This window comes from Psammomys obesus, unplaced genomic scaffold (assembly GCF_907164565.1).
Source record: "Psammomys obesus unplaced genomic scaffold, mPsaObe1.curated_primary_1811, whole genome shotgun sequence".
In the NCBI taxonomy this organism is placed as follows: Eukaryota; Metazoa; Chordata; class Mammalia; order Rodentia; family Muridae; genus Psammomys; species Psammomys obesus.
In genome coordinates, this window is record NW_026588752.1 from 1,188,826 (window position 1) to 1,260,914 (window position 72,089).

Below are 72,089 nucleotides of genomic sequence, written 5' to 3' on the forward strand. Positions count from 1 at the left end.
GCCCTGCCAGACTTGCAGCCCCTCTTTCCAGGATCACAGGTAATAAGGTAGAGCTGATGTTAATGGTTTATGACACGAATTCATTTTGAGAACTATATGCTTCAGCCATAGCTTTTATTTTTCAATTTGGATCTGTTGGGTATTAATAGCTTTGGGGCTGTGTTTTCCATTTTAATCTTGCTTTTTCTCATTTCCAAGTAGATTCCTTCTTTCAATTTACACAAACATTAAGCCTCTATTTCCTGGCACCCCTCATCTCCTCCTCCCTGCTTTCTTGTTCTCTCTGCTGACCTTGTTATAAAACTTTTCTTTAATGTACATACTCATAGGAGACCTACCTTCCCAGCCTCACTGGTTGCAGTTGCCTTTTGTTTTAGCCTCATTTTGCTATTTGAAGTCTCTTGTCCACTGTGCTAGCTAGCTTTTTCATTGCTGTGGAAAAATGTCTGAGGGAAATTATTTCAAATGAGGAGAGATTTATTTTGGTTCATGGTTTCAGAGATGGTGACCTGTGGTCAACTTGTTTCCTCGCTTGAGGTGAGGCATCTCATCATTACTTTGCATATATTTTGCATATACTTTGCATGTGGGTCTTTGAACTAAGGGAATACTTATCTTTCAGTGCATTTGTATTTACATCTGATGAGAGAGATGGCGTCATGTTCAGCAGGGTCTGCTCTAATGGGGTACCCTCATTTAAGCCATCTAAAGAACAAATATCTATTTTCCATACTTCTGTTTTCTCCAAACCTCAAAACCCATCACAGGCCACTCAGCATCCTCCTTAACATCATCTTACTGGGTGGGAATGGATTAGAAACCTGCCAGTCACAAAACCCAGTTCCAGTATTCTTTTGGCCACAGACTCCAAGTAGCCTTGTATGAGCTCTTGATACAAGGTTTCACTTAATTTGTTAGCCCACAAGATGCAAGATGATGAGTTGAATGGTATCTCAGACTCTTAGCATCTTGGACTTAAGAAAAATACATGATGGAATAGATGTTAGAAGCTGTAGGAGGTGGTATGCATCCATACTCCTGGCATTTGAGAGGCTGGGGCAGGGACATCGTAACTCTGAAGCCCGCCTGGGCTACTTAGTCATTCTCTGTCTCAAAACATAAACAGAAACAAACAAAAAGAATGGAGAGGTAGCATCACTCTTAGCAAAAAGACTTGACAAATATGCATTGTAAATGAAGGCACTCCAACAAAGCAAATGAATCATAGGGTCTTAAGAATGTCAGACTCTTCTGGGTAGCATAGCTTCTGAGAAGATAAGCACTGAAAAGTTGTAATAAAATTGCAGAAAGAAAGGACTGATCCTGAGCCAGCGGTGGGAAGCAGCAGGCTCTGAAGCTGGGCATACCTTTTCAGTGGCTTCACTACCACTAGATAAACACAGAGCCCTTGGCAAGTTACTGAAGCATTAAGGTTAACATCAACAAAATGGGGGAGAGAAGCACCCTATCAAATGGTTATGAGACTCATGTATGGACCTGGTACATAGTAGAACCCTCCAATAAAATTCTTAATTATAAGAAGAGCTTTTGTTAGTCATTGTCATTGGAAATAGAATTTGAGGTAGAACTTAGAGGATAAATAGTGATGGAGTAGGCACAGAGAGGTAAGAAATAAGACATCACTAAGGTTATGAAATGATGATAATGATGAAGGTGGAGCAGACAGTAGTCTTGTGATGGTGATGGTACCTTTTGCTACACCCACCACACAGTTTCATTTGATTCTCAAAACAGCTTTATAAACAGGAGCTTTATTTTCTCTCCTTCTGTCAATGAGATGCCAAGGCACAGAGAAGCTAAATAATGTATTCAAGGTCACACAGCTTGTACATTGCTAGTTTGAGAATAGAACCCAGGTAGCGTTTGCTCTAGAGCCAAGTTTTTTTTTTCTTTTGTGTGTGTGTATTTGTGGGGTAAGAGGACATTCACAGGTGTATTTGAGTACACATTCATGTATGCATGTGTGTCTGTGAAGGTCGACAGTAAAATTTGGATGCTGTTATTCAGTACCATCCATCTTTCATTTTGAGACAAGTTATCTCATTGGTTTGGTACTTAGTCACTAGGGTGTCTGGCTATGAAGGCACCTGTCTCTGATTTCCGAGCATTGTAATTACAGGATGATTTTATGTTGGTTCTGGGGAATGAGTTCAGGCTCTCATGCTTGCAAAGCAAGAACTTCATTTACTGAACAATCACCCCAGCTCTCAGAACCACGCTCTTAATTCCCATACTCTTCTACACCTATGAGAGCTTGGGAACGTCTTGTCTTCCAAGCCTCTGACCTTGAGTAGTAAATGCTGCAACTTGATGGCCTTTAGATATGTTGCATCTAAGGTTGTCTAAGTCCAAAGCCAGATCCCATATGTCTCATTGGGCAGAGAGAAAGGCAATAATCCCCAAGCTTGCTCTCCACTCTGAGAGGTCTCCATAATGCCCAGGTTGCCTTATGGCTGAGTCATGGCTTTCATGATACTGGCTGGCAAATTGGAGACACCCTTAATTGGATGTTGAAAAAACTCTGCCTGCTGCACAATGGCTCTAGCTGAAGAGTTATAGCTGTTTACTGTAACACACAGACAGTCCCATTAACAAGAATGATGGGAGGCTGCTCCGTAGCATTACTCTTAGCAAAAGACTTGACAAATATGCTTTGTAAATGAAAGCGCTCCAACAGAGCAAACATATAACACTGGCTCCCCACCCCCACACAACCCTCCCTTTCCCAGGAAGACTTTGCATGTTCAATTCTTTTTATACATTATTCAAGGCTCCATTTTCTGACGGCATTCATCAATAGTGGTGCCTATGGCAGAGAGAAGCTTGTATCAACTGACAAATGTAGACAAAGCAGGCTGCTTAACCCAGGAACAGAGGGTCAGGGAACAAACAGGGAAATTGATGGTGCCCGCCATATTTCTGCTGGAATAGAAGAGCAAATGAACATCATACGTCACTACTTATCTCATAGGTAGGAGGAGATTGTGAACAGCTCAGTGAGGCCTACTTAAGGAATGCTGATGGATCATTCCCAGACAGCTTTTGGTCCAGGCTGTAGTTCATCTTGTCTACAAAGTGGCCAAGGCTTAGTGAGGTACCACCCAGAGCTAACTTGCTCTCCCCAGTTCCAGGAATTAGAAGTGTGTTCCGCTAAATAGCTAAATAGATCGATGGAGCTGTCCAGGATAACAGGGCCAATGGACACAGGACAGGGTACCAGTACATCTACCAGACTCTCATCTGTGTCTGTAGGGATATGAATTGTGCTATCCCTAAGAGGAAAGAAGGTGTTTGGTTTTCACATTATTAATCCCTGGTTCTGAACCCTCGTTTATCAGTGTGTGAACAGAGTAGTAACTTTAGTTTTCAATGACTTACCTGGAACTGGGAAGAACAATAGGTGCCTGTCTCATAGGACTGAACTCACGATTGCCAGCTTTTATGTACAGGGAATGCACTGTGCCCCCAGGAGGCACTCAGTGAATGCTGACTAATAAGTGTCCTGTGAGGCACTGACTTCGCTAGCACTGAAGGGGACTAAGGAGAGGTCAAGCTGCCATCCTGAGATAGTTCAGAGAGACGGGAATGGAAAATTTACAATGCCTGCTTTGGAATTCCAGTTAAGTTTTGAATTTGATTTTATTAGTTTATATTAATTGTACATAATGATGGGTTTCATCATGACATTGTCAAACAAGTTTATTATAGACTTCAATCATTCACTCCCACATAATCCTTTTAATTTCCTTGTTCCTATTTATTCTTTACTTTTCCCTAAATAGTTTCCCTCTGGTTTCACGGCTTGAATGTATGTGTCCATGTTCATTTTTGTTCAGGTTATGTGCAGACCTGTCTACACATGCACGTAGGGTCACCTGGAGGCCAGAGATTGGCCAAAACCTCTGGAGTTGTTCCTCAGATGCTGTCTCCATCATGTGTTTTGAGGCAGGGTCTGTCACTGGCTTAGAGCTTATCAAGAAAAAAAGAGCTGGCTGGACAGTGAGCCCCAGAGAATCCACCTATCTGTGCCTCTCCTCCAAGGGTCCAGTGTGTGCTACCACATATGGCTCCTTATATGTTTTCTAGAGATGAGCTGAGGTCCTCTTGCTTGACAGCCAGTGCTTCACTCATGGAGCCAGCTCACCAGCCTTCATGCTTTGGTTTTAAATGTAAACTGTGCATATTACCAAACTGCATCAGCTTTCCAGTTCCAGCCAGTCTCTTACAGAGGATATAATTTCATTCTTCTTTACTGTTCACTCCATTGTACATACACACTATGTTTTCTTATTCATCTCATCTGCTGAGGGGCATGTAGGTGGGTTCTGTGATTTGGATATTGTGAATGGTACTGCAGTTCTGCCAGTTGTGAGAATTTCACATAATTTCCGGGATTTGGTTTTGCTATCTGTCAAATGGAAACATTGATAGACAATATTGACAAAGCACGGGCTAGAGTGTCCTCAAATAACAACTCACTGGAGAGCCAGTGAGATGGCTCAGCAGGTAAAAGAGATTGCTGCCAAACCTAATGACCTGAATCCACGGTAGGGGGTAAGGAGAGACCAGACATGGTGAAAGGAGAGAACTGACTCTTGTAAGTTATTCTGACCGTCATACATTTGCATGCCCCTCCCCCAAGTATAAGTAAATGTAATATTGAAAAGCCATCAGGGAACTTTGGTTTGTGATGTTTCCTGGATGAAGAATGGAGGAGAATTGAGAATTGAGGGGAGGAGATACTTCAACTTGTCTTCTGCTCTGTGTCAGCTGTGTCTGTGATGTTGTGAAGGGCAATGCAATTAATTTTTCTTAGGAGTATGTTGCCTTTGGAAGGGTAGAGGTAGATGTAATCTCAAGAAAGGATAAAATAAAATAGTGTATTGAGTACATCCTTTGGATTGTTCCATTTAAAACTCATAGCACCCATCTCAATATGAAATTGTCCTCATTTACAGACTGTCACACACATCAGACAAGACTAAAGAGAAGAGTCTGGTGCAGTAGATTCTGTGTTTATTTTACATCATCAGGTTGATCTGATATCCCTCATCTAGAGAGGAAACCCGAAGCTCCTTGAAAATGTCTTTTGCCTTTTACCACATTGTTGGCATCAGCTACTTCCAAAATCACCTATTTCTCAGGCAGACATCAAAACACTAGAAAACCCCTGAGTTTCTGGGGAAAATAATTGGTACTTCTCATTTCTGGCGAAGTCAAACTTAGTGACAGTCACAGTGGCCAAGAGAACAGGTGTTGGTACTGGAGGCAAAGCCCAGAGAGCTGGCACAGGTCTGTTCCTCACACACACACATACTCTCACACATACACATACTCACACACACCCTACAGATTCATGCACACAGTCACGCTCATACACAGTCACACACACACACCACATACACACATACAAATACTTACACACACTCACAGACACACACAGACACACAGACACACAGACACACACACACACACACACACACACACACACACACACACACACACACTTTGCCTCTGCTGATGAGAGAGCTGCTGGCCAAGCAGAAGACTGGTGATTTTTAGGAGATTCTGTGCAGGAGTTGAGCCAGGCTACTGAGCAAGAGGTTCAGGACCACTGACCTCCACACACAATGTTTAAGACAAGCTTCCAGACTTCCTGACAGAGGGGTGATCAAAGCCAAGGTACAGCCGTGCTCACGGCTTTGCTGGAGTGCTGCAGGAAGGACAGACAGCTCCTTTGTGAGAACCACCACCTGCTAAAATCACCAGGGTACTGCTTAATGTTGGAATGTGAACGTTACTAGTTACTAATGTGTTTAACCAAATTATCCCAAGTATTGCTACTGTCAAATCCCTATTAAGTGGTTATTAGGAAACAATTAATATCTCTTCATTTGTATCAAGTCTTAGGACTCTGGTGTGGCTTCTTCTATGCTGCCCGCCCCAGTGTGGACAAGAAGTCCATATGTGGCTGCTGGTGGTTGTGTGGGCAGTGGGAGCATGAGTGTTTGGCTTACGGGTTACTCTCTCGGGAAGCCTGTCCTGTCCTTTCAACAGAGCGGCACATACTTCCACACGCCATCCCCACTTCTCTCTCATGCTCCATGTCATTCTTACTGCCTTCCCGTGCTTGCAATTTGTCACCATAACGTGTATAACTGTCTGCGCATCTTGTTATTACTGCTGGCAAAATTTGAATTTTATTTTCTGTTGGTTTCTCAAAATATAGTTTCTCTGCTTGAGTTTGAACCCAAGCCCTCTCGACTTGAGGTCTGGTGTTTTACCAACTGAGCCACCTGAGGCCTCTAAAATATAGTTTCTCAAAGTTGTTTCTTTTTTTTTTTGGGTGGTGGGAGGATAGCAGGGTCAGCATGTTTTCATGTAACCCAGGCTGGCCTCAGGCTTTCTGGGCACCTGGAGGTGGTCTCACCTTCACTTCCTGAGAGCTGAGATTTCAGACTTGCGTGAGCCACCACGTTAGTTTTATGCAGCACTGGGGACTGAACCTAGAGCTTTGTGTGTGCTAAGAAAGCATTCTATCAGCTGAGGAACATCCCCAGCCATCCTCAAGGCTTTTACTGCTGCTTTGTCAGCATAGAAAAAAGTGTCAGAACATAGAGTTTGCTCAGGAAATAGCTTTGTATTAAGGTGAACACATGATGTATGAAACCAAGGCTACTAACAGGGTTTATGTTTGGACTACGAAGAACACAGGGATTGTGTCATCCCACCCAATCAGATACCCTCTCTGCATCTCCCAGGGAGCATCTCTTCACCGATGTCATTTACAAACTCGGGGTCCTCCCTCCACATCCCAGTCTTCTATTTCGGTTGGTGATGTGCCTTTTATGTTAAGTACCTCTAGTGTATGTACTTAAAGGAAAAGAAAGACTCCACATCTGTGGGTATCTATTTCTCATCTATGCTAATTTGCTTGTTCTTATGTAATTTGTAAGGTGGCAAAGCCTGACATAGTATTGCAGTCTGGGAAGCCAGGGCCGTTTATCAGCACCTGCCTACTGCAGCCATTGAATAATTCTCTGCTGCCTGTAAACAGCAGTCTGCCAGATTCACTAAGTCTGATGCGTGCAGCCATTTGCCATACAGATAAACTTAGCACAGCTTCCTAGGGCAAGAAATCTTGCATATCTGGAGTTTCCAGGACTGGTCTTTGCCCCTTAGCCTGTGATGAAGGTATGGATGGGCTTCCTCGGGGCAGTGTCAACCTTTGCCAGTCAAAGATTGAATTCAGCAACTGCAGAGATATGCTCTGTTATTGCAAGAAGCCTGGTGTGTTGGTATCTCTATGATATGCAGACCCCTCCGGGGCTCCTTCTAGCGCAGAAGCCCATGTTGGGTTTGTCTTTCTCCTGCATGGGGTGTGGAATTCCACAAGGGCCAGGAACATGTTTTTGTAACTCTAGATTCTCTTCCAGAGTCTAAAAAAAAATTATACTTTTGTTTTTTATTTTTTGGTTGTTGAAAGAATCAGTAAGTCAGATAGAATTTACAAGTCATTAATCCCAAGCCTTCTCGTTTTCTTACATAAGTTTATTCACATTTCTTCAAGTCTATGAGGAAGTTGTGATTTTCAAATCTGACAAATGAAAGTGTTGAGCAGCACCAGGACCAACGGCATCCTAAAACGTCAAACTCACACTCATGATTAAAAAAATGAAGAAGCCATCTCATTCCAAAGGCCAGATATAATGCTTATGGATTGTATTTAAAGAATCAATACAATGCTTTCCTGCATCTCAGAGAGGCAGGGCCTGACGCAGATACAGCTCATCTCCTTACAGTCTCCTTCCTATTGTGTTTATTCCATGCTCAATAAACACATAACACATCATGGTATCCTTTGATCTATTGACCAAATCATAAGTTCTTTAAAAACAACTAAGTATTTATCTGTCCTGTGTGTGAATGTATGTGCACATATACATTACATATGTCGCAGTGTGAATGGAGGTCAGTGGACAATTGGTCTGAGTTAGTTATCGCCTTCCAGCATGTGGCTTCTGGAAATGAAACTCAGGTTGTCAGTTTGGGGACAAATTCCCTTTACCTGCAGATCTCCTCCTGACCCTAAACCCTAACTTCTTTATTGAGAATCTATCTTGTGCAGACTTGCTCAAGTTACCCGAGACAGGTCAATGAGCAATTGGACCAAGATTTATTGTCTCTTGGTGCGGACTGGCTAGTAGAGACTTGAACTGTTTTTATGTGTTCCAAAGAGTACCAAAAGTTAATTCCTGTTCCTAACACTCTAAGATAATGTTAAGAAAGTAATTCTGAGGCTGCACAAGTGGGAGAACCAGAGTTCGGATCCACTGTACCCGTCAAACTCTGGGTGGGTGTGGTAATATGCGCTCAGGGGTAGAAGCCACTGGACCCCAGGGCATATAACCAACCCTGGTGCCTGATGTCCTGTAACATGGTTGCCTGTACATGCAGAAAGATAACAGCCTTCATGAAAAGGGTGGCAGAGAGCACTGAAGGTGGGCAAGCGTACGGGCTGGCCAGTCATCATAAGCATGGGGCTAGCGCTTTTGGTGCTAGAAAATGCCACACCACGTTCAGCAGGCTGAAGGTGAAAGGCAACTTTGGAGTCGAGCCAAAGGCATTGGGAGATGGACCATGTGGGATATTTCTGAAGGCTGGAATCATTATTCAGGCGTTGGAAACTCTGTGTTAGGCCCAGGGAGGTTGAAAGGTTCCGTGGAAACAGCCGAAGAACGTCTGGTGTTAAGCAATTAAAACTTGGATGGCATGAAGGTGTGGAGTTGCCAAGAAGCAGGCAGGAGCTCCACATCTACAGAAGAAGTTGCAGGAAGAGAGGCAGTCTCTGTATGCTTGGGGACTCTTGTTGGCTGCGGGAGATGGGAAGGAAAAGGTCTGGGAATTCTCTACTGTGGTATGGCTATCCTGGATTTCTGGAACCCTGGTGATGATACCTGGGAAGGCTGCCAAGATAATAAGGGAGTGTAAAAGTTTCTGACTAAGTGTACAACATGGCTCAAGTGTGTTCAGGAACATTCTGGATCTTTCCCGGATCGTGTCTAGGAGTCAGGTGACATGGGCTAAATTCCTAGCTTTGTTGCTTCTGCTGGGTGACATTGGGATGCCACTTCTCCCAGCCTCAGTTCTCTCATCTGCAGAGATGACATTAGTACCCATCTCAGGGTACTCTGAGCATTTAATATGAAAGAATCAGTGCCGAGTTCTTAGGACCATGTATATTATGTAGAAACCCTTCACTAAAGCTCAGTGCAATCTCCTTGCCTCTGAACTGTCTTCCTTTTGTACTTCTGTTCTCCTATGGTTCCAAGGTTATCTAGCCATAAAAACCTGAATTCTTACCTCTGTTTTGCTGCCTTGGGTCTTTGGACTGTCCTCAGGGAGATACAAACACAAGAAATATAAATCTTTTCTCTCCCTAAGACTGAGATCTATTCACAGATCGTATTATTAGGCTGTATGCCTCTTCTTCCTCATTGAGGGGAAACAAACAAATTAAAAGATAAAGCAGAGAAAAAAATTGAAAAAAAGGGTTTTCTGTTTCAAAAAATAAAAAGAACTTCAATTATTATTATTTATGAGCATTATCATCATCGTTATCTACTATCCACATAAATACTGGTAGTGCCAGTCATATTAGAATCAGTAAGGACTGTGGGCCCTTGTTATGAAATTTGTATTGAAGCATTCTAAATCATCATACTTAAAAGAAGGAAAAGAAGTACATAAGTGAAAGGTTTCTAGGGAAAATTTCAACCAAATAGAAGGAACTGATTTTTTTTTTTTATAATTAAGAGAGAACAGTAAAGAAATAAAACACAGGGGTTTGGCATCTTAAAGTAAACGAGCGATAAACTTTTCACTGGCAAAGTAGCAATTCCTTTGTCAGATATTTTGGATCTGGCTTTTATTATTAAGGCTGATGCTAAAAGTTGGCGTTTTGACAGGAACAAGGAAGGTTTGTCACCATCTGGGAGAAAGATAGATGCTGAATGACATTTTGGAAGAAATGTATACATTTTGAGTCTAAGTACTCTTTTTCCTTCCCAGGAAAATTCTGCTAGCAAATAACTGATTGGTTATCTTAGGCTCCCAGTTCTCTCAGCTATTTGAATGAAAACAGAATTGAAAATTTCTCTTCTTCCTGTTCTCTTCTTTTTCTCTCCTTTCTCTCCTCCCTTCCTCCTTTGCTCTTTCCCTCTCCTTTAACCTTTGGGGAAAGCAGAGATTGTCTTTGTGAAAAGCATCTTTTCCAGGTAAGGGCATCATTCATAGTTGGGAAAATCTTGGTTGTCTCCAGACTGAAGAACCTGAGTGCACAGGTATGTTCTACAGAATCGCTGAAGTCTGCTCTGTGGTAGGAAGTGTGTCTAATTTTAAGTTCCTCTTACTAATTCAGATAATGTGACAGGAGAACCTCAGCAGCTTTGGATTTCTCTAATAGCCAACTGTGGGGCACAATGGGGCCTATTTATTTTCCATTTCCAGTTTCCTTGAAAGCAGACATCATGAAAAAGGAATTCCTCTAATTCCTAGGGACAAGGGTGATGAGATGTTAGTGAAAATTGAAGTTTCACTTGAAGTTATAAAATTAGATGCTACTGTGGATATGAGGTTGACTTTGTGATCTTGTAGAAATGAGACAAGGAACTACATGTAATAAATAAGGAGCGATGAAGAACAGACAAGCAGAAAAGAGGTCTCCTGGGGCCATGGCCTTATGGCAGAGAGCTACTTAACATATGTGAGACCCTGGGTTTCATTTCCAATATTGCAAAACAAGCAACAATTAACATCAAGGAAACATCACACAACCAAAAACTCGACTTGGAGAAGCATATTGACCAACCCCCACCTTCTGGCAGTCCAGGGACCACCTGCCTCAGATGCTGATTAGTTAGAAAGGATGGCTGATCTGCTGTAAACCTGAGCCAAGGTGTCTGCTCAGAGAAGCCCGAATTCAAGCTCTGGCAGCTCAGTGTCAGGAGGTGTTCAGCATGCCTGCTGTTCATATCCCTTTCTGCATGAGTTTTCGTTCACAGTACTGGAGTCCTTCCTTCCTTCCTTCCTTCTTTCCTTCCTTCCTTCCTTCCTTCCTTCCTTCCTTCCTTCCTTCCTTCCTTCCTTCCTTCTTTCTTCTTTCCTTCCTTCCATGGTCAGCTATGGTTCCCAGTTGGATTTCAAAACTATTGACATTTGGGGAATTACATTGTCTTTAATGAGTCTTCAAAGGGGCAAAGGAAACTGACGGCCAGATGCTGTGAGACAAAGGAAGAAGCATACATCCTGACTGTGGTGGTAACATCTGTTTACTCAGTAGGAAAGAGGCTGAAGCAGGATATTCATGGACTCATTGCTGAGCCTGGGCTACACAGTAAGACATTGTTTTAGAACAAGAATCAAAAGAATCAGAGTGATCCTAGACGGCAGAGTGCAGTTTGTCAGAGACTTACTAACAGAAGCATGGGCAAAGGTGGAAACAAGATCAATACAGAACTTTGAGCTATGTGCCAGAGGAAGAAACTTATATAGAAGATGAGACAAAAGCTATTTTTACCAAACTTAGGATGTGCATAGTTTCAGGCTATCAGAAGGGCATCAGGCACCGCATTGTCAACTTTTCTTGTTCTGTGATAAAATAGCTGACAAAAGCCATTAAAGAGGGAAGGACAGATTTATTTTGGCTCGCAGTTTGAGGGATACAGTTCACCATGCACTGAAGTCACGGCAGCAGGAACAGAGTGCAGGGAACAATGAACAGCTGTGCTCATGCACCGTCTCTGCTCCTTTCTTCCTCCTTATTCAGTTTTGACACTAGACCTGCATTCAGGACTTTAAGGTATTCTTTTCCTCTTCAGTTAAGACTTTTAGAAGTATCTCATAGACAAGGCCAGAGGTGCATCTCACATAATTCTAAATTGATTCAAACTGACAATAAAGATAACCAACACTGGTGCACTCTGGGGTCAATGGTGACTTATCTAGTCATTAGGCTTGCACATCAAGGCTTCTGTGGTTTCATTTATCTATAATATGCTGAGACACTGTTTATGAAAACAGACCAGTATCATCCAGGGGCAACATGGAAACTACAACTCAAGATGGCCTCTGTCATGTCCTGGCACCAAGATAAGAACTTCCAGGAAAACATCAAACAACACACATTTTTCTCAAAAGAAGAATTTTGGTGCAGGTCTGTGTAGCTCACAGAAACTGCTCCTCTATGGAGAGCAGTGTTTTAAATGTGTCAATGCCAGTATTTTATGGATTGATAGCTATGCCCAAAGGACCCTTCCTGTTTTCTTTGTAATCATTTCCCAACTTGGTAGGTTAATTTCTGGATTATGCTTATAAATATCTTGACAATGCTGCAGTATTTGAACCTGTATTATCTGGGAAATAATAATGATCAAAGATTCTGGTGTCACTCTGATGAGATAGCCTAGTGGGGGAAGGTGAGTGCCACTAGGACTGATAACCTGACTTTGATCTCTAGGACCCCTATGGTTAAAGGAGAGAACCAACTTCACCTCATTGTCTTCTCACCTTCACACATGTATTACAAGAGTACACATGCCTGTGTGCACACACATACTACATAAATAAATAACATATAAAGTCATAACAAATACATTCACCTCTTTGTTTTTCATAGAAATGACTAACCACAGAGGACCACCTTGCCCTTGCATACTTCTCCAGAATACCACTTCGGATGTCCTTCGGCTCTAATAAGATTCCTTCCATTCTTGTCCATTGTTCCCACAGACCTGTGAATGATCTCCTTGCTTTCCTGCCTTTATAAGACCCCTGGTCTCCTTTCTTTACTTGGAAACATTCCCATCAATGATTGGTCTCTAGTCTGAATAAAATCTGTTCTCTACTTGTTTACTGTATATTGTTTTTGATAATACCAGTTTGGATTTTTTTGCAGATCAAAGGGAAATTCAGGTCTCCAGTCAAGGCCATAAAGGACCAAAAAAAAAAAAAAAAAAAAAAAAAAAAAATTATGGGAATCAGCAGGAATGTCCTAAAAAAATTAGCTAGAGTTAGACTAAGGAACAAGAGGAAAATTTATATGCAAATGAGTAGATGTTCAAATCATGCTGCTTTAAGGCGAACCTCACAGCTTCAGTAAAGAGAACAGGAAGGATATGGAGTAATACGTGATGTCCTTGTTGATCCATAAGTTTTCTTTATTTTATTATAGTCTTATGTATTATAAATATGTCAACATTCTGCGAGCCCAAGGCTGCAATATGAGTTCAAAGGCAGCAGGCTGGGAATTGAGAAGGGTCTCTAAACTGTTTTACAGTCAGATAGATGTCCTCATGGACTGGCATTCCTCAAGATTCCATTTTAAAAGCCAGAAGTGTCTGGGAGTTTCACCCCTGACTTCAGGAGTCACTGTCAATAACTAGAGAGCAGGTACAAAAGTCTAGTATCTTTGCTTTAAGGTCTGAAAAGCTGGAAACAGCATTTGGTCCAGAGGCAGCAGTGAGATGAAGATGAGGTTGGACTATTGTTTGCAGCTGCCCCTTGGCTGTTCCTTCTCCTTCCCCAGTGTACATTTTCTGTTTTCTTACTTATTTCTCTTGGACCTTTCCCCAGGGATCACTTGTACTTCAATCCTTTGTTCAAAGTCTGTGGTGGGGAGATGAGACACAAGACACTGATTTGACTTATTCTGATGGATGAAAAACAATAGGGAAGAAGCTAGGGAGAAAAGTCAGAAGAAGGGCATCAGGAAGAAAGGGAGGGAAGGAGGGAACAAGAGAAGAGTACATGTCTTTTCTTTTCTTTTCCCCCTTTCCTTTTCTTTCTTTTTTCCCCCAGAAAACCAGGTGAAGGACAGTGAACAGAGCCTGTAGTTCATTGCTGAAAACCCCACGCTTGCATTCCAGCTCTTTTTCCTTCCCAGCTGATGGTGTGTTACTTTAGTTTCAACTTCCTCCTAGTTTTGAACTTGTGATTATTGCAATAATTAAGTCAATATTTTCAGTTGGCCCTGCTGTGTACATGATTGGCACATCACAGTCTAACAAGTGAAGTCTCTGCGTAAAACCTGTGCCCTTTAATGTTAGTCAGTGTTTATTCTATTCTGTTCCCCTTAGTCTCAAGATAAGTATTTGCCTAAGTCCTTGTCCTTCCTCCTTTGATTGTGTGGCTGTAGTTAGCATATATTGAATTAAGGCAGTCTCAGTTCAATGACTTTCAAATTTTTAAGTTGACAAAAATTTGTAATTAAGTCTTTTAAAATTATTTTAAAACAACTTAAATAGTATTTTTATTAATTCTTTGATAATTTTACACAATGTATTTTTTAAAATTTTTTATTAATTACACTTTATTCATTTTGTATCCCCCCAATAAGCCCCTCCCTCCTCCCCTCCCAATCCCACCCTCCCTCCCCTTTCTGCATGCATGCTGCTCCCCAAGTCCACTGATAGGGGAGGTTCTCCTCTCCTTTCTGATCTTAGTCTATCAGTTCTCATCAAAAGTGGCTGCATTGTCCTCTACTGTGGCCTGGTAAGGCTGCTCCCCCCTCAGGGGGAGGTGATCAACGAGCAGGCCAATCAGATTATGTCAGAGGCAGTCCCTCTTCCCATTACTATGTAACCCACTTGGACACTGAACTGCCATGGGCTACACCTGTGCAGGGGTTCCAGGTCATCTCCACGAATAGTCCTTGGTTGGAGTATGAGTCTCTGGGAAGTTCCCTGTGTTCAAATTCATCTCAGGTTCCTCCCAGATCTACCCTCACCCTGTGTTCTGAATTGGAATAGATTTTGTTTAAAATATAGGTTTGCAGGTCCTGTTTAGTGGATATGGGAGGGCTCCAGGAATTCAAGAATTTCTAGGGATGGTAATCCTTAGCACTTCATTTTGGAGGCTTGTAACTGGGTACAGAGTCTAGTCCCAGAGTCTAGTCTAGAGCTAACCCTGCTGTCTTATGTGCAATGCTTTCCACTGTGCAGCACAGACTCAGCCAGGTTTCTAGCCCCAGCTGAACATTCAGTGCTATTTCCCTAGCCAATGCTGCTTATCTGAGTTCTCCAACCCAATGGCCTCTTGATCCACCTTGCCCCCATCAGGTTGACACTTTGCTCTGCACATCAATGAATTCATTCCTGGATGTCAATGAGCACTTGTCCATTTAGTGCAAAACAAATGGGCTGATGTTGCTGAGAAATGCTGAGATGACACTAACAATCAATCAAGTGCTCCATGGGTCCACCTAGTCCTGGAAGGCAGCCGATCCATTATGGCTGATTAAGACCACGAATGACAAGGAGCCAAGGCCTTGTCTGTCTGCAGCTCCTGAGACAGGGTAGAGGTTAGCCTCTGACTTTGCCTAAGGACATGATTGTTGCTGGTCATCATGCTTGTTCCTGTGCTCAGTCACTTACTCCTTGATCAGTGCATTAGTTCATGATCAGTGCATATAGCTCACTGCACAGTGCCTCCCCGTGTCTTCTCAAGTGTCCCCTTCTTGACTCCCACAATCCTCTCCAGTTTTCAAGACCCAACCTCTTTCTATAACAGTCACCCCACTAGATGCAAGATTAATTGAATGGGAAGAGGAATTATAGTTATGGCTCTGCTGTGTGACTTTTCCTGTTCAGACAGAATACTAAAACAGCCACAGCAACAACAACATCAAGGCCGTATTCTAGTTTGGTGGAACAATTAGTTTGTAGGGCTAGCTTACAGGAACATGGATGACTTAAGGGTGGCTTTATCAAGATAAATCCACACTAGCATTGGTGTGACTCACACCTCTAGAGCCCCTTGATGATTCAGGGACAGCTCAGGCCATTAATATCTCTTGTCCCCAGTGACTGTCACTGCCTACAGAACCCGGAGGAGACTACTTATGAATCTTAAGTTTCAGCTTTCTAAGACCTGTAAATTCTGTTTTCTTCCTGAGCCTTATGAACTTTTTTCCTGTCTTCAGAGGGGAAATTTTCAATTTGGTAGAAATAACGATAAAATAACTTCATAAGAACTTCCTATTTTCATGATGCTTAGAGTATTTCTTGAGATACTGAGAAATCTAATTTAGGGGGTCATCAAACTGGCAGCATAGGACCAGATATCAAATATTTTGGGTCTCATAGCAGTGACACAGTTCTGCTACTGTAACAGGAATGAAGATCAAGCACTAGGATAACAGGGTTGGGTGTGGCTCTGTCGTATAACGTTATTGACTAAGAGAAATGAAGGCTGGATTTAATTCACATTCATGGGATATCGTATACAATGCCCAATGTAGACCATCATTATAAATGTATTCATTCAATAAATAATTTATGAGAATCTCCACATATCAGACACTATGTGTGACACAGGAAACAGAATAGTGGAGTGTCTGCCTTCATGGAGTCTTTGGTTTATTAGGAGGATCTGACAACCTGCTTTGCATATGTATATGTGCAAATATATATGTATAATTGCTTTTATTATAAGTGCTCTGAAGGATAAAAGCAAGATATGATTAATGTGAACCACAGAGAAGGTGAAGAGGTGGGGCAGGAAAGGGGTAGGCTATCAAGCAGCAGAGCAACAAGGGGCCCATCCTGAATAAGAGGAACTTGGTAAATCAAGAGACTCTAGCTTGCTGTCACTCAGAAGAGGAGAGTGAAGCAGGTTCAGGTCTCTTTTGGTATTTCTAAGTATTTTATACCTTTCCCCAGAAGCAATGGGAAGTGTCCACAGTGTTTTAAAGCAGGAGAGAGCAACACAAGGAGATTTAGGATTCAGAAAAATTTATCTAGCTCCAGTTTGGGGACTCGATGGTGGGCAGTAATAAATCAAGAAAGACTGAGCAGAGAGTTCCAGCAGTGTTTTATCAGCTTTGGCATAGCACAGACTTTCACCCTGCATTTCTTTTGTTTCATCCTCATCCACAAAGTCAGGTACTTGATTAAATGTTCATGCCTGAGGTCACCATACAGAGCCCAAAGCTACCCACTAACAGTGAGCCACTCTTGATAGTGATAGTTTATTAATAGTGCTGAAACTCAGTCATTAAAATTTGTGCCTTGCAATCATGAGGACCTGACTTTAGATCCTTAGCACTGACTGTGGCTATATGTTTGTTCCATTATTACCAGTGCTGTGGAGGTGGACTCAAGGAGCTCCCTGGAGCTCGTTGGCTAGTAACCCTCCCTTAATTAGGAAGCTACTGGTTCAACATGAGGGTCTGTCTCAAAACTACGGTGGAAAGCGATTGAGGAAGAAACCTAACGTCAGCAGCATCTTGCTTCCACATGCATAGGCACACAGATGCTTGCACACACATATGAGCACATACACACAGACTCACATAGACACACCTACACACAGACACACAGACATACAGAGATACACACAGACATACAAACAGACACACACACACACACACACACACACACACACACACACACACACACACCTGGGATTCAGTGTTCTAGGAGCCTAGAGAGCACCATTAAGAGTCAGACTGCATGGAGCTTGTGCATCACAAGGGGACATACTATTAGAAACACAATTCTCCTGACTCTAAGTCCAAGACCACTTGGACTTTCTGAGTCTTTGCTTGCCGCCAATTCAAGCCTCGATCATTTTGCTGATACATTTTGGAGATGATATGACCATAATGCTGTGTATTCTAAGGCATTTTCTGCTTCCACCTGGAGTGCACTGATATGTAGATCATTAAGCAGAACAGACCTTCCTGCTGAAAAGAGTAATAATTTTAGTTTTCAAGTGTCATTTTCAGTTGCTATTTGGCAGGAATGCTGCAGTCACACTCTCCTGTTTCTATTAACTGCAAGGACTGAGACAAAGTCATCTACCTCTCCACTGGCAAACTTTCATTTCGGGCTCTCCGCAATGTGGCCATTTAGGCAATAAAAAGAAATGCAGAGCTGGCTGCTGAGATGGTCTCCAGAGATGGCACCTCCTGGTATTCATACCCTTGAATAGTCTCCTTCCATGTTACACCAGGGTTGATAAATGTGGCCAGGGAAGTGACTATAACTTCCAATGTGAGGTTACAAAAGATCCAGAAGCTTTCATCTTGGCCACAGGGTCTGGAGGTTGGATCTTTCAATTGGCAAGAAACTGGCTTCTATATTTTGAGCAGCCTCCTATGGAAAGAAATTGGAGTCTCTGGCCAATGGTCATATGAATGAATTTGAAAATAGATTCTAGCCTCATTCAAGTCTTCATATGATCATAGTACCATGTAACAATTGACAAGAAATTGCCTGAGAAACTCCAGTCTGAGGGCAGATAATAACGTGCATCTGGATTTCAGCCTATGGAGAACACGAGATAGTCAGTGTTCCTTGACTTTTGTTCTATGTTTGAAGAAAATGTGTTAAACAGTACTAGCTAACAGATAACAAGAGATGAAAGTATTGGACCACTCCAGTTAGTTTGGTGTGAATCTCTACAATCGAACTAAACAAGAAGGGGTCCTTTGTCAGGCTTCCAGAGACAGGGGTAGAACCTAGCTGGGAGTTAACAGTCTGTGTTGTGGCCAGCAATAAGTTTTATGGCATAGGACAAGTGGCTTTTGCTTTCTGACCTAATTTTCTCTTGATATGGAAGCAAGAGGTTGGGCTAGACAAGCTGAGGGGTGCAGAGTCCTCCTGTGGCTCTTCAGTGTTTGTGGTGGATCTGATAAAATACCTGTTTTCCCCCATGGGCAAACTTGCCTGCAAGTACCCCCACAGCCACATGCATTAGAAATGTGAAAAGTACAGCGAGCTGTGTAACAGTGTTGAGCTATAGGGCAGATATTTTATTAGTCAGAGTTCCTTATTGCTAACAAGGAATACCTTATAAAACCTCTTCAAGTGAGGAAAGATATCCTGTTTTCATGACTTCAGTGGTTTCAGTTCACTGTAGCAAGAAGGTGTGGTTGAGCACAGGAGCTCACATCCTAGTAGACAAAATAGCAGAAAAGAGGACTGGAGGAGAGACAGACAGACAGACAGACAGACAGACACACACACACACACAGACATAGACAAGACACACAGAGAGAGAGAGACAGACAGACAGAGACAGACAGACAGAGAGAGACAGAGAGAGATATCAAGACTTATGCTTGGGCCTTCTGCATCTTTTTCTTTTATTCTATTCGGCCAAAATTGGGTCTTCTCAACTAATATTAACTAATAATGTTCTTTAAAAACATACCATCGACTGTTATGTGACATAGTTACCTGGGAGATGTGCACATGTATTCATCCCTGATAGGGAACCAATGACAAAGTAAAAATACCACCAAAGTCCAACTTGATGAACCAATGGAATTTTATTGGTGTTACTAATAGGAGAATGGGTGAACGTTTACTTACAGGAGCATGGATGATTCAAAGACAGCTGTGTCACAAAAAAAACCTGCCTAGCATGGATGATGGCTCACAAAAGATGGGAGCCCGGAGCTCTCTGCAAGACTTGAAAGCAGCTTGATTGGCCAGAGTATCTCCTGTTCTGAGCAGTCCTTCTTGTTTATATAACCTTAGAGAGAGAGGGGCCTTATGTATTTGATAAACTTTAGGGATTTCCTGAGACCTTAGAGTTCTTTACTTGCTGAGTTTTATGAATCTCACCTTGGAACTTCCTGAATCATAAGGAGCTTTCTTACCAGAGAGAATGTTTTAACTCAAAGGAAATTATGACACAATACAGATAGACAAAGAAGTGTGCTTTGATAATCTTCAAGGCAAATTGACAGCCAAGATGAAGCATTTCTACTATGACCATTTCTACTATGACTTACCTAAGAAAACTCAAGCCCAGAAAGCTTAATTTTGCTCAAGGAAAGTTTAATTTTGCTCAAGGACATCCTGTTCATTTTCTGTTGCTGTATTTTTACAAATGACCTCTAGGTTAGAACCTTAATACAGCACACATTTATTATCTCAAAGTTTTGGTGGATCAGGAGTCTAGGAATAACTTGGCTAGTCCTCCCACCGCACCCACAAGCCTTTACTATGCTAGGATCAAAGTGTCATGTTGAAAACCTTCTCCACTGTGATTCAGAGTTTTTCCCCAAGTTCCTTGCATTCACTGGCAGAATTTACTTCTCTGCTGGCATAGGACTGAGGCCTCAGCTCCTAGGGAAGACGTTCAATACTGTTGGCATTCAGACCCAGGACAAAAGACTGAGGGTGTCTATTTAACATCCCTCAGTCCCTACCTTTACTTCCCAGCTCAGGGGCTGAATTTTCTCTCCCACAGAGGTTTTTCACTATATAATCTAGACATTTTGTTTCTCTCTCCATCCCCGCTCCACATTTCTCTCTTTCTGCTTGCTCACAATATCATCTCTCGCCCCCTTCTTTGTCTTCTTGTCTGCATGGTGACTTCCGCCCTGTTTCTTGGGACCTATGAACCCTCCCAAGAGCTGCTCCAGAGAAACCTGCCTTTAAACTTTAATTTGGCTTGAATTGGCTTACTTCTTCAGCAGAGATAACCTATTAAATACCATGGTTCTTTGATAACTTCAGAGAGGTTCTCTTAAATAAACTCCATCTTGCTTTTCAGTTTGTGTTTGCTTGATTAGATCAGGTCCACTCATATAGCCCCTGGGCCTGGGAAACATGGCTTTGGCAGGCCTTGCCTTTCTCCTCCATTCCCTCTGCCTTGCTATTGTTAGATTATATTCCTAAAGCTAGCCACCAAGGTCGATTCCCTTACCTGGCCACTTCATCCTCCCGAGGCTGAGCATCAAGGACCAGCCATCAAAGTATTGAAGTCCAGCAATCAAAAGTCCCTCTTTGGCTCACCTAATTAACATGCCCAATCAAAAAAACCCCAACTCATCCTAACATAGAGGCTCCATTTCATTTCTAAACTACCATTTGTCTGTAGACCATGTCTCTTCTCTATTTAGAGGCAGTCCTTTGTCCCTCAGGGCAAATATTTTTTTTTCCTTCTCCCTTATTCTTTCCTCTTTGCCCTCCTCCTCTATCTCCTGCCTTTGTATCTTCTCCCCTGCCCTTTGTCTCTCTGGGGTAAATAATTTTTGTTTTTTTTTTTTTTTTGTGCTGAGAACTTAGTGTTTGTGTCTTGTGCCAGTTCTAGTTCTTTCAATCTTCCTTAAGATTAACTTAATATGAAGTGATGTAGGATTTCCATTACACTTTAAGTCCTTTCACACTTGTCAACATAAGGCAAGCTCATCATTAAAGTGTTAGGCCTTTATAGTCACCGGTGCTGTCCACACTCAAAAGCAGGGTGTATAAAGTCGTGTGCTCAGTACCTGTATAAGTAGGGGCAGTGGGGACTGAGCTTATCTCAGAATCCTGCCAACATACCCAGATACACAATAGGCCAAAGTGCCTCAGCTTCAGGTACTGGTCTGTTTGACACCAGTAGCATGCCTTTAAACCTGCTAGCCTTTGAGAAAAGAACAATCATGCCAATGATCTTGGTGCTTAGCAATAGTGATTAATAATAATGGTCTTGATGCTTGCCACAGTGCAGGTCAGGGTGTTTTCATTGCCAGAAGCAGAGATCTAAGTCAAATCAGTGTAAGAAAGCAAGAGGATTTGATTTGCAGCAAAGAACTTTGGGGTGAATATAGGATCTTTGCCAATGTTCTTTGGGATCCGTGTTTGCTATTTCAGTGACCTGTGCTTTTATTCTCGTGGCTCTTCCCGTAGGAAACTAAACATTAATATTGGGAGCTCTGAGTTTACATTCTTGGTTCCTTTCTTGCTGTTATGGTAAAATATGCTGACACAAGCAACTTAAGGGAGAAATGGTTATTTTGTCTTACAGTTCCAGAGGAACATGGTCCTTCAGAGTGGGGGGTGGGCATGGCAACAGGCAGGAAGGAAATGGAGTGGGAGCAACAGCCTCTCTAATCACACTAACTTCACAGCTAAGAATCAGAGTGTGAGCAGGAAGTGTTCCTGAGCTACCAAGCCTCCAAGCCTGAGGCTCCATGTTCTCCAGTGAGGCTTCTGCAACCTTCTAAAAACAGCACCTCCATCTGGAGTTCATACACATGAGCCTGTGACAGATGTCACATTCAAGCCACAATAGTCCTCGCAGTTTAAGACCCTCAAAAGAAAGAGAGCCTGTGTTTTCTAATACATAGGAAGTCCATTCCTAGGAAGACTGAATGAATCTCACCCTGTTTTGGATTGTGCTGGCTGGATTTCCAGTGCTGTGACAATATCAGCTTATAAGCAGAAAGGTATATTTTGATCCATGGTTTCAGCCCATGGAGTCTGAAGAGGGTCAGCATATCATGGCAGAGGCCCACAGCGAAGGAAGCTGCTCAGCTCACACTGGCCAGCAAGCAAAGTCCAACCTCTCTTTTTGTATGCGTTTGCAAGTGTAAGTGCACCAGTGTGCAGTGCAAGCCTGTCAAGGTCCGAGGATAACCCCAGGGGTTGCTGATCTGGGCCATCTATCTTTGCTTGGAAATTGAGTCTCTCACTGGCCTGGAACCTACCAATTAGGCTAGCTGCCACCATGAGCAGCCTTTACCTGGGAATCACATTCAGATTCTTATCGTTGCTCATCCTGTACTTTACCCACTTAGCTCTCTTCCCAGTCCCACACATTTACTTGCTTGCTTCCTTCTATCACAAAGCCATTGCCATGGAACTCATTAAACCACAAATCCTAAATAGCTTTCTGAGGGCAGCATCCTACTGATTTAATCACATCTAAAAATTCTCATCTTTGAAAACTGTTGCTTTGGGGACCAAGCTTTCAAAACACAAGCTTTTGGGGACATTTAAGACTCATCCCACAACAAAGATCCAAACTCCATCTCTGTTAGACTGGCAAGCTCCCTCTTCTGGGAGGGGCAGAGGGGACCATGATTAATAACCTCACAAGAGCCAATGCCAAATGTGTAAAGTACTGTTCTAAAAGGAGAGGTGGACACTGTAACCAACAGGAAGAAGTGATACTGGGCCAATAAGAGCATTGCTCATAAAGTCTATAGGTAAATTTCTGCTCTCTGACTCAGAAAATATGCGTGTACAAGAGCTTCTGGGTGAGCATAAGGCCTCAACCTTCAACTGCACAGAACTGAGGAAGTTCATGCAAATTCCCCACTCTCTCTTCAGTCTCGAGGCATCCAAATTACTGAGATGAGGAGGTGCTGGAGCTAATGCATTGAGTGAACAAATGATGTGCTTCCTTGAGCTAATTATTTCTGAAGCTCGGTGGTGAGTTTATTGCTGATTTAGATTCGTTAACCTTATCTTAGCCTGGGGAACTTTCTCCACAGTAATCCAGATTTTAAATGAGCTTACCTCCAGGCGAGCCACATTAGCACACATCCTTCCTGTTATGGTGGCCTCACCCCAAGGAGCTAATACAACTTAATAGCATGGTTTAGAAAAGGTGGAAGATATCCTAAGGATGGGACTAACCTTTATTTTATGAGAACTTCAATAAAGGTATGGAGGAATCCACTGAAGGGTCTGACAGCTGGATCTGTATACCAAACCCTCTCCTCACCAAGGGTAGAATTCCCTCTGGGAAGTGTCTGCCCCTAATTTCTGGAAAGCATATCATCTCTGTCATTTGCATTATGTGTCTGTGTCTTTATTTCTACCTTATATGAATTTCTTAGATATTTTATCATTTATTTTCCTCAAAGCTTTGACCTCATTTGGGCTGCTTTCTAAGATCTTAAATTTTGGAACTTTTCCCAAAATGAGACTTTGTCTAAAATGATAGCAGTTTTGACAAGTCATCCATCTTTTTCTTTGCTCTCATGGGGAGGGAAGTGGAATCATACCTGGCGTTCTATAAAATTTAAAATCTCAAGGTGTTGACTCTGTCAACTGTGTGCATGGAGTGAGCAATGTGGAACACCAGAGCATTAGAAGAATAACCCATGGGTTTGCCTGTCACTAGCTCATCACCCGAAACTCACAGCCTTCTCTGAACATTCCCAACCCACACTACCTCAAAGCCATAGCAAATAGAATTCTTGGGGCAGAGAACAAATAAATAAGGAAGATCAAAGGATGCAGAAGGATGAATGGCCTTCTTTCTGCCGGTGGCCCAAATGGATTGGTGAGACAAATAAGGCTTTCCCTGATTTCCTCAAATATAGGTAGGTAGTCATTAGGTGTGTTGCTTATGATCTCAACTTCCTGGAATTCATGACCTCCTGTTGCTGTCCTACCTTCAGTTGTCTGCTCCATTTTAAAGTGAGAGCAATGGAGAAAATGTCATAAAGACATCTCTCTAGCACCAAATGAAGCTGGCATGTGATCCCTTGCTGTGTGCTCACTGCTGTGGTGACCTCCAACTTACAGTTAAGAAACGGAGGCACAGATATTTGCTTGTCCCAGAATGCCATGTCCTAATTGGAAGACTCAGAAATCAAACAACTCTAGGGCCATCAAACTGTGTAGCTTATGTCTCCTGGACATCCTCGTCCCAGTGCTCACAGATGGACAAGACTCTAGAGGACATTATTAGATAGGAGTTCTCACTATTTATTGCATTCCTTTGGTGTAAAGGAAGATTTGATATATGTCCAGCATCTTTGTCCAGGCAATGACTCAGAGTCACATTGCTAAGAGAGTTCTCTTGAGGGAGCAAACACTTATGAAGACCTTCATCATCCCAAGGACCGTATCAGAAGCATTCTAGACTGGCATCCCATGCACAGAAACAAAATAATGACTGCCATAAACACAAGATTCCTGAAAGCCAACCTGGACCCAATTAAGATGACCAGGCATGTATAAACATGGAATCTTTATGTTTCCACATCTCATTGTGCTCTGGATATCTCGCATATTTTTTATATCATGGTGTATGGAGGGTAGAGAATGGACTGTAACTTATACCCTCTAGTTAAGGGCAGCCAGCAGAAGCACACACCGGCAATTTCACATAACACACTCAGAAATATTCAAGCTAGAGCTGTGAGGTTAAGAGCTATAGAGACTAAGTTTAGCCTCAGACTTCTTTCCTTCCTTGTTTACTCATCAGGTAATTGGGACAGTCTCAATCTGCTGCCAAAAAATGGGACCCCAGGAGGTTTGGTTTATTTACTTGTTCATCAGGAGCATGGGTTGGTTGGTTTCTGTTTGTTTCTGTATTACTTTCTGCAGTTGATTTGCACGGGACCAAAGCTTTCCTATGGTTACCTACTTCAGAGTAGCAGTGATTTCTTTCCCTATGGAAGCTGTGTTAGTAATAAGTGATGTTTCCCCACTTGTTTAGAAGTACCAGCTTGTGAAATGAGCCTCACTGTTTGTAATCCCTGACTTAGTTCATGTTGTTATAAGAGTACCGTGGACAATCAGCTTAACTGGAGAAAAGACTTATGGTGGCTCATGATTTCAGAGATTTTAGTCCATAGTTGCCTGTTCATGTTCTTTGGGCCCGTGGTAGAACAGAACATGAGAAAATCATGAGAGTGCAGTGTAGTTGAAGGAAGCCTGTGAACTGCATGGTGATCAAAGACTCCGAATCCCTTTCCTGAGCATGCCTCCAATGACCTAACTCTTTGTAACCAGGCCATACCTCCTCAAAATTCCATAATCTCCCAACAGTGGCCTGAGTTGGGCCATGTTTTCTAACACATGAGCATTTGGATGATTATCTAGACTGAGAGTGAGTTTGCTTGGCTCATGAAACCTAAGATAATGTCCAGAGTCAAAACTGGGGCAGCAGCTGAGTGTAGTGAAACATGCTACCAAATGGAGACGAGAGGAACGCAAGCTCCAAGCCAGTGTGAGATGAAAATGAGAACCCATCTGTCCTTGTTAGTTTTATCTGTGGACATTGCCACAAACAGGAGGTGCCTCAGTTAAGAAATTCTCTAGATCATGTTCGCTTGTGGGCATGTCTATGGGGTTACTGTCGTTTTTTTTTTAATTACCCAGATTTTGCTTTTAAAATATAACTTAAAATTCCTTAAGTCTTTTTAATTATTTAATTATTTTTATTAATTATAGTTTATTCACTTTGTATCCCCCCTGTACCTGCCTCCCTCTTTCCCTCCCAAACCAACCCTCCCTCTTCCTCACCCCTGTTCCTCTCCCAGTCCACTGATAAGGGAGGTCCTCCTCCCCTTCTCTCTGATCCTAGTCTATCAGGTCTCCTCAGGAGTGGCTGCATTGTCTCCTTCTGTGGCTTGGTAAAGCTGCTCCCCCCTCAGGGGGAGGTGATCAAAGAGCAGACCAATCAGTTCCTGTCAGAGACAGTCCCTGTCCCCATTACTATGGAACCCACTTGGATACTGAACTGCCATAGGCTACCTCTGTGCAGGGGTTCCAGGCCTTCTCCATGGGTGGTCCTTGGCTGGAGTATCAGTATCAGAAAAGACTCCTGTGCCCAGACAGTTTGGATCTGTCGCTGTCCTTGTGGAGCTCTTGTCCTCTCCAGGTCTTACTATCTCCCCCTTCTTTCATAAGATTCCCTGCACTCTGCCCAAAGTTTGGCTATGAGTCTCAGCATCTGCCTCAATACCCTGCAGGGTAGAGCCTTTCAGAGGCCCTCTGTGGTAGACTACTGTTCTGTTCCCTGTTTTTTCGCCTCCTCTGATGTCCATCCTCTTTGCCTTTCTGAATGGGGATTGAGCATCTTAGCCAGAGTTCCGATTAGCTTCCTTAGGTGTACAGATTTTAGTATGTTCATCCTATATTATATGTCTAATATCCACTTATGAGTGAGTATATACCCTGTGTGTCTTTCTGCTTCTGGGATAGCTCACTCAGGATAATCTTTTCCGGTTCACACCATTTACCTGCAAATTTCATGATTTCCTTGTTTTTTATTGTTGAGTAGTATTCCATTGTGTAGATGTACCACAATTTCTGTATCCATTCCTCAACTGAGGGGCATCTGGGATGTTTCCAGCTTCAAGCTATTACAAATAAAGCTGCTACAAACATATTGAGCAGATGTCCTTACTGTATACTTGAGCGTCTTTTAGATATATACCTAGGAGTGGTATAGCTGGGTCTTGAGGAAGCGCTATTCCTAATTGTCTGAGAAAGTGCCAGATTGATTTCCAGAGTGGTTGTATAAGTTTTACATTCCCACCAGCAGTGGAGGAGGGTTCCCCTTTCTCCACATCCTGTCCAGCATGTGTTGCCACTTGAAATTTTGATCATGTCCATTCTGATGGGTATAAGGTGAAATCTTAGGGTCATTTTGATTTGCATTTCTCTGATGACTAGGGACGTTGAACATTTAAGTATTTCTCTGCCATTCGATATTCCTCTATTAAGAATTCTCTGTTTAGTCCTGTACCCCATTTTTAATTGGATTGCTTGATTTATTGTGTTTTAATGTCTTTAGTTCCTTATATATTCTAGATATCAGCCCTCTGTCAGATATAGGGTTGGTGAAGATCCTCTTCCAGTCTGTAGGCTGTCGTTTTGTTCTCACGACAGTGCCCTTTGCTTTACAGAAGCTTTTCAATTTCATAAGGTCTCATTTACTGATTTTTGCTCTTAGAGCCTATGCTGTTGGTGTTCTGTTTAGGAAGTTGTCTCCTGTGCCTATGAGTTCAAGGCCATTTCCCACTTTTTCTTCTAACAGGTTTAATGTGTCTGGTATTATGTTGAGGTCTTTGATCCACTTGGACTTTAGTTTTGTGAAGGGTGATAAGTATGGATCTATTTGTATTTTTCTACAGGTAGACATCCAGTTAGACCAGCACCACTTGTTGAAGATGCTATCTTTTTTTCGATTGTATGATTTTGGCATCTTTGTAAAAAATCAGGTGTTCATAAGTGTGTGGATTTTTTTTTCAGGGTCTTCTATTCAATTCCATTGATCCACCATTCTGTTTCTATGCCAGTATCATGCAGTTTTTATTACTGTTGCTCTATAGTACAGCTTAAGATCAGGGATGGAGATACCTCCAGAAGATCCTTTATTGTAGAGGATTGTTTTAGCAATTCTGGGTTTCTTGTTTTTCCATATGAAGTTGAGAATTTTTCTTTCAAGGTCTGTAAAGAATTATGTTGGTAACTTGATGGGAATTGCATTGAATCTGTAGATTGCTTTTAGTAAGATGACCATTTTTACTATGTTAATCCCGCCAAGCCATGAGCATGGAGATCTTTCCATCTTCTGATATCTTCTTCTAATTCTTTCTTCAGAGACTTGAAATTTTTTTCTTACAAGTCTTTGGCTTGCTTGGTTAGGGTCACACCTAGGAACATTATGTCCTTTGTGGCTATTGTGAAGGGTGTTGTTTCCCTAATTTCTTTCTCAGCCCTTTTGCCTTTTGTATGCGGGAGGGCTACTGATTTTTTTTTTCTTGAGTTAATTTTGTATCCAGCCACTTTTCTGAAGGTGGTAATGAGTTGTAAGAGTTCCCTGGTAGAAATTTTGGGGTCACTCACGTATACTGTCATGTCATCTGCAAATAGTGATACTTTGACTTCTTCCTTTCCAATTTGTATCCTCTTGATCTCCTTTAATTGTCTTATTGCTCTAGCAAGGACTTCAAGAACTATGTTGAAGAGATATAGAGAGAGTAGGCAGCCTTGCCTTGTCCCTGATTTCATGGGATTGCTTTAAGTTTCTCTCTGTTTAATTTGATGTTGGTTATAGGCTTGCTGTATATTGCCTTTACTATGTTTAGATACTTGCCTTGTATCCCTGATTTCTCCAATACTTTAAACATGAATGGATGTTGGATTTTGTCAAATGCTATTTCAGCAACTAAGGAGATTATCATGTGTTTTTTTTTTTTTCTTTCAGTTTGTTAATATGGTGGATCACATTGATGGATTTCTGTATATTGAACCACCCCTGCATACCTGGGATGAAGCCTACTTGGTCATAGTGGATGATATCTTTGCTGACATCTGTGTTCTCTTAGGGTCTCTTAGGCTTTCATAGTCTCTGTTGACAAGTCAGATGTGATTCTGATGGGTTTGCCATTCTATGTTGCTTGGCCTTTTTCCCTTGCAGCTTTTAGTATGTTTTCTTTGTTCTGTATATTTACTGTTTTGATTATTATGTGACGGGAGGATTTTCTTTTCTAGTCTAATTTATTGGGTGTTCTGTAGACCTCTTGTATTCTTATAGGCCTCTCCTTTAAGTAGGAGAAATTTTCTTTAATGATTTTGTTGAAAATATTTTCTGGGCCTTGGAGGAGGGAATCTTCTTTTTCCTTTATTCCTATTATTCTTAGGTTTTGTCTTTTATGTTGTCTTGGATTTCTTGGATGGTTTGTGTCAGGAATTTTTTAGATTTAACATTTTTTTTGATGGTTACATTGATTTCTTCCATTGTATCTTCCACACCTGAGATTCTTTCTTCCATCTCTTATAGTCTATTGGTTATGTTTACCTCTGTAGTTCCTGTTTTCTTCCCTAAGTTCTTTTTCTCCACAATTTCCTCCGTTCATATTTTCTTTAATTTTTCCAATTCTGTTTTTAGATCTTGAGCTGTTTTGTTGATTTCCTTCACCTGACTGTATTTTCCTTCAATTCCTTCAGCTGTTTGTTTGAACAATTCTGTTTCTTTTATTTCTTTCAGTGATTTAAGTATTTCCTCTCTAAAGGCCACAGACTGTTTGGCTGCAACTTCCTGTTTTTCTTTACGGATGGCCATAATCTGTTTGACTTTATCTTCCTCTAGTTCTTTATGCATTTTGTTTCCTCTGTTATCCTCTTTATAAGCATAGATATAGAGTCATCTTAAATTTCATCTATGCTGGGATGTCCAGTGCTGCTTGCCTCTGGATAACTGGGTTCTGGAGATGCCATATTGCTCTGTCTTTTGTTGGTTGAGCTTTTATGCTGGCCTCTACCCACTGGGCTATCTTAGATGTTGGGTGTTAGTTTCTGTAATCCTATGGTGGGGAAAATCCCCTTGCCACAAGATGACTCTTCCTGAAGGAGGCCTCATCAGCTTTTTGGGTATGGTCACTGAATGTCCGGTGTTTTTCAGGAATTGCCTCAGCTCACCTCAGGCGTATAGACCTGACTGGTAACTGTGGTTTTTGTTAGTCAAGGGGGCTCTCCTCTCACCTGGAGAAGTCCTGGAGATAGCTGCCCTGCTTTTGGGTTTCTTGCTGTAAATTTAGTGAGCTGCTGCTGTAACCTGGATGCCCTGTGGTTTGGTCAGTTTAGTTAGGGATAACTGGTTGCCTCTTGGAGCAGTATCTGGGGGTTGATCTTGGGGGTACCAGGCTCCTGTAGGTCTGAGGTTGGGGCTCTGTGCCCCAGTACCCAAGTGGTAATCAGTGGCAGGTGAACACTACTGTCATGCATGCAGCAGGAGGCTAGAGTCTGGAGCCTGTGGATAACCAGAAACTTTTCCAGAGCAGGGTTTCCTGAGGTAGGGCCAGACATTTCCCCCACCACGGGGTTTCCTCTCAACAGGAAGACCCAGCCTGTGGTGTTTGAGGTGGCATGTAGAGCATGCAGGTGCTGGCGGGTGGTGGCTCCAAGCTGGTGACTGGGCAGAAACCTGAGAACTTTTCTGGAGAACTTTCCTGTATGTGGTGGTGGTAGGGTTGGCTGAGTGCTCTAAGCTGGGACCTGCTGTTTCCCTCAGTCTCTGGTGCTCCAGGGCCCACAGTTCTATCTGTGATGGAGAGTCTTCTCTGGGCTGGCAGCTCTGCGTCCCCTGGTCTGCACGGCCTTTTCCAGTGATAGACTGGGTGACCTGAGGTCAGTCCCATTTGCTTCCTTCCCTGTGGGGTTTTCTCATGACTGGGACTCCTAGCCTCTGTTGTTTTGGTGAACTGTGGAGTTCAGCCTGGGAAGGTGATCAGGATATGCAGGCCTGTGCTACCTGTGATCTCTTCCAGGTTCTGGCTGGGTGACCTGAGAGTGGACCCGCCTGATTCCCACACCGTGGTGTTTCCTCTCACCCGGGAAACACGATCGCTGCTGTTTTAAGGCCCAGAGTTCAGTCTCTTGGACGCTGCATCTACATTGCTGTCCTGCTCCTCAGACACAGTGTTCTCCCGGTGCCGCCATCTTGGATTCCTCTCCTTAAGTCTTTTATACATTTATGTAATGTATATTGATCACATCCTTTCACTACCACCTCCCTCCAACTTCCCCTAGTATTTCTCACCCTGTCTTCCTCCCAATTTAGTATCCACAACCACCTACCATTCAAGGCTCAGGGAAATTTGCAGAATAGAAGGAGGAAAAAATGTGGAGGAGAACTATGAATGCTGACTTCTGGGCATGAAAGCAGCTGCTATGCATGTTGAATTACAATGGCTGTGTTTATCCATGTAAGACCTGCACAAGAGTTAAACCAGTAAAACTTTCAGCATAGATTACGGAGGGGTCCCTGGGGTTCTCTCACTCACTGAAGTGCCATTGGCAGTTGATAGGTGCTGAGGGAGGAGGAGTTATTGTATTTAGAGGACATGGTTTGGTTGCTCACACTCTGGTGAATAGCCACACATTTATGTGCCTCAGTGATGGACTGTAGCCTAGTATTGAAACCTGAATAAATGCTTTTGGCTCATAGGTGACCTTTTGTCAGGTTATTTCATTACAGCAACAGAAACAAAACTCTGACACTGTCTCAAGAGGAGAAAATGAACACAAACAAAAAAAATTTTAATGGTCTTGGGTCTATTGGCATGTAGTGTGTAGAGCCCCACAATTCTGATTACCACCTTACAATGCATGACACAGAGCCCTGCAGCATAGGATTTCAGGACCTACTTGTCAATATCATGAAGACTGAAAGCCTTGATCAAGATGGTCTTCTGGGAAGGAAGGATGGTATACTGCAGAAAGTACCACCCACATCTGGGTGATTCTGGTCCACTGCAGTGCTGACTCAGTCAACTCCAGGGAAGCTGAGGGCTCCCACATGTCACTACACTGGAAGATCTTCAGTTTTCTCCCTGTTCTAAACTCTTCGGAAACCGTGACTGCCCTGCAGGTCTTCTCCACTTCTCTCAGAAATTTGTTTTCCATCTTGCTTATAGATTGGTTCAAGGGAGACATCATGTTAGGCCTTTCCCTTAGAGGGGACTTGACCCTCAAAATTATTTTGAAAAGTTTTCTATTTTGCAGAAGGACATTGTGTGCAAGAGGTTATATCTCTTTCTTTGGAGAAAGTATTGTTTCACATTTTTTTTTCTTTTAAAATTTAATAGTCTGAACTTAACCTTACAACCTAGAGAGAAAGAAAGAAAGACAAGTAGTCAGAACTAAAATCTAAATTGAGCTTGCAGAAGCCAGCTCTCCAATCCCTGATGCTATGTGAAATGCCTTGACTTTACCACCCAGTGATGCTGGGGAATGAGATGTCTATCAAATAGTCTCATTAAAATAGTTTTAACAAAAAATTATTGATTGGATTCTGTGTTCCAGAATCCATGGGTTGGGTCTCAAACGCATTGCGTGTAAGGAAGTACTGTATAAATATGAGACTCATTATTAAGAGTTCATGAAATAACATGCAAGTAGGTAAGGAAATGCCAAAAGATGGGCAAATTAGTTAGAGTGCAATTTACAAGGTCCTCTCATGTTCTCCTGGGGTCACTGCATACCGGGATACATGATCATTAAATATGACCCTCAGAGGCACTGTGTCGAGAGGAAGGGAAATTACTCAATTTTAAGACAAGATTTTAAACAAGGGCCAAACCGTTTCATCTACTTGAATTTGGGTCACTAATTATATCCACTGATCTTCGAGTAATGAATCATAGATTGCACAATGCCAATGAACAGCCTTCCTGTTCCTTTTCATCATGAAATGGGACTGCTACCACTTCACTTAGTGATGGCAGTTACATGCCTATGAGAGACAGACTAAGGGGAGGGCAGATGGCGGTGGATTTTCAGGGACACTGAAATTAGGGTCTCTGACGTACTTAATGCTGTGTGTCTTTAAATCGTTTTGTCTTCCTCTCTGATCTTAATTTCTCATTTAAAAAGGGTATCATGATATCTTAGAAAGCTTTCCAAGTCATTCTCAAATTCCAAGATTCTAAGTAAAATTTTATTTGTAACATTGAAGAAAATACACCATTAAAATGTCCAAACTCTATTTTTTCAAAGGTGGATTATATTTTCACATAGCTTCAGATAAGATGATCTCTTTGAATCTATCAGATTTATGGTTATAATAAAATCTGCTTAAATATTAGCATAGGGGATTTTGGATAGTAATGAAAGATATTCTTCATAGAACTGCATATCTTTCATCCAAAAATGCAGAGTCTGAATGATTCAAAATCTGAAGAACTCTGAAGCAGCAACATTGATGCTATGTGTGGAAAATTCCTGATCTCACTTGATGGGTCACAGTCAGAATGCTGATACGGTACCTATGCTCTAGAGAATAATCTGCAGAACCTGTAGGTGAAGTGTGTGAACTTTGTGTTCAGACTTGGATCCCATCTACAAGGTATCTAATTACATATAAGCAATTGTTCAAAAAATTGAAGTTCAAACCATTTCTGTTTCTAACCATTTTGAATGAGGGTTACTAATACCTACAGGTGTGTGTGTGTGTGTGTGTGTGTGTGTGTGTGTGTGTGTGTATTACATGGATGTTGTGCATCTTCTTCAATTGTGTTCCACTTCCCAGTGAACCAGAAGCCATTTCAGCTGGATTGGCTGGCCAGTAAATTTTCCATGCCTTGTTTCCCATCACCCTTCAATACTGTGGTTTAGGCCAAGCCCAATGTTTTTTTTTCCTTCTTTGATTGGTTGGTTGTTTTTGAGTCAGGGTCTTTCTATGTTACTTTGGTAGTCCTGGAACTCATTATATGGACCAGGATGGCCTTGAACTCAAAGAAATCTACCTGCTTGTAACTCCCCATTGTTGGGATTAAAAGTGGGCCCATCCCAAATTTTTATATGGAGGCTGGGAATTTAAACTCAGTGTTGTTTACTTGCTTAGCAAATGCTTTTACTCAGTGAACCATCTTTCAGTTCTATCCTCACAAGTGATTTTCCTTTCTCTTCTCACCTGGTCCCTTTCTTTCTTATGCATTCTCCTCCCTTCTCCTGTCTTTTATTCACATCTTCTCCCCGTTTTGCATCACTTCCTTTCTCTTACTTTCTTCCTTTTCCCTCCTACTCTCATTCCTTTACCTCTCTCTTTGCTCCTCTTCTTTTCTCCATCCTTCTTCTATCCCATCATTTTTTCTTTCTTGCCCTACTTCTTTCCTCTCATTCCTTCCTCTATTCTTTTATAAGACACTATTGGATGGTGGGGAAGTAGACAGACCAAATAATAGCCCATCTAGATAATCAGGAGAAAGTTGAAGGCTGTTTCAGTTGGAAAGGTAGTCAAGGAATAGAAGAGAAGTGGATGAATTTGGGCAATTTTAGGATTGAACAAGGAGCCCTTGGTGATGGATTTGATATGGGGAAAGGGATTCAGGGGAGAAAGAGGTGTCAAAATCCCATTTTGTACTCCATCCTGGAGTCCAGATGTGAGCTTTCCCTGGCTCATGTGTAAAACCTGAAGGTCTTCTAGAGGTCTCAGTCCCTGCTCTACTGCAGGCATCTCGGTGAGCTTCTGTTGTTTCCTAGGGACACTTTATTCTAGAATCATCATTGGGAACTAGTCTTCTTGTCTTTGGGGTATGGTTGTTTCATTTCTAGAGGGGACGCACACACACATACCCACACACACTTTCCATCTCTAGTGACTTAATATAGGGTCCCGCCATAGCTGATGAGACAGTAAATTGAAGATGTTTCTTGCTTGATACCACATTAAACATTTCTGTGTTTTCTCAATAATTTCCTGAATACTTAAAGCGCGCGCGCGTGCACACACACACACACACACACACACACACACACACACCCCTTATATATACAGTATCTGTTGTGTGTCAGATGTTAAGAACATGTTGCTGAACAGAACATCATGCTCCCTGTAGGTGTTTTTAGTCCAGTGCCATGGAGAGATGTGGGCACATAATGCTTATATGAAAAAAAAAAAAAAAAAAGAATGACAGATGAGGAGTCTCACAGTAATCATGGTTAAAGGGCATAGCATTTTTAAGTCCAGGAGGACTTTATAGAGGTGACACATGAGGAGACAGTAGAAGTTAAATGCAAGATTTCACATCAGTTTAGGCTATGGAAGGCCACCCCTGGATCAGGAAATCTACTTTGGGATTGTGCTCAGTTGAGTAAAAATTTCAAAACTGCAAATGGTTGCCTAAAGATTTTTTCAGGGCCTGGGAGATGGCTTGGTTGAAAAGTTCTTTGTGCACAAGCAAGAGGACCTGAATTTGGATCCATGAACCCACATAAAGCCAGATGCAGTGCTGTGTGTCTGTAATCCCAGCTCAGGGGAGACAGGGACAGGAGGATACTGGGGCTTCCTGGCTGCCAGTCTATATGATCTAATTAGTTTTAGGTTCACTGAGATAACCTGTTTAAAAAAAAAAAAAAGGGAAAAGCAATTGAGGATGACATGTGGCGTCAACTTCTGTCATCCACATTCATGTACCTGCACAAACACATGAACACAAACATTTACATGCACATACCCATCTCTGAAAGATGTTCCTTGCATTATTGTTTAAATGAAAAATTGGGAACAAAATACCTGTGAAAGGGGGCACAGTGTGGTGCAGTCTGCAGACAAGGTAACTGCCCGTGTGGGAACGACAGGGATCTGTGTTTCTGTGACGTAAAGATATTCCTGACACAGGAAACACAGCAAAAGCAGAGCCCAGCTGGCTGCAACATGGCCAGTGTGAACATTGTGAATGCTGTATTATGTGTTACTCAATATGTCACCATATCCAGGAGATGTCTAGATTGGTGGAGGCTGTCAATGCCGTCACAGGCTTTCCAAGGAAAATTTCCCATAAATTCTCCAGAGCTGAGGGTCAATACACACGGCATATTCAAGAAATGCAAGACAAAATTGGCAAATAATTTTCAGGGGGTAGGTGGGAGAACAGAGAGACCATGGTAGCTGATAAAATAGGAAAGCATTTGTCAGTAAGTCCTGCCTTTCAGGCCTGGCCTGGTGCTGTCTTCAACCATAGCTTGAGTGAACAACCTTGCTTGGCTCAGCACTTAGTCCCACATGAAGTCTTTCAAAGTAGAGAATTTCATGGTGATTTATTTTTTTCCAGATGTAAATATATGGCAATAATACAGTTATAAAGCTGGCATTGTATTAAACCATAAATTATATCTGACACATAATAATGTTGAATTACTCTGGAAGTCCATCAAAGTGCAGTGGCATTGCCAACAAACAGGTCGCTGTCACTTGCACCAGCCTGTCACTTGCTGTGTAATGAATAAGTTGTGGGGATCTTGGCTGCCTGGCTCAAAATGGAGTAAACTTAGCTGAGAATACATCAGAGGCAAACTGGGATGGAGGGGCTGCAGGCTTATGCATTCATTCCTTTGCTTGATTATTAGGGGCCATTTAGTAAAGCTTCGCTGAAGACCTAACCTTTGCACAGTTCTGGGTTCTGGAGACAGAGAGACATTGCCATTCTCTAAACCCAGAACATCAGGATTTAAACATTAAATGCATGACTCACTATGTAACGACAGTCAGCATGCATTACTCCTCAGAGACCTAGTCTCTTCTTAGCAGTGTCATCAAGACCAAGGGTAAAGTTGGGCTTCAGAAGTTGGCCTAGTAATGGGAACAGGGACTGTCTCTGACATGAACTGATTGGCCTGCTCTTTGATCACTTTGCCCTCGGGGGGTGGGGGGCAGCCTTATCAGGCCTCAGAGGAAAACAATGCAGCCACTTCTGATGAGACCTATAGACTAGGATCAGATGGAAGGGGAGGAGGACCTCCCCTATCAGTGGACTGTGGAAGGGGCATGGGTGGAGAAGAAAAGGGGGGGTGGGATTGGAAGGGGAAAAGGGAGGGAGCTACAGGTGGGATACAAAGTGAATAAACTGTAATTAATAAAAATAAAAAAAGAAGTTGGCCTAGAGAAGGGAAATTAGTCAGATTTGATGGGACTAGAATTTGTGTTTGGTAATTCTAGCAAGTCACCCATAAGTTAAAAAAGTCGAATTGGTTCAAAGAGTCAGAATGAAATTAGTTGAGTAAAGTTGAGAAACTTCTAGAAAGAAGACCTTTAAGTTTGCTAATCACAGCACAGACAGCCTTTTTTTTCCCCCTTCATTTTATTTTTGTTTTGTTTTGAGACAGGGTCTCAGGTAGACCTACTCAGCCTTGAACGCACTATGCAACAGCTGAGGATAACTCTGAGTTCCTAATTCACCATGCCCATTTCCACAGAACCTGGATCTCAGGCTTTTGTCATCATTCCTAGAGTTTTACATGGCTTCCAGGGACTGAACTCAGTCCCTCTTGTTCACAAGGCCAGTACTTTACTGAACAGACTGTCTTCCCAGCCCTCGGCTTCAGTTTTGCCACATGAAGAGACTTCTGAAGGTGGTTGGTGGTAAGGTTCTAGAAAACTAAGGATGTACTCAGTTGCCGAACTGTGTACATGTATGTAATGGTGGCTGAGATGGCTCATTTTGTGTTATGTGTATCTCAACAAAATGGGAACACAGGGAAAGAATGAGAGTGGGTGAAAAATCATTATGGCAGGCGGGGGGAATGAAAATGTTTGGTGTTGCTGAGAATAAAATAGGAAGCAGAAAACTGGAGGTGAGTCTGAGGCGAGAACAGGATCCAAGTTTACTGTCCATGAACTCTTCTACAGTCTGCTATACAGTGAAGATTAGTCCAAAATGTCTTCCCCTACCCATGTCAATGAGCTTGAGTTTTCTGAGACTAGGAAATAGCTCAGTCTGAGAACTGCTTGCTTTGCAGGCACAAAGACCTGAGTTTGATTCTCAGAATCCACATAAAATCCTTGTATGTGTATGTGACTGCCTTACACGTACAATTGCAGTGCTAGGAGGTAGCAATGAGAAGAACCTCGGGGCTTGCTTCCCAGTCAGCCTCATCTACTTGGTAAATCATAGGCGCAGCAGGAACCTTGACTCAAAAGCCAAAATGGATGGCCCATGACAGCCGAGGTTGGCTTCTGGCCTCCACATTCATGCATGCACTCATGTACATGCACACACACTCACACATGCATCTTACAAACATGCGTTTTCACTGTTTCATGGGAGCAATATGGAGGAGCCATTGATTGTTTTAAATAAGAAAGTAATGATTCATATTTGCATTTTGCAATTATTCTTCTGGATGTCATATGGAGAATGAAATGGACATTCTCCATATGGGGCATAGAGATGATGAGGTCTTCGGAAGGAAGGTTTGGAGTCCATGTATTCTTATTTCTCAGTGCAGGTGTGGATCTGGGAAGCAGAGCTGTCACTACGTCACAGGGTGGAGGAATGGAGCCTCATCCTTCAGTTCTGCAGGAGTAGCAATCAGGTGCCACAGAAAAGGGCAAACATTTATCTGCTCCATCTCCTCAGTGGTGTCTTCGTGCAGCGAAAATTGTGAAGTCGATAAGTGGGAGGTGTGATTGATTTCATCTGGTACTCCCCAAACCAAGGGTGGTCAAGGCAGTGATGCAGACCACAAGCTGGCTTGGGAAGATGAGAAAACCAACCCCAATTTGGGAGGCAGGCCGTTCCTAATTGAACTGTTGAGGGAATTTTGATAAATGACCCCGCCAAAGCAGCAAAATTAATAAATCATGCTTGAGGCTGAAAGACTGTTTCCTGAGGGACAGCAACGGTGCTCAAATCCCATAGATGCTGGTGTTTAGGAGGTTGCTGGGGCACAGAGCACGAATATGTGATCTTTCTGGGCTCTCCAGGAGGGTTGGAGGGGCCATAACCCCAGTCAGCACAGTTACTATTTGGTTCTTTTCAAAATAGCAGAAAGTTGTATTCTGTGAGCGAGGACCATGCTGCTACCTAAAACAGAAGGTTAAAGATGTCCATTTCAGACTTAGTTTTGGGTGAACGGGTTCTAATGGAGAAGAAGCTTACCCTGGTGCCGAGTCATATGCCAGAGGAGAAAAGAGAGACAAGGGCATTTTGTTGATGTGATAATATCTTTCTTCTAAGGGTTAGCACCCCTAAGATAACCATTCTTTCAAGTATGCATCCCCTCATGTTCCTGGACTCTGAGCTGCTGCACTCTGTCCCACCAAGTCAAAGGCATTTGCAAAGAAAAATAGAGTCCAGCTTAGCACATGACCTTGTGTAGCTCTTAGGGACCATTTCCAAGTGCACACTCTGAGCATCTGTCTTTTAGAGAAGAACAGAATGAGTTCTTTGAGAAAATGGGATAGATTATAATTCTCATAAGGTTGGCATCCCTGTTCCCTCATGTCAAATGAGGGGAGTGATGCTAAGAGAAGAAATTTAACCTAGGACCCTGTATATTTCCAATACTGACCTGGGATAATAACTTTAGGCACTTTGTACTGACATAAGAATTAGAAGGCAAAGGGTCTCTCAACAGCCCCCTTTTGGAAATACATCTCTTTTATAAATATATAGGAACATTCTCCCATTGCTTGTGTTTGTGTATGTGTTAGGCATATGTGCAAATGTGTGTACCCATATGCACATGTGCAAAGGCTAGAGGAGGACATCAAGTTTCTGTCATTCTCCACCTTATTCTTGTTAGACAGAATGTCTCACTGAGCTTGGAGCTCACCATTGCTCTAGCAGGTTCATTAACCAGCAAGCTCCAGTGATGCTCCCATCTTACCCCTCTAAGCCTGGGCTATACATGCATGTGTGGCCACACCTGGCTTTTTATGTGAGTTCTGGGGATCCAAACTCAGGTCCTCATGCTGGTGTTTCAAGCACTGTTTCCTAGCATATTATCTCTTTGGCCCCTCCATCACTTTTTACTGACACCATCAGGACCCTGAGGTAAGGTAAATTTTGAAAGGAGTTTCTAATTAAGTATTAATTAGAGAAACATTAGATGAATTTATGTAAGGTAGAAAAGACCCAAGAGTGTGAAGGACAGTCTTTTCTATAAAGGTAAAATTTCTGTTCCTGTCAAGATGGCAGAGTAAATATAAAATGGCCATGAGGGGCTACAAAGGAACTCACTTCCTTCAGTAGAATGGGTGCAGAGCAAAACTCCTCTCACATTGTCCAAGCAGTGTAGCATAGCTTTTTTTTTTTTTTCCTTAAGGGCATAATATGTCTATACCATCATACATCATGAGGCGGAGATAACTTTGGACTCATATCAGATTTCAGCCATTACTCTGTTCTACCCGCTCCCTGCTACTTGTGATATTGAGAAGTGATGGATTTTACAAGATGTAAAAAGTTAAACTGAAGGTAAGGCTCTCACAATGCAGCTCTCACAAGGCTGTCTTTCATCTATGATGGGGTGGAACTTTCTGGTGAGCCAATTGTTTTTGTGTTGCCATGCTCCTGAAAGTACCAAGTCCAACAAACTCCTCGGCTAACTAAGCTAGGCTTCTTAGCTCTGTTGTTGGTGCCCTATTTTGGATGAACAGATTTTTGTTCAGACATCCCCAGGGAAAGCCATCAAGTTTTTGGGAGCCCAGCTGTGATATGCGCAGCTCAGATATAGAACATTCACTTGGAAGTTTTGAATTTTCTCTTTGAAACAAACGAGAGAGAAGCATGAAAATGCTGACTCTAAAAATGCTCAGAAATCATGTATGGCTATCATAAGAGGTAGCACTGGGGAATCTATCCAAATTTAAGTAAATTCACAAGAGGAAAGAAAGTCTTAATCCAACATAAATTATTAAATTCATCATTATATTGAACCATGCCAAGCAGGTACAGTGGTCTATTCTATAGGTAAACTTGACTGTGTAAGCTACCCAGAGAAAAGATGAAACTATTTCTAGGGCTATCCTTGGGTGTTCCCAGAAGTGGTTGCCATTTGTGTCAGTTGACCAAGTAAAGAAGATCGTCCTCATTCACGCAATGGGCACCAGCAATTGGTTGAAGCTTGATGTAAACAGAAAAGTGAAGGAAGCATGAATTTTACTTTATATTTTATTTTCTTTTTTGAGCTGTTATACTTATTTTCTCATGACCTTGGATACCATGATTCCTTGATCTTAGGACTCTAGGTATGAATGGAGTATAGTGCATGTGGAACATTTTTGGACTTCTGAACTTCTCTGTAATTGGGTGAGCCAATTCCTATACCTAATCTCTTATTATATTTACCCTACTGCTCATGTTTCTCTAGAGATTGGTGATTAAACACAGATTAATTGTATATAATGAAACACTGTTCTCGGTTAGGGGTTGGGCATCAGAAAAGGCTTTCTGAAGCCTGGATTTGTAGCTAAAATATGGTAATTGAGAGCTATGCGACTAGAAAAGGAACTAATAAGATGCTCTGTAAACAGATAGAGAAAGATCCATGTAGGGAACACTAAACACAAACATGGAAACACAAAGCCCGTCTTCAGCTCATGCTCATCTCCTTCCATTATACGAATTAGATTATGTAGAAGGACTGACAATTTGTGTTCAAGATACAGGAAGATGTTTGCTCTTACTTAGCTCCTCCATGCTTGGAGTTAACATGGAGGTAAAGTAACAGTAGGGGCTAAAGCTGGGGTACTTTTGGGGATGTTTGTGTAAACATGTGATAACAAGTATGTGAGTATGTGAATTCCTAATACTTGGATAATTTTCTGTATCATTGGAAGGGATGAAATAAGAAGATTTGTATTGTCATCCCTAAGTCTTCCTGTTTTATTTGTGGTCATAGCATGTCTTTTTCTTGGGGAGGAATATTCACTTCTCCAGTGAGAACTGGAGAGCAAATCACAATTTTTTATTACATCTATCTAGTGTTATAAAATGATTGTCTTTTAGAAAGCATTGACTATATGATGTAGATCACTCATTAATGCACTCATTTAAATCTTACCACTTCAACAAGTGTCTGTTGAGTTCCTACCACAACTCAGGTGTATTATTAAGTTCTGGGTTTAGGGTTCTTGTGCTTAAAAAAAAAATCCATGTCTTTGAGGAACAAAATTCCAGATAGAAGGGTGGTGGACAATGAAAACATATAGATAGGTTTAATAAAGTAACTCTCAAGAGGTCATGAAATGCACTCTTTGAGTGGAACTGTGGAAGTTACAGAAGGGAAGGTTAGGTTGGCTGCTCTTCTGAAGTGACACTTGAGCTAATACCTGAATGGCAATGAGTTGCTAGCCACGAAGAGCTGTAAAAAGCTGAATTGTCCCAGACAGAACATTCCAGGCAGAGATAAAACAGATGGAAAATATCAAAGAGGTAGAATGACTCATTCAAGGTTACATAGCTGAGTGATGGGTCTACAGGGAATCTTTACTAAGATCTTGTTTCTAAATCAAGGACTCTTTTCTCATCCTATCTTCCTAAGACTGTTTTTATCTTAATATTATAGGAATATAGGGCATGTCAGTATTTTTCCTACATTTATTATTTAAATATCAGTGGTGGTTACTTCATGTAGTACAATGGAAAGAGCATATACAATCCCTTCAATGATGTAAAAGAAATACATAGTAATGCATATGTAAAGAAAGGGGCAATGTTTTTTTCCAGAAGATCTTCTAGTTTCCATAGCCATCAAAAGCTCCTCAGGTAGAATTCCCAATTTCTATTCTCCCAACTTCTATTCTCAAGCAGTGTTCTTCATCCTTTTTTTTTTTTTCTGCCTTTTCCTTTTCCCATGCTAACTTTTATGGAAGTCTTGAAAAGCTCTATTATTCAGAACAATATAGCATTAGCATGTTCAAGCATGTTTGTTGGGAGATGGAATGATGAATAGAATGTTATAACACTGGGCAGGAGACTGGAGCTATCTTTCAGAATTTGATCACTCTTCTGTTGTTGTAAGAACACACCATAGACTTGGCGACTCTCATAAGAGAAAATATTGTACTGGGGACTTGCTTACAGTTTTAGAGCTTATTTCATTATTATCAAGGTAGGTGCCATGGGGGCAGGCATAGCAGGCATGGGCCTAGAAAAGTAGTTGAGAGATACACCTTTATCTAGAGGCAAAGGGAGAGAGAAATCCTGGCATGAGCTTTTGAAACCTCCAAGTCCATCCCCAGTAACATACTTTCTCCAACAAGGCCACACTTCCTAATCCTTCTAATTCTTTCAAACAGTGCCACTCCTGATGACTACACATTCAAATATATGAGTTTATGGGATCATTATTATTTAAATACCACACGTTAGTAGAGTGCTTGGTTAGCAGGTACAAGACTGTGGGTTTGAAACCCAGCACAACATAACCCTGGGCAGGATGCATACCTGAAACCCTAGCACTGAAAAGGTAGACTCAGAAACATCTGAAGTTCAAGATCCTTGGCTGCATAGCAAGTTTAAGGCTAGCCTTGGCTACTTGAGATATTGTCTTGAAATTCAAAATCCAAACCAAACCAAACCAACCAACCAACCAACCAAACAAACAAACAAAAACCACTGGAAAGTATACTTTTTCTGTAAAGGGCCAAATGTAAAATATGCTTTGATCTCTCTTTATCTATCTATCTATCTATCTATCTATCTATCTATCTATCTATCTATCTATCTATCTGTCTGTTTATTTATTTGACAGTGTTTCTCTGTGTAGCCCTGATAATCTTGGAACTTAGTCTGTAGACCAGGCTAGCCTCAAACTCACAGAGATCTGCCGTCCTCTTGCTTTGACTTCTGTATCATTTTGCTCAGCCACTGCAGTGGAAAAATAGCCACAGACAATTTGTTAGTGGATGGGGTGTATCTGTGTTTTAGTAAAGTTTTATTTACAAAGCAGGTGGCTGCTGCACTTGATGTTTGGTCTATAGTTTGTTGACTCTGGCTCTTTATTTACTAATTAAAATTTAAAAATAAAATATAGCATGTTACTTCTCCCTTTCTTATCCTCCCCCCTCCAACTACTTCCATGTCTCTCCTCCCTCTCAAAGTGGTGGCTTCTTTTTTATTATTGTTGAAACAAATATATAAAAGCATAAATATATAAATGTAACCTGCTGAATCTATTCAGGGCTGATTAATTTGTGTTAGATAACCAATTAGGGGATCATCTCTGGGAGAGGATAATTCTTTCTCTCTCAGTAGTTATTATCTCCCAGTGGTTCTCTGTCAAGGGGTGGAGCCGTGTGAGACTGTCTTTATCCATGTTAACATATTTATTGATATTGATACTTGGGTCTTGTTAAGGCAGCTATATCATTCAGTTATAATGGGTATAGCTTCCACCTCATTTCTAGAAGACACAGTCTCACAGCAGACCTCTTGGTCCTCTGGGTCTTATAGTTTTTCCATTCTCTCTTCTAAAGTGTTTTCTGATTCTTAAGTTTGGGAGTCATATTTTAATTGTATTTGCATTATGATATTTTGTGGTTTTCTTTGTAACAGTCTCCATTTATTGTAAAGAGAAGCTTCTTTGGTGAGTAGTGAGTTATACTTATTTGTGGACATAAGGATAAATTTTAGAATAAGTTAAGAATTATACTGAAGGTAACCTAGAAGCAGAAAGACACACATGCTATATACTCACTCATAAGTGGATATTATCCATATAATATAGGATAAACAGACTGAAATCTATATTTCTAAAGACACTAAACAACAAAGAAGACCTTAGGGAAGATGCTCAATCCTCATTGAGAAGGACAAATGCAATAGACATTAGAATCAGGAGAAGACAGGGAACAGGACAGGAGCCTTCCAGAGATGGCCTCTGAAAAACTCTACCCAGCAAAGTATTAAAGCAGATGCTAAGACTCATAGCCAAACTTTGGGCAGACTGCAGGTAATCTTATGAAAGAAGGGGTAGATAGCTCCTGTCCTGGAAGGGACAGGAGCTCCAAAAGGGGACCAAAAGAAAAAACAAAACAAAACAAAACAAAAAAAAAAAAACAAAACAGAGTCCTGGGGGCCCTGCAGAGACTGATACCCCAAAGACAACGCATGGAGAGGACCACAAAACCCCAGGTCAGATGTAGCCCATAGACTCAGTCTCCAAGTAGGCTCCCTAATAAGGAGAGCATGGACTTTCTCTGGCATGAACTCAGTGACAGGCTCTCTGATCACCTCCTCCTGGGGGGGGGTGCATCCTTGCTAAGCCACAGAGGAAGACAATGCAACCAGTCTTGATGAGACCTGATAGACTAGGGTCAATAGAAAGGGAGGAGGTCCTCCCCTTTCAGTGGACTAGAGGAGGGGCATAGGGGAAGAAAAGAGAGGGAGGGTAGAATTGGGAGGAGAGGAGGGAGAGGGACACAGCTGGAATACAACGTGAATAAGTTGTAATAAATGATAAAAAAAGACTCATACTGATTTAGTAAGGTGGAAGTAGAATGTACTTTTCTAAGATCCATGATCTCATCAGTTCCAGGTAATTGGTTAGGGTTCTAATTTTGTATACAATTTCTCTACTATTGAGTCATTTTAACTCTAAGTTGACTGTGCTTGTCAGCACTAAGATATGAATGCCAGTGTATATACTGTATACAATGAAGCACTATTCAGCTGAAATGGAAAATGAAATAATGAATCTTTCAGATAAATGAGCAGAAGTAGAAAAGATTATGTTGAATGAGATAACCCAGATCCAGAAAGACAATTTGCTTTATGTTCTCTCTCATCTGTAGTTCCTATCTCCATCTTCAGATGTATGTAACTTGGAGCAATTACAGAAACCAGGAAAGTAAACATGGAATATTGAGGAATTCAGAGAGGTGAATAACAGGATATAGTTTATATGAATGGGGAAATGGAAAAAACAGGGAAGAGAGCTCTAATTGGAGAGGGAGAAGAGAAAGAAAAGAAGGGAGACGGAGGATGACAAATAACATCAAAGATGTTTGATAAATTTGTTCCATTTGGGATGACAATGCTCTGTACAGGAGCTATAGATTAGTTAACGACAACTCCAGTACCACATATGAAAAAAAAACCTCCTTTTGAGTTGTTGGTCTGGGTGGTTCAACTGACTCCCAAACCAATATAGGTTATTGCTGTTGCTCTTGGTTGCCTCTCAGAAGTTGGAAGTAAGTCCCTATGCTGAAGATGCCATACACTTCAGACACAGGACTTGAAAGACTCAAGCTGAATCTAACACGATCATCCTGTGATCTAGCTTTCACATCTAGCCAGAAAGAACTACGTAAGCTGCAGTTAATAGTCCTAATTCAGCCGTGACTCCAAAGAACAGTAGCAGCGACCAGTGTGGCAAGATGTTCCTAAAGATACAACAGTGACTCCGGCTTTCAATGATTCTCGTAGAAACCCCAAGATAGAAATATATAAATAAATAAATATTGAAAATAGGAGCTGAATTTTTGAACACTTACGATATCCTAGAAAAACCACTGAATTGGGAATCATGAGAATATTTGCCAAGACCACGCATACATGAATGCTGTGATGGCTAATGCTGACTGTCAACTTGACAGGATCTAGATTCACCTAGAAGACAAATCTCTAGGTGTGTCTGTGAGGGGGTTTCTGGATTGGGCTAATTGAGGTATGACAGCACACCTCACATGTGGGCAGCACCATTCCATGGGCTGGGCTCCTGGACTGAATAATAAGCAGAAAGCAAGCTGAGCACGTGTAATTATTTCTCTCTGCTCTTGCCTCGATGACTGCCACCACATAGTAGATTATACACTCAATTGTGAGCCAAAACAAACCATCTCTTAAGTTGCTTTTGTTATGGCAATGAAAACTAACACACACACACACATGTCATATGGGTCTGAGTAAATCACCACTCTGGTCCAGTTATGGTCCCCAGGAACATGGGAGTTGGATGAATTCAAATCTAGCGAAATCAATGACTGGCTCTTTGGCCTCCCCACCCTCCAAGGGAGGAGCAGTCCTGTTAGGCCACAGAGGAGAGCTTTGCAGCCAGTCCTGAAGATACCTGATAAAACAGGATCAGATGAATGGGGAGGAGGTCCCCCCTATCAGTGGACTTGGCAAGGGGCACGGTGGAGAGGAGGGAGGGAGGGAGGGACTGGGAGGGAATGAGGGATCGGGACACGGCTGGGGTACAGAGTTAATAAAATGTAACTGATAAGAAAAAAATAAAATACAAAAAAAAATCTAGCGAAAGACAATAAAAATAGTTAATTGAGTACTTGAGATTTTATAAGATGTTGGAGTTTAAGTATTCTTTTTTAAAGATTTATTTATTTATTTATTATGTACAGTATTTTGCCTTGCATGCTCACCAGAAGAGGTGAACCAAATCTCATTATAGATGGTTGTGAGCCACCATGTGGTTGCTGGGACTCAAACTCAGGACCTTTGGAAGAACAGCCAGTGCTCTTAATCACTGAGCCATCTCTCCAGCCCAAGTGTTCTTATTACACACATATAGAAACATACAAATGCAAATTTTAACTATATAAGATTATAGGAGTGTTCAATTAGCTTGATTGTGCTGTTTATTTCACAAGGTATGAGCATGTGAAAAATCATCATATTATACACCTTAAATAAATGCATGTTTTCAATTTCATCTATACCTTCATAAAATACCAAGTAAATAAATTAATAAATAAATACCATCTCTAATTATTGAATCCTCTGTTTTCCCCAAGCTGAAGGCAGCAGATTTTGTACACAATATCTTGTATACAGTATTGGAGTCACTGAAGCATCTCTCTGCATTCAGCTGCCACCAGGCATCATGGCTTCAATGTTGACTTAGGTCCAGAAAAGATGTCTCAGGGATAGGAATGTGCAGGTATCACTGTGATTTTCAGAAGACAAAGTCATACAAAAATTTGAAGGATTTACGGTAGCCTCCTGTAGAAAAATTTTAATCTAACAACATGGCTGCTCTGATCACATCCAAAGTCCTTCTAGGGCTGTGTGATCTGGCTAGAAAATAGACCTACTCTTAGTACACACCTTTAGTCACAGACAATGAGGGCCAAGTTAATTTCTAGAAGGAAGCACTGTTGTTTGAAACTGGCATTTAATTGAGAGGCAGACAAAGTGACGAATCAGAGAAAGATTTGAATAGAATAGAATACGCCCAACTCTCATGAGAACAGAGAAGAAAGAGAAACAATTTGAGGGAGCAGCATGCAGAGAGAGGGGAGTCAGTTTTACCAGGAGAGTTTTACAGACACAGGTTGAAGAGAGAACAAGCTAGACAAAGATAAAGACAGAATGAGCCCAGAAGATAAGGAGCCAGAAGATTAGAATAGACTACTAGAGTTAGTTTGAGGTCAAGCAGAACAATTTAGTCAGAAGCTAAGAGAAGACAATTTGAATCAGTCATTTGGAGAGACATTTGAGCCAGAACATCTGAATTAAACCAGCCATCCAGAACTCAGAAAGAGCAAGAAAGGGCAAGCTTATTCAACAGTAGGCCTCAGAGACAACAATTACATCATGCAAATAAAAGATCCTTTTACAGCCTCCTAGCACAGTTACTTTCCTCAGGCCACAATTAATGAGTGTTCAGCTACCTCTGATGGTTGGCTAAACAGTTATTATGAATGAAGGGATGAAGAAATTGTGCTCTTCCTTGCCCAGGCCTGTTGCACATAGGAACTCACAGCTTCTGTGACTGAATGCACAAGACCTGCTTACAATCTCAGCACTGCCCAGCATCATCTGTGTCACTAGTGGTGGGCTATTCATCTTCTCTCAGCTTCAGTGTCTCATTAGTGGATGGAGTTAAGGGTTAAATCATTCTTAATTTTACTTTGCAAATTCAATAGGCAATATAATTAACACAGTGCCTGAATGTAGGAAGCCTATGTTAATGTTCACTATTATTTTTGAAATGTTGGTGATGATTAATATTAATAGTTATTATTATGGCAGCAGGAACAACTAGTAGTAATAAAGCTGATGGTGTCTGGAGCTACTGAAAGCTACGAGGGAAGTAATATATACTATGTCCTTGTAGTTGATGAGAGATTCAATGAGATTCTGCCAACTTACTCCAGTATAACTTTTCTAAAAAACAATTTTCTCTTAAGTACATGAACCTAGGGTGAGAGGATTCCTCTCAAATTTCTCATACATTTTTGGTAATCTGTAATTTATATGATAGTTGAGATTCATGTAGTACTGTTTACTAGAAGAAAGCCACTAATCCCAATCACTGAGTGGGGGAGGAAAGACAGAAAGAGACAGAGAAGCAGAGAGAGAGAGACAGAGAACAGAGACAGAGAGATGGAGATAGAGATAGAGAAACACACAGAGGCACAGAGAAACAGCAAGAGAGATAGAGACACAGAGACAGAGAGACAGAGAGAGTATGTGTGTTAACTAAATCCCAACACAGATGAAGACCAGAAGTGGATCCCAGTGAGTGTCTGCTCACTTCCAGGGAACATAAAGAAAACAAATCATGGATCATGATTGAAGACAAACAAGCATCAAGGTGGCTCCAGAGTAGGTGTGCAGGAGGGTATTAGAGGAGAGCAATAGGGAGAAGATGACCATGTATAAGCGAGGAAGAAAGCCTGGAAAGAGCCTTCCCTTCTGGTCACCTTAAGATGTCAGTCCTGCCCATACATTCTGATCATGAGAACTACAGAGAATACGTTTATGTTCAAGCCACTCAGTCTGTAGTCCTTTGTTATAGTAACCCTAGAGAATAAAGTTAGCATGTCCCATGTTTTCTCTGAGTTTCTGTGATTATTTGTGTCATTTTAGACCTTTCTATACAATAGCATGTTTCGCTGACTCTGTACTTCTCTCTCCTGTCTCTCTCCCCTCTCTTTTTCTCTCTCATCTCTCAGTCTTGTCATTTTGTTGTATCTGTCCTTTGATAAAATAAAACGGCATATAAAGAATGTTTAGAGGGCTGGAGAGATGGCTCAGCTGTTAAAGGCTAGGCTCACAACCAAAAATATAAGAATGTTTAGAACACTGCCTTCACATAGAATTTAGTCAGCAAGGCTAATCCTTGCTTTCTATTTTCTCTTCTCTTCTTCCCCATTTCCCTTTCTCCCCCCTTTTCCCCACTTCCTGACTGAAATAGAATTGGAATTATTTTTCAGGATTTATTTTCTTTACTGAATAAAGTTTTATGATCTTCAATCCCAATTTTAAGACAAGTCACTTGGGTGTTTTACATTCCTTGAATTGAGAGAGCAGACTAAGCTGAATTGCCTTTGCAAGTGACCCTTTTGTTAGGTTTCATTTGTTTCTTCAGTGTAAAATCTTTAGATTAGATGACCTCAAACTACCAGGTATTCTGTCATCCTAGGGCCTGGTACAATGTATATTCTCACATTCTCGTCTGAAGTTTGGAATCAGTATATAATGTTGGAGATACACTGATTTATATAACTTAATGGACATTATGTAACTTAATGGACTTTTTGAGGTTTGATAGGAGAAAAATTTCCAAATTTCTGTTTCTGTGATAAGACACCCTGACAACAAAACAGCTTGGGAAGGAAAAGGTTTATTTGGCTTAACTGCTCAGCCATTATCCATCACTGAGGGAAGCCGAAGTAGGAACCCAAAGGCATAAAACTTGGAGGACTGCTGCTTGCTGGCTCCCTCTCAGCCTTGCTCACAAGATCATGCTTAGATCGTTGCCTTATAGAGCCCAGGTTTGCTTGACTAGAGATGGTTCTATCTAAAACATCCATTACCAATCAAGGCAGTGTCCCACAGATGTGGGCACAGGCCAGTCTAATGGGGGCAATTCCCTAACTGAGGTTCTCTTTTCCAAGGCCACTCTAAGGTGTATCAGGGTGCCAATAAAAAAATGACCAGCACACCCCAAAATCAGTATTGGAATAAAATATAAAAGTATTTCCCCATTTGACTCTTTCAAACAAAGAGCAAAATAAATCCCAGATTCATTTCTGTAAGAAGTTTTAAAATATTCCACCTGTCAGGTTGCAAGCCCCCTCCACCATTTTCTTCCTTGAATATCCCTCTAATACGATGAGCAGCAAGCTGACATTCATTTCTAAACAATATAGGTTGGGGAAAAGGAAGAGCAGGGCTTGGAAAATTAACAGTCATAGATTTACTTCTTTGGCACCTGCTTTGATTATTGGATTAAGAAAGTTCTGGCAGCTACAACTGCCTTTGCCAGATGTTGAGGAGCACATTTCAGGGGAGGGATGTAAGCGGTGTCAGAAGATGTAAGGATCATTCATTTAAAGAATAAGCTGTCCGGATCAAGCTCTGTTTAGGCTGTCAGGACTGATCGCCAGCGTAATGAAACATCAAGAACAAAGGGGTGAGGAGACATTGATGAAGCCCAAACACATCTCGAAATATAAAAATGTGCTGAGTTTTAAGACAACACCCCCCCGGGTAATGTCAGTTCATCAGCTGGTAGAAACCACCGACACCCAGGGATGCGCCTTTGCTCCCTGCTGTTTGGTGCAGATTCATCCGCCGTCTCCACGGAGGTTTGTAAAAAATGTTCTTGGGGGACCTATCTGTCAGCGACAGGACTTAGGGAGAGCCACAATCCCTGAGAGATCTCTGGGAGATGAATGACGATGAAGGGAAGGCAGGCACCTCTTGGTGATGGTGTCATTCATCATCCATCCAGAATCACCAGGCGTGTGCTGCTGAAAGCTTTAGTGTCTGTCACAGGAGCATAAGCAGCTCCTGAACATACAAACATGGAGTGTACCCACATGTCTGTATACTGCACACACACATGGCATGTACAGATGACAGAATATGTTCACACAGTTCTTCGTTATACAAAAATCTCACACTTGCTCGCAAAATTGGACACAAATAGTCATTCATTAAACACCTTTCTGAGCGCAACTTAATCTGCTGGAGAGAAATGGAAGACCCGGTTGTCTAACTACAGTCTCTAAAATCCTGGGGGATTGTTCTGCTAAGCAGCTTTGCCTGGCAGGAAGAACTAGCTTTGGCACAACTCCTGGCGTTACCTTTCAGTGTGATCAAGGGCTACCATTTTATTCTGTTAGCTGAGACCTATAGAAGAAGTTGTGCTCAGGGAACATAGTGCATGCGCAATCAGGACACCTATGGAGGAACTTGGAAGAACTTAGCAAGACTGGAGAGACTGGACATACCCAGCAGCGTCAGGCAGTCTGTCATCCTGATGATGCTTTGTCTGTGTGTCCTTACAGGGAGGGTGCTGGTCTGTCTGGGGCTTTGCAAGACTGCAGGATGCCATCCTCCTAAGTCACAAGCAATCGTACACGGGAGTTAAAGAACTAAAATAACTAATTTGAGGCATTGTTTTCTACATGTCTGTCTATCTGCGTGTGGATGTGCTCATGTTCATTCAGGTGCATGACCTGTGTGTGACCTTGGAGGTCAGAGGTCAATGTTGCCATTCTTTGCAGACTCTCTCCATATTTATTTCCTGATCTTTAGGTGCTGGAGCTGGAAACTGAAGTCTTTCAATTTGCCTGGGGTGTTGACTGATGAGTGACAGGGATCCCCTCATCTCTGTTTTCACATCACTGGACTTAAAAGCAGGTGACTGGCTTTCTAAACATGTGTTCTGGGGATCAAATCCACTTTCCTCATGCTTACATGATGAACATTTACCAACTGAACCATCTCCCAGTCCATAATTTTTTTTAGTACCAAACAATTTCACGACATGGATTTGTCTTTTAATAAGAGTCATATCTAAAGAAATAAATTTAAATAAAAAATAAGCTTAAAGCTGTTCACTATTTCACAGGGCATTTATTTATTTAAAAATAAGTAGGAGAGGTTTTTTTTTTTTTTGTATTTTGCCTTATTTTGATTCTCATGTTTTGGTTCTGGACTCTCATTTTTCAGTTTTCATTTTGTTTCCCCATTATTTTTCTTCATATTGATAACTTGTGTCTTCTTTTTAATTTTCCATTGATCTTGCTATAAACTTACCAATTTATTTTTATTATTTTTGAAAAATTGATTTTGGGTTGTATTGAATTTCTTACATTTTCTATTTTTTTATGCTGTATAGTTACCCACTTTTTCTTACTTCCTTTACTCTGATTAATTTGCACTTAGCTTCCTCTTTGTTTCTCCCTCTCTCTCTCTTTCTGGGAAGGATCATTGACTTTCTGCCTTTTTTTCCTAATATGCTGGGACTGTGCCGGGTGTCCTCTTAGGAAGTGACCCTGAATTTGCCCTCAGGCTTTATTTTTCAGTGGACATGACACCGGTCTCTGTGCTTTTGTCATGGCATCATTAACTTCCTTCAGCTCCTGAACAGAAACAGTCACATGACATTGTATACATTTATTTTATGTTACTATATTTAGTCTTTATCATCCACACAACAAGCTGATTATCTTTCATTTTACTTAAAAATGTTTTATAATTTTTATGTGGGAAAATAGTGTATGTGTCTGGTGTGTGTGTGTGTGTGTGTGGTATGCATGTATGGGTGCATGTGGAGGCCAGAAGAAGACTTAGGCTAGCCTACCCTATCCTCCCTCCCTACTGTGTACACTTGAGACAACAGCTTGTGTGTGTGTGTGTGTGTGTGTGTGTGTGTGTTTTGAGACAGGTTTCTCTTTGTAGTCTTGGCTGTCTTGGACTTGCTTTGTAGACCAGGTTGGACTCAAACTCAGAGAGATTCACCTGTCTCTGCCTCCCTGAGTGCTGAGATTTAAGGTGTGCACCACTGTAGTGGAAGTTTTGGTTTCTTTAAAAACTCAGTTATGTTATGTAAACATGTTTTTGTTTTAATCACAAGTGTGGGGTTTTAGTTTGTCCTTTAGTTTGTCTGCAGCTGATAACAGCCTTGTGGGTAATGGAAAGGGGCGGTGATTTTTGCCAGCTAGTTGAATTTTGAGGATAAATATGAGAGCCCAGAGAGAGAACGCGTGGTGGCTTAGAGGAGACTGATGGAGAGAACCCTTTGAGAATGCTCTGATAAAGCTTTGAAGAAAGAAGAAGACTGTTTGTTGTGTTTGCTGGTTTGCTGGTTACCTGGGCTGCTGGATATCCTGATGACTGAGATTGGTATTGTCCCCAAAAGAACCCAATGAACTCCCCTCTCCCCCAGCTGGAAGAGAGGTTTATGTCCCTTTTCCCTTCTAACCTTATTTCTCTCCTACCTAGGGTTGAGGTATTGGAAGAGAGGTAGAGGCTTCAGAAGCCCCAAATAAAGTAGAGTTAAAAAAGGCAGGGGGGCAGCTCAAGACAGCATCTTTCACTGCATTGGAGCTAGGATGGCAGCCAGCAAGCTCCAGTGATCACCTTTCTCCACTCACAAAACTGAGCTTTGACTATTTGGGGCTATACCTGGTTAGAGGTACTGGGGACTTGACCCAAAGACCTCATTTTTTTTAAAAAGCTGGCACGGCAAGTTCCCTGTGTTCAAATTATCTTGTTCTGTTGCTCTCCTTGTGGAGTTCCTGTCCCCTCCAGCTCTTACTATTTCCCACTTTTTACATAGAGTTCCATTCACTCTGCCCATCAGTTGGCCATCAGGCTCAGCATCTGCTTTGACAGTCTATACTGCAGAAGCTTTCAGAGGCCCTCTGTAGCAGGTTCCGAGGTTGTTTCCTGGGAACTTCCCAGAAAAATCATACTCCAACCAAGGACTATTCGTGGAGATGACCTGGAACCCCTGCACAGGTGTAGCCCATGGCAGTTCAGTGTCCAAGTGGGTTACATAGCAATGGGAAGAGGGACTGCCTCTGACATAATCTGATTGGCCTGCTCTTTGATCACCTCCCCCTGAGGGGGGAGCAGCCTTACTAGGCCACAGTAGAGGATAATGCAGCCACTTTTGATGAGAACTGATAGACTAAGATCAGAAAGAAGAGGAGAACCTCCCCTATCAGTGGACTTGGGGAGTGGCATGCATGCAGAAAGGGGAGGGAGGGTGGGATCGGGAGGGGAGGAGGGAGGGGCTTATGGGTGGATACAAAATGAATAAAGTGTAATTAATAAAAAATTAAAAAAAAAGCTGGCACGGCTGTCTTTATTTAATCTGATAAAGGGAAGTGGCTATGAGGACCACAGCAAAAGTCATGCAAAAGAGACTGGACTCAACTCCAAGGACATACGGAGCTTTACAACTCAGAGGCAGGGTGAGGGGTCAGTGAGTGGAAAGCAGTCATCTGCTATAGAAGAATGCTTTTGGCAAACAACAGGTCACATGTACCAAGGCAGCTCTGTAAGGCTCTAGTGGAGATGGAAGATTCCTGTTACCTTGAGGAAAGTCTACATTTGAGCAGCAAATGCTCTACCCTCTGAGCTATCTTCCCAGCCATTTGTAAATCCCCCACCCCCACCCATATGGATTTGAATTTTTTATTGACTTTAAAAAACTTTTAGAGGTAATTTATTTTTTCCCCCTAAGATAACACTTTTATTGATTATTCGAGAATTTCACATCACACCCTTCCCGTCCTTGCAGGTCTGTCCCTCTGTGACCTACCCCCATCCCAATGCCCTCCAAATAGAAGAAAAAAAGTCCAATTTGTGTTGGATATATACACACTGAAGCATGGTCAAACTCCCAGGGGCCAGTTCCTTAATGGAAACTGAATCCTTCCCCACCTGCTCCCCCGCCAATTGTGGAAAGCTACACTTCAGCATCTTTATCACAATTTTTTTTCTGGATTATTTTTCTTTTTTATTTAACTTTTATTAATTACACTTTATTTAAAGAATTCTTTTTGCTGGCTTTTTGTCTACGCTGTTATTTGGGGATGGGAAGTTCAGTGAGGTGGTACAGGATAGGGATTGCCACAGAAGACTTCTGGATGGTTATACTAAGGTGTTTGTCTAAGGAGCACACATAACTTTTATTTAGACTTATGACTAAAGAGTTCTGTTAATTGCAATGTGTCTATTTTCCATGTCTATGGTTTTCAGTACTATGGATTGAACCTAGGGCCTTGTGTACATTAGATTGCCAAACCAGCATTGAAGTGTACCCCCAGAACTCCTCTTCTTCTTTATGTTTTAAATTTTGAGGTGGTGTCATTGTATTGCTCAGGGTGTACTTGAACTTTCGATCCCCCAGTTCGGCCTCTTGAGCAGCTGGGATTAAAGTCTGTACCACCAGGTGTGGAACAACATGAATGTATTTTGAGACTCTACCAGGCAGTACACTCAGCCAGATAAATTACAGAATTGTATTGTTTAGTACCCACAGTGATCTGTTAGGTCAGCGCTATTTTAAATTGAAACAATGGTGTTAAAGAGTTGAGGAATTTTGCCTACACAGAATATGATGACCCTAGGATTCAAAAATTCCAAACCACATTAATTATCATGACATTGCCTACATTTTTATGTCTGCCACATCAAAAAGATATCCTTGATGTCCAGTCTTGTGAATTCATTGGTTGACCTATGACTTTCCAGATAGGCAGAAAGAGATGGAATTTCACCTCTTGTAGAGAACTATTACTTAACATAGATTTAAGTAATTTAATTTGGACCTGACCTTCAAAACCTTTGTGCTGAAAGACATCCAGAGGACTTGTTTTCCTCTGCATTAAGTAGGGAACCGTGGAGGAACAGTGACCATACCTAACATCAGTGTGGACACTGATCTCAGCACGGAATACAGACAGTAGGCATGACGAAGGGGGTCGGTCCTCAAAACAGGTTCCTGGGAACATTGGACAGAGCATATAAGACCTGGAAGAAACGTTTAGTCGCTTTTGTTGTGTGTGTGTGCACATGTGCGTACCAGTGCTTAAGCTAATTTGTGCGTAGGTCTGGATATGGACACAGTGGATAACATTGGGTGTTGTTTCTCTGCACCTTTTCATGTGCCAGACACTCTCATTGGCATAGAACTTGCTTGCTAGGTTAAATGGCCAACAAGCCTCCATACTCTTGCTGGAATTACAAGTGGATTCTGGGGAAATCACACTCAGGTCCACGTGCTTGCAAGGTGAGTGCTTTCCTGACTGGACCATTTCCCCAGCCCTGGCTTCTTCTCCTCATAAACAAAGGAATGGAGGCTTCCAAGAAACTCCTTCCCATGGGAATTTGATACAGAGGCTAATGTTAACTTAGGTGGCTCTCAGCAGCACAGATGCCAATTCATATTTGTGTAAGGTTTTACTTTTTAAAGTTTATTTTGAAGTGTGTGAGTGTGTGAGTGTGTGTGTGTGTGTGTGTGTGTGTGTGCGCGCGCGCACCATGGATATAGGTGCCCTGAGAGGCTAGATGTATTAGATTCTCTGGAGCTAGAGCTACAGGCAGTTGTGAATAGCATGATATGGGTGCTAGGAATTGAACTGAGGTTTTCTGGAAGACCAATACGTGCTTTTAACCACAAACATTTCTCCAGTCCCTAGCCTGTTTTTACACTTTATTTATTTGTGTTTTCACAAGTAACATTGCAACATACTCCCTTCTGCCTAATTTTTTGCCTGCATTTCTACTTATTTAAATTTAAATTTTCAGTATTGGTTAAGTTAGCTACTAGATAGACCATTTGTTTTCCATAAGAACCATGTGGGATAAGTAGAGAAGATCCTTTACCCCTGGTTTGTAATGGAGGCATAAAGGGACTAAGAATGAAATATTAGAGCGTGTTCTAAGAGAAGGACCCTGCCTGCGCTCAGTCTCAGGACACCTAGACACACAGTCAGGGAAACTTTAGTATAAGGCATAGTTTGTTCATTGGAGGTGGACACTCTTCTAAGATGCCTGAAAATTTGACCATGATCAAAGCAGGCAGGTTTAACACTAACTACCCTGCTCTAGGCTTGTTTTACATACCACCCCTCCCACTCAGGCAACACAAGCCTCTGCACACACACATACAGACACATATTCACACAAACACCTGCACACACATGCATGCATGCCCTCATACACTCGGGCACACATGCATATAGCCACATGCATAAATGCACACACTCAAAACACACACACACCTGCATTAGTCAAGATTGCCAGTATCCCCACTGCTGTTTACATCTCTCAGTAACTTTTTCAAACCTTTTCCCATCTGTTTTTGCAATGGGAGAAATCATTTTCTGCGTGTGATGGGTCTTCAATATCCCCTCTCCTACCTTCTTGATACAGTACTTCAAGATATCACACTAAATTACAGCAATTCGTTATTCCTATTAAAACAAACAATATCCTCAAATTACCCAGCAAACGAAACAATTGTGAACAGTAAATCCAAACAGCAGAACACGGGGCACATATTGGGTAAATGTTATTTTCCCGAAACAAGAAAAGCTTTCGGCAAAGTGCTTAACTTGAATACAACAAAAGGCAATTTAATTTAGTAATACAGCCGGGTGAAAAATGGAGACCTCAGGTTTAATAAGAAGGGGAAAAAGACATGCATATATCATCCGAAAGGATAATTATGAGGAACTATTTTGTATGATCCTGCTAAATCAAAGCTTCTAATGCTTTCTTACTCCTGTCAAAATAGGGAGATTTAAGGTCTTAAAAATGGGAATTCTGCAGACTTCACTGCCAAGAAAAAATGATTTGTCTCTTGATAAATTACTATTGGGCTTTATACTTGGGGAAAAAATACACTTACATTGAAATAAATGCCAAGGAATGGCTAGAGAATTTATATTATTCCTTCATATCTGTCACTGGATGGGTGGGAAGACAGCGGTCCCATTTAAAACATCTCCTAGCTGGCTGACAAAATGCCACAGAGGCAAGATGAAAACCCCTGGTGAATGGGGGCAGGCATGGACCCCCACAGGGCTGAATAAACCCAGCAATTTTTTTGTTCTTCACTGGATCATGGCAAGGTTTTCTCTCTCTTTGGAGTTCTATGGCTCAGGAAGGACCTTGAAAAATAGATGCTTATCAGGTGCTAATTCTTTACATTCTTGTGGATTCTGGTCAGTATTCTGGATAAACTACTCTCTAACATGGAAGGCTAACAGGAGAAAGCGAGAACAATGGTGGCAGCCACCATGTCACTTGCAGTGTTTACAGGCTCATTATTTTGAACACTTGGTGTCCGGGAGGTGACATTGTTTGGGGAGGGTTCTAACATTTGTGACGTAGATTTTAGCTAGTGAATGTTGGCTGTTGGGCTCATGGCCTTGAAGATGATTTCCACTTCCAGTCCCACCTCCAAGCATTCTGCATTCCTGTCCATTCAGACGTGAGGAAGCCCAGCTGCAAGCTTAGGTTTGAAGCCTTGGGCTTGAAGCCATGCCCGCCCCATCATTTTGTTCCCTGAAATCAGAAGCCGAAATAACATTCTTCTCTCTTAAGCTGCCCCTGTCAGGTCAAAGTGAGGAGAACTGTAACTCATGTAACCCACAAAGTCCGATTATTTCATGCTCGCACATAGTGCTTGCACAATAGGAAAGTGGTCAAGGTATGGGTGTGACTGGAGGTAGGGACCCAAGCTGCAGTTTAGCTTCTTTGAGCTACAGTCTCATGTAGCCCAGATGTGCTTGAACTTGTGTTGTAGATAAGGATGATCTAGAAGTATTGATCCTCCTTCCTCCCCCTCCTGAGTGCTAGGATCCCAGGCATGCACTATCATCCCTGTTTTCTGCAATGCTTGGACTGAACCCAGGGCTTTGTGCATGCTGGAAAGCTCTCTGCCAATTGAGTTTCACAGCTTCAACACATGTATAACCTTCAGCAAAGCAGAGTTGATGCAGATAAGCAAGTTTCCTTTCAGTTACTTCTGCAAAATCTTACCTTTGGCCACTCTGTGTACAGTAGCATTCACAGGAAAAGTAAGAGAACGCCAGCACTGTTCCTTCCACACACGTCTCCACCTTCTGGCCCACCCCACAGAGCGCAGGGCTTTAGGGAACACATTCTGACAACTACTACATGCAGGATTTATTGGTTTATTATGCATTATTAAATAATATCTGTTTTAAAAATAAAACACTATTTGTTAAAGAAGTTGGTTGTTTATTCTTTTTAATTTTTCTTTTAATGTTATTAGTGCATATTAATATATATAAAGTAATGGAATTCCTTAAGGCATTTTCACTCGTGAATATAATGTATGCGGATGATACTCACACACCTGCCCCGTCATCCATTCCTGGTCCACTTCTCCCCTCTGCCTGATCCTTCCCAAACTGTCCGTTTTCCAGTCTTTATTTTTTAGATCTAGATTTTTACATACAAATAAAGACAATGATATTTTGCTTGAGTCTGGCTGATTTTGCTTAATATGATAATTACCAGTTCCATCCATTTACCTGAAAACAGAACATTTTCATTTTTCTTCATGGTTGAATAAAACTCAGTTGTGCATAGAGTCTGTGTTTTTTAATTCATTCATTTGCTCATGGCACCTTGTCTGGTTCTGTTTCTGGTTTATTGTGAATACTGTGAAAAGCATCATAATGAACTTGGATGTGCAAGAGTCTCTGCGGCAGGTGGCAGGTGGGAGTGTTGGGGCTGGGTCCTATGGTGTCCCCACCCCCATAGTGATTTCCTTAACCGTTGTGCCTATTGTGCACTAGTTTATAGTCCCTGTCAACTGTACTATAAAGGTCACCTTTTCCAACATCCTCACAATTTGTTGTTTTCTTGACGATAGCCGCTCTGACTGAGTGAGGTGGAATCTCACCATATAAACCAAACACCATCTAAGGAGACTTCCAGCTTAAATACTCCGAGGTTCTGAAACAGTGAGCTGAGGGTGGGGGGGTATGTGGTGATTTTCATTCCACCTTGGAAGTGGATGGCTCTTTCCTTAAATTGTAGGGTTCCCAGATGTGACGGTTGAGGCACACAATGCATCACTCTCAAAGGTCTAATGTGAAACAACAGAGTCATCGGAGCTGCTCCACAAATCCAAATGAGAATTATTCAAATATTTACCTTCTAAATTTGGAGTGAAATTCATGGAAGGAGCATGCCGTATCCCCTATGCGGCCTACGAATCTCCGGTTATTGAGCTCATGTTCCAGCAAATTCTAAGGTAGGTTATTTTCTAAAGCAAACAGTGCAAAAACTACACTGAATCATCATCTAATAGCTGAGTGAGACTAACAACTCATCTCTAACAAAACTCACTCACCAGCAAGTTGATGGATTTGAGCAAAGTAAATTCTGCCTGATTCAACTGGGGCTTGTGCTAGAAGGGTAGTAATAAAGGGAGATCTGAGATTTAAGTTGGAGATTTTTCTAAAACGCCCTGATCAAATTTTACCTAAGTAATACCAACTGGAAGTATTCCATCCTAATTCTTTTAAAAGTGTAGTTTGTAGAGCATCACACATTCCACAAAACACTTTACAGTTTACAGTAGACTTCACAGGTTACCAATTGCTATGTCTCTTCCAGGGTGCTTAGTAGTTTGTAAAAGGCTTTTGTAGTTTGGGCATTTCTTTGTCAAATTGTTTTATCATCTTAAAAATATCAGGTATTTTATAAATCCCCAGAACATTATAATTTGTAAAATGATTTCAAGACAATAACCAATAACCATCTGGAGTCCAGTGACATAGATGCATATTTTCTCGGTGGTTAGAAGGATCGTGGGCATGGGACAGACTTCCGAAGGATCGTGGGCATGGGACAGACTTCCGAAGGATCGTGGGCATGGAACGGACTTCCGTCCTGTAGTAGAGATACTTCTTGCCTGATCATTCATATCATCGATCTGTAAGGATAGGCAAATGGTTCAGTGGGTAAAGGAGTTGTGCAAGTGTGAGTATGTGAGTTTGTATCCTCATAACATTGGTCATGGTAACACACATCTGTCCTCCAGCAGTAACATGGGATAGAGCAGAGACAGAAGAATCCCTGGATTCTCAATAGAAAAGCAAGAGATAGTGTCTCAAACAAAGAAGAGGGAACAGGTTGACACTCAGAATTGCTCTCTGACTTCCACACATGCACAGAGGTGTGCGTGCACTCTCATCACACATGTTAACACACACACATTTATATCACACACACCCAGATACATAAAAAGAGTATCATGGATGTAAAGTGATGGAACTGATGGAAAACTGGAATTGGTCCCTTAATTAGTGGCTCTCCATTGGCAGAGTTTTAGCCTGTAGGAACACAGGAGGACAGGTGGTTGTTGTATCCAAGAGAAGGGATGTCACTGGCATTGAGTGAATAGAGAGCAAGGAGGTAGTGACATGGAAGTTTTGCTGTCTTTGTGAACTCAGTTATGTTATGTAAATGTGTTTTTGTTTTAATCCCAAGTGTGGGATTTTAGTGGGGGCTTCAGTTTGTCCACAGCTCATAATTGTCTCTGCAGGGTGGGGTCTCTTACAGCTGGTAATGGCCTGCCTCATTTAACATGGTGAGTAGTGTGGTCTAGGGCTCTGAAGATTATATATATATATATGTATATGTAATCTATATATGTATATATGTAACCATATATATGTATACATGTAATCATATATATATGAGTCCAGAAAGAGAAAGTTTGGTTTGCAGTGGTGGTGTGTGGCAAGTTGCAGTTTGGAGAGACCAGAGACAGGCAGAAAGAAATGCTTTGTGTTGCTATGGCTTGGAGGAGTCTGCTTGCTACTTTTGCTGTTGACAGAGAATTGGTACAGCCCCCAAAGAACCCACTGACCCTAAACAGCTGGGAGAAGTAAAGGGTTCTGGGCCTCCTCTCCTCACTAACCTTTCCTCTCCTACCTAGAGTTAAAGGGTTGGTGGAAGGGACGTAGAGGCCTAAACTCCCCAAATAAAATAGTGCAACAATGCAGCTAACCATTCTGTAATGCATGTAAAATATACATTGTATAAAAAATATGCAGCTCACCATCCTGGCAGCATTGTGGGTTCAAAACTTCTGGTCTTGTTGAAGGTCAAAGTGCCCTGGTAATTTCATGCCTCTTATTTCTTGCATTAGAAGGATGTTTGGCACTATAAGTATCAAACAGTGAGTATGCTTATCATTTACTTTAACTGAGGTGAGGTTAAGTTCCCCCAAGGGGAGCATTGGGCTATATGGCTAGGCAATGCTGACCCAGAAGTGATCTTGATTCTCCTGCTCTGATCACCTCAGTCTGTCCTAAGCAGCATTCATGGCCACATGTGGACTAAGGCAGCCTTCTCTTGGTCAAATCCAAAGGCAATCAAGCTAGGCACTTTTTCCTAGATCCTAGAAAAAAATGCCGTGTGTGAATAAAGACTCACACCTTAAGAAGGTTTGCTTAATTGAAAAACGTATGCAAAATGCCAAAGAGAGAGCTATTTACATAGCTGATTCTCGTTAAATGTTCTTTTTCCATGTCCTTTCTTGGGCACTAACTTGTAGCTGATAATTGGGATAAAACCTTAGTAAAATCACCTATTGGTCCCACCGAAACCTGCTTCCCTAAAACAGCCTGGTAGATTTATGCATAGAAATTCACAGTGTTTCTCAGTCTGAAATTCTGTGCTATAAATTCTTTCCCAACACATTACACATGCGCATATACACATTCTTACCTCCTGCAAATTAAAAGTCATATATATAGTGCCAAAGCATTCCTGACACGCAGATTCAGCAGGCCGAGCCTTAGGCAACCTCTCTGTGTATCGTCGTGATGTATAACTGGCCAGGGAGGCTAGTGAAGCCCAGTATTCAATGCCTAATCACCAGGCCTTCTGACACCCTGCTCAAAGCTCATTTTCCATTGTCTAAAAGACCACATCAGTGGGAGGCACCTCATCTAGAAGAAAAGGGCAGAGCTCAGTAGCCTACATTAAAGACAGAAGCACTTTTGTTGTAGAAGCCTCATCACACAAACAGCTGCTCTTGGTTTCTTACGTAGCTGGTTCTATATTTGCACTGGGACACCACTAAGTTGGAGGGGCCAGTACTCTGGTATCTTTGTAGTAAGTTTTGTGATGTGGAATGGGGATCCTTGGATGTTGAAGCTTTAACAGGTCTCAGTTATTAATAGATGCAGGGCAGACTCAAACCCCTTGGCCTGCCTTTCATAGAACTGTAAATCTTCTCTCCTCCATCTGTAAGCCCATTCATAATGTTCTCTTAATTTTAATTCTAGTATGTTTTCTATGTTTCCAATTTCAGAAAGTGGAATAAAGCAAGGTATTTAAAAATAACAGTCTTTGTCCCAATTGTAATTTGTCCTCCTCTTCTCCATATACTCACATGGCTGCAGAAAAAAACATTTATTTAGTGAGACTGATTTTTTTTTCTATTTTCATATAGGGCAGATATGAACATTGGATGAGGTGACTTTTCAATAAGCTGACTTGCAGAAATTATTTAGTAAAATATAACAGTAATATTATTGATATAATATATTTAATAATATATCATATAAAGTTAATATATTATTAATATAATACTTTAATAATAATAATAATAATGATTATTATTATTAGTTGTTTTACCTGCTGTTCTACCAAGTGCTGGGCTCATAGGTGTGCACCATCACACCAGATACTGAATTCTTTATACATATAATCCCCCGGATACGAGTATCATCATCTAGAATTTGTAGTGAAGAAATTTTCACTTAGCAAGGTAAAGTAGCATGAGGAAGTTACACATCTAAGCAGAGACAAAGTTTGAACTTTTTGATAGAGCTCCAAGCCTGGACTCTTAACCATTATTTGTGACACCTCCTTTCCAATGATGACAGGCTGTGAGAGGCAACCACACAGGCCTAGGGCTTGCCTAATGGGGGTATTGCATAACCCTCCTGTAAGTCAGTGTAGGCTGCCCAAACAGGTTTCCTTAAACACAAATCCCTTTCACTCTTTCATAGCTTTTCTGGACATGGTGTTCTTTAATCTTCATGAGACTTGCTCTCTGATGGACACAGAAGGGGTAAGGAATTTTCTCAGGATCACTCATCCAGCCACTGATGTGGAAACACAGAACCTGCAATGCCTAGACTAACCAGTGGAACAATCACCTCAGGGCAACTCAGACAGACTCCCTCCTGTTGTGGACTGTCCTTGGAAACAGCTAAGGATGAGCCTGGAGCTATGGGTAATGCTCTGAGACTGGAGTCAAGAAACCTATGTTCTAGGGTGGGCATGCACTGTGATTCTGAACTTGTGCTGAGCTTGTACTTTTGTGTCTGAACAATGTCACATGGCAGATTGCAAGCTTTCTACAAACCTCGATGATTTTAATAAATTTACCATTCAAAACCCTACAAAGTCTTTTCTATCTTACTTTCTTCTAGAACAGATTGTGGCACTAAACACTTACAAAGTGAACGAGTCATTGTGAATGAGTGAGACAGTGAGCAGCACCTGGTCCTTGCCCTTTGCTCAGTGGACACTGATGACCTTATAGCATGCTTAACACTTTAAGTGAAGAAATGTGTGGGGTTTTGGGAGCTCTGAGAAAGTGCAGGTGCATTTCTCTTTAGTCTGGATGGGAATTTAGAGAGCTCTTCTTGATCAAGGCGACTTCTACCCACCAATACCATCAGGATGAGGGGACACCAACAGGGAAAGGTGTGGGCTAGGCTGCATTGTGGAGGAGGAGTCAGAAAGTGTGTTTGATTACTCCAGTAGGAGGTAAGGATAATTCAGTGTAGCTAAGTTGAGTCCGAAGTTTAAACTTCAGGAAAGCAGAAAGCAGAGGTCAGAGATGAAATGGTGCCTGAAGACAAGGAACAAAAGTATGTTAAAGTGCTGGAGCTTTCTGGTTTCTTTATGTGAAGTTCTCTGGGAGAGGAGATCTGGAAACAGGAAGGCCTATTTGGATGCTGGTAGTGTGGTCTAGAGAAGCACACTGGGGTTATAATCAGTAGTAGAGGAATGAACAATGAAAGTTGAACAAGTAAAAGAAGCATGGTAGGATTTTGGCTTTTTGGGCTCACTTGCTCTGTTCAGAGGGGCAGTGTGATAGTTTTGATTGTCAGCTTCACTGGCTTGAGAAGTGCTTAGGATACTAGCAAACTATGCATGACTTTGTGTGTGGTGATGATGCTTCCATGGACAGTCAGGTCCGGAAGGCTCTGACCTATCCACTGGGTATGCTGTGACTTTTGATAGGAAAATAAGAATAACTAGAGTAACAGCAACCGGACAAAAACAATTTATATACAAGTATAGCTTGGCGAATCAGTGACTTTACTGGAGTTACTTACAGATGTATCTGTGACTCAGGGAAACTTACTGGGTTTTGGTTATATTCAGCCTTATTACCCTTTTTTGTCCTCTTCGCCCATCTCTGAGCCCCCTTTCCCAGAAGAGTAGCTCTGCTACTCCTCTCTCTCTCTCTCTCTCTCTCTCTCTCTCTTTCTCTTGCTTGTGTGAGCATGGATATGGGATTACTTACTCGAGCAGAGGTAATTTAAAAGTAGCTACACCCTACATCACTGAAGAAAAATGACCCTGAGCTTGTTCATTAACTGCAAATACCTCTTCACCAAGGGGCAGGGGCTTATGAGCCCTTCTACAGAAAATGGATGCTGCTGGGCCCATCCTGCTCAGGTAATCCTAACTTCTGCCAAGTCGTGAGGGTAATGGACAAGTCCTGTCCAGAAGACAGCATTCCACATTTGCCCCTCATCCTTTTCCTCTTACAGCCCTTCCACCTTTCCTTTTTGATATTTCTGGAGCCTTGGAGGGAGATGCAGATGTCCCATTTGGCACACAACAAGGACTTATTCTTGGAACACTCCCTAACACTTGACACAGGAAGCAAACAACAGTCCTTTTCATGTGTTCCTGCCACCATAATGCTTAGACCAAGTGCAGGGGCCACTCAGCCATGGACCATGTTTTCTAAAACCATAAGTAAAAAAAAAAAAAAAAAAACCCTCTCTTCTTTATGTTGTGTCTCTTGCGTATTTGCTACAGCAAAAGAAAGTAAGTAATGCAAGAGGGGAAATATTTGAGCCTGGGAGCACAGCTGTGATTCTGAGCCCCTGGTCCCTCATCCTGTCTACAACAGTGTGGAAAAGGGCACAGTGAGGAGGTAAGTGGTGTCTGCACATCATGAGAGCTGTGTTCCTCTTACTGCACGTGTCCTAGACTTTGGTCAACATGGCCTTCACATGCTGTCAACAAGGCCTGACCTGTGCTGTCATCTCAGGCTCGCGTCTCACTTGTCCTCCCAGTGCTCAAGAACAAAGCTCAGCCTGTGAATGCCACACTGTTAAGCTTGGCAATCTCATTTTTTCCCTTTTCTTTCTTGAGACAAAGAGTTAAACATACTTTTTATTGTTTATGAGGAGGTCTTTCTATATCCCTCTGTTTTGTAGATGAGGGGCCAAATTGCTTATAGATGCTGCTCCAGGTACTGGAGTTGAAGTGAAGAGCAAGGGGGTGGGAAGGTGGCGCAGCAGGTTAGGTGCTTACTGTACGTGTATGAGGACCTGAGTTTGGGTTTCCGGTATTGATTCCGAAAGCTGGGTATGGCTCCAAGCATCCCTGGAACTAGGGTCTGGCTCCGTGGCCTGTCTGAGATCATCTCTGTCTGAGATGGTGAAGGCTTAATGACTATTGCTGTGCATGAGTCCAAAAGGAAAAGGAAATAAGGTGGAGAAATGATGGAAGAAGACACCCAAACTCACCTTCATACCCTTCACCTGCACGAACACAGCCCAGCACAGGTGTATGTGCACACACAAACACACACACGTGCACACACAATCACACAACCACACATGAACACACAGAAAGGAAGTGGAGTATTGGAACCTATCTGTGTGACCTACAGTGTGGTACCTAGCAGCATGTGCAGTTACTCACTGTTCATGATGTTGCTATAATGTGTCAGGAACAACGATTACTTTAAAAAAAAGTCCTAATCATCACAGCTGCTGCCAGCTACTGGAAGGACCAGGCAGTCACAGAACAATTGATCTTGGATGTCTGCTCAGTGAAGAAGGAGCAAGTGAATTCCAGGACAGAAATGTGTTTGAGATGCCCAGACAACACACTAGAGGCAGCTTGGCACTGGCCATGCATGAGGGGTCCAGCACTGCTATGTTCAGCCTTCAGAAAATAAGTAAATGCTGAGGTCACAACATGGCAGGCGAATTACAGGGCAGGTGGTGTGTGCAAGAGAGAGTGAAGAAAGAGACAGGTTTCCTTTATCACAAACCACTTTTAAGATAACTATCTCCCAGTCTCTTGAGAACAAGAAGTGACTTTCTGAGTAAAGTATTAGCTACGTGTGTGCATGTGTGTGTGTGTGTGTAAGTACCATGGTAAGAGGCAGAGGACAACCTTGGGTGTTGCTTACCAGGAACTATGCATCTTACTTTTTTGAGACAGGTTCTCTTACTGTTGTGGAGATTGCTGAGTAGACATAGCTGGCCTACTAGTGAGCTCCAGGTGTCACTTGTCTTCCAGTGCTGGGATTACAAATGTGCACCACCAATCCCAGCTGCTTTTCATGGGTTCAGGGAACCAAACTCATGTATTTATACTTGAAAGACAATCACTTCACTTAGGCATCTTCCCTCACTCTCTTAACCTCTCTTATAGGCTCCAGAATGCCACTCAAAAGCAACATCTCCCAACGCTACACCATTGGGGACTGTCCGAGCTTAGTTCCCATTCCTGTGGGAAAACCCACCAAGACAGAAAGCAATTTAGTGGAGAAAAGGTCCATTTTAGCTAACAATTCCATGTTACAGTCCATTATTTCAGGGCAGTCACAGTGGCTAGCGTTTGAGCTGGCCATATCATATCCACAGTGCATAGCAGAGGGAGATAAATGCACACATGCATACTTGTGTTCAGCTCCATTTCTCCACTCTCATACAGCTCAGGACCCCCTTGCCTAGGGAATAGTTCCACCCACAGTGGGCTGGATCTTCTCACATCAGTCAACTAACTAAGACAGCCCACTCACAGACATGTCCATGTTCAACCCAATGTAGACAGTCCCCCACTGGGACTCACTCTACAGGTTATTCTTGCTTGTACCAAGTTGACAATGGAAGCTAACCTTCGCAGGCACTGAGAACCAACATGAGTTACTGTGGGAGAACGTTAGATATACAAATTCTTCTTAAAGAAGGACTTTAGGGCTGCTTACAGGAAAGCAAAAGACATGACAGAGTATTTTTTAGAAACACACGTTCTGCAAAGCAAGTTCTGTTGCCATACAAGGACGGCACTCAAGGCGCTCAAAGGAGGGCAGGGCAGAGAGAAGAGGAAGCACTTAGCTCTTACTATTTACATCAGCCCTTTGGAAGAATACCCAATCCCCTCTTTAGAAGCTTCTTTCATTGTTATCCTAAATCACATACACCCAACAGAGCCAGAGCAGAGAAAACCTTCTCTGTGGCTGACACATTTCACAGGGAGAAATGGATTTTAAAACTGTTTTCAACTAACAAATTGACAGCCTTTGCCTTCCCTCACCCAGGACGCACTCCCTGGCGTGAAGTGTGGGAGGGGCGGATGAAGGCTGATAAGATCTAACCCGCTGCTTACAGGGTTTGAGAGGGAGAGTTCTTTCTAATCACCCACTGGAGGGTTCCCCCTCCTGACCCAATTTCCTCCTAAATCACAAACCAGAGGTCAGAAGGAGAGGTGATAAGCTGTCCACCAGAAGGCTGGTTGAAGCAACAGTCTTGGTTCTATCACGTCACAACTCCGTCAGAGTTTATAAATTGTCGTGTCTGTCTCTACGAACGGGGAAAAAGTCTGTCGCTCAGAAAAGAGTGCATGTTTTCAACTTAGATTTATCATCTTTAATATTGTTGGAGAATGGGAGAGAGACAGCACAAGAGAGGTGCATGGCTGGGGCAGAGGTGAGCAGTGAGAAAGGACAACTGACAGGTTCGAGATAAGGATTGCCCTTCCTTCTGCAAAACAGAGGCCAGGGAAGAGGAAAGGGGCCATGGCAGACAAGCACAGGGACCCACGGACAGCATTCTGCGCCTGCGTGCTTGGGGTTTAAATTCAGCTTTCACCATCACATGTTTTTTTTATTTTTTTAATTTTTTTAAAATTTTTTATGGGAATTGCTTCATCTCTCTGAACTTCACCTTGGAAATGGGGATGATGAGAGGACAGACCTTTATGGGGTGTTTGAAGGTTGCCGTGGACTGATGCCACGAACTATTCAGCACAGCACTACATACATACTTCAGCAGGATTTATTTAAGCTTGGTCTGGTTGTAAAATTCAAACGAACAAATAACAACAACATCAAAAACCCAACATTAAGTGGGTGGGCCTCATTAAACAAAGCATTGCCACAAACTGTAAAGACTAAGGGTCTTCTATGGACAGGATATAAGACTGGGAATAGCCACTATATTTTACCAAGTACCACTGACTGTGTAAATAAAAAGCTATTATCAAGCCCCTTCCCTTTTCTCCTTCCCTCCTACTCTCCCTCCCTTCCTCCCTCCCTCCCTACCTCTTCTGTTTTCTTTGTTCCTCCCTGTCCCAATCATCATTTTATATCAGTTTCTTTTGCTTTATTTTCCTCTCCTTGAAGGTAAGCCATTTCCATTTCTGCTCCATTAATGAAACCCATTACATGTCTTCTAAAGCCACACCCATTGCTTACTAATTAGAGCAAGTTATCTATCCTAGTCTACATCTCAAGGAACAGTGATAGCATTGACCTAGGTGGTGGTCCATCCCTGAGCTGATTTTAGATCCCAGAAAAATAATGAGGCTTGAGATTTGTGGTTAAATTATTAAGTGATGCCCAGTTCTCTGGTGCTGACGTAAGAGTCTTAGGAGCCATTAAGCAGCTAGAACAATGGGAGGCAAAGATCACAAGCTTCTCTTGCAGATTGTCTGGGTTGCTGTTCCAATTTTACTCATGTATAAAGCAGAGAGAAACTCCTACCCGCTTAAACAGGAGAGAAATGATGGCTAATCAGTATATATAAAAAAGCAATTCAGCATTACTCGTATTTTCTTCATTTGTATTGAACCCATACAGCCAAGAGAGGCAGGTGTGTAGACTAAGCTTCTATGCATTTTGAGCTCTTCTTACAAAGAGATGCTAAGTCAGGCTCAGAATCCTCCCCTGCCCCCATCCTGGGCCGAGTTTGGATTTATGCTTGTCCTAAATCTGAGTTTCTATTGATGTGCACACAGAGAGTGTTTCCCTCTGGGGACACATGTGGAGTTAGGGAACATCTCCAGTCTGTCCTAACCACATGCAGCCAGCTCCCTAGACCCTCTCTCCCTGCTGTGCTGTGCATGTCAGTGGTGGGTGGCCATGGAAAATCAGGAGAGACAGAACTGCAGGAGGATAAGGTTTGCCAATTACGTTTTGTTTCTTTCTGCTTCCCCATGAATTCTCTTTTTTTTTTTTTTATAAGAATATACACATTCTTTTTGGTGCTCCCCCTGGTTCTGTGCCTATAAAATAAGTTTAATGGCTGAATTTTCCTTAAGATAATCAGAGGCGGTATAATTTATGCATATGAATGGTATTGTAGCCAGATGTAATTTTGCTGGAAGTTGTGGCATTACAGTTAGAAATGGCTCTGCTGGCTGTGTTTTGTGGAATTTGCAATTTATTTAACAGTTGACTGAGCACTGACCCCAGATAAAATAACCGTAATCAAAGAGTAGTTTAAAAACGATGTAAAAACAAAGGTGGGGCATGGGCTTGAGGAGAAACAAGTGGGCCTAGGGCTGGCTGGAAAGAAAGGCAGGTGGGTCCTTTTTAGCTAGTGCAAAGGGAAGAAGAGTCTTTGACAAAGGCAGGGTGCAGGCATAATTCACTTGAAAATCTTTTCCAATCCCAGGGCTTTCTGTTTGGAGATCTATCTCCAGCTGGATTGAAAACGGATTATTTTTGCACTGCCCACGGAAGCTGTGGGCTCTGCCCCAGCTGGTTTATGGTGCTGCAGGGTAGCACAGGAGTTTTGTAGGGCAACATTGAGTTGGGTGGACAGGAGTCAGGGCAAGTCTCAGGAAGAAGCAGCCTTAATCTTTCCCAAATCTTAACACTTCTGTAGCCCATTTTATTCCATAGGATCAGAAATAAAAGCGCTTCCCAACTTAACAATCCTACATTTGTTTAGCCCCCTGCCTCTGCTCACAACCTCCAGCCTATTTTTTTTTTTTTTAAATAGAAGAATATTTGGTTAAATTTCAGGACATCTGACCATCCTCATTCCACTAGTGGGTCTAGTGGGTGCTGTTAGCGTTCATGCATCCAGGCAGTATACTCTCTGCTTTCTATGCTGCCATGGTCTAGGGTCTAGTCCATGGCCATATTGTATTTCCTTTTACCTGAGTCCACAGGGCTAGGACAAGCAGGGCCAAGTACTTCTGCCTGGAGCGGCAGCCTCATGCTTTAACGTTATCATTGAGATTAAAAAAGTAA